Source organism: Cupressus sempervirens, chromosome 5, assembly GCF_028749045.1.
Source record: "Cupressus sempervirens isolate cs-2001-9-10 chromosome 5, ASM2874904v1, whole genome shotgun sequence".
NCBI lineage: Eukaryota > Viridiplantae > Streptophyta > Pinopsida > Cupressales > Cupressaceae > Cupressus > Cupressus sempervirens.
Genome location: NC_143122.1, coordinates 367,855,535 through 367,927,623, shown reverse-complemented (window position 1 = coordinate 367,927,623; position 72,089 = coordinate 367,855,535). Strand labels below are relative to the sequence as shown.

At 35.6% G+C, this 72,089-nt stretch overlaps 1 long non-coding RNA gene across 1 annotated transcript; it reads left to right on the top strand.

The window, feature by feature from the left end:
• Nucleotides 1–22,807: 22,807 nt before the first annotated feature.
• LOC149556272 (uncharacterized) lies at nucleotides 22,808–61,603 on the top strand. Its single transcript, XR_016364654.1, has 3 exons — nucleotides 22,808–23,262; nucleotides 23,480–23,569; nucleotides 61,382–61,603. It is a non-coding gene; the product is annotated as an uncharacterized LOC149556272 (long non-coding RNA).
• The last annotated feature ends 10,486 nt before the right edge of the window (nucleotides 61,604–72,089 follow it).

Here is a 72,089-nt window from a genome sequence, read left to right as displayed (position 1 = left end):
TTTTTAATTTTTTTAATTTTTGTGTTTTTTTGAATTTGACTTAACGACACAAACTCCTAAACAAATTTTCTTCTCCCAACTCTCAAATTGTGAGTTCAAGAGTCGAAAAATAGTAGGAGGTCCCCATTCCTAGTGAGGAATGGGGCATGTGTTGTGGACACCACAACACAAGGCTTTGTATTCTGCAACATTGTTAGTATGCATGAATTGTAAATGATATACAACATAAAAAGACCTACCTTTATTGTTCAATGCCTATTCTAGATCCTAGTTTACACTTGGAACCATAAAATTGAAGTTTCCATATTGGTTGTTCTTTTGGTTTCCTCGACTTTTGTTTATTTGCCTAAACCTTATCTTTCACTTTGTGTAACCTTGCCTTCATTTGATGCTCCTAGTAGAGGGGAATCATTAACAAAATCAATAATTCCTATTCTAAGGATTCTATGGAACAAATGGATAATGAAAATCTCCTTAATATTCTCCCTTTTAGTGATGGGACTATGGAGATGAAAGATCTTAATCAAGTTAATGTTTTCAACATTTCCTCATTATTAAAGGTTACCCTCTTCTCAACATTAAAGGTTGTCCTTTAATCACTATTAAAGGAAAATCTAGTGATTCTTTAGATTATCCTATAGCATCCCACACATATCATACAAAGAATGGTCCTCAACCAACTACTTATCTCCCACCTTCTCAACCCATACTTCCTCCTTAACCCCATATTCCTTAAAATTTGGGTTGGATTATGATTTGGTATCATAATTATGTAATACCCCTACCAAGATTTATCTTTGGGAAATGTAAGAGTTCAATGTAAGGAAATACAAATGTGTATTTAAATAGAGAATGAAATGAAACTCACCTTAAAAAAATACAAACCTACAAATGGGTTGTCAAACGATCTCCAAAAATGTCGATTCCAACAATATGGACTACAAAATCCTAAATTTGATTTTGTAGTTGTGACAAATGACAAAAAGGGTATCTAAATTTGTAAAAAACAATATTGTTCCAAGATCCAAAACCTACAATAAAAAGAGTTTTTGTTTCTTGAAGGGGAGTTTGGGTGAGTCAAATCCTAGTTTAAGAAATGCTCCTTGAAATCTTTCTTGAATGGATTATGCTTTGAATGGATCTTGCTTCTCAAATTGGTAGTATGGATTCTCATAGACAATAGTGAATTCTAGTGGATAGCCAAATGAAGTGAGTAAGCCTTCTTTTATAGTGATTTTGGAATTAAAATGGAAAGGCCTAACTACAATGAGTGGGAAGGAAATTGACAAACCTAAAATTGGTGTGGGATCTAAGCTAAAACACCTTAGGCGAGGTGCAAACTCATCCCTTAATAAGGGATTGGAGATGAGTTTGTCCCTTACCTAGAAGTAAGGGATAACCTCGTCCTTGACCCTATGATTTTTGGACTTTAGGATGTGCATCAAGATCTCAAAGATGGAAAATAAATGATAAAAAATGGGTAGAAACTTGAGAAAATGTAACATTTTGAGCATAAGTGCATTAATGGACCTAGGAGATCATTAAAGAGAGGGCTAAAAGGTCTTACAAAGAAAGTGTATACTTTTTAGGATAGTACACTATCAAAAAAAATCATGATAGAAATGGGGAGGGAGGGTTCCTATTCCTAACACCTTTCTAAAATTTAAATAAGACCCAAGGAACCCCATTAACCATAACCAAGAAGTACATTGGCTCCACACATTCTTGAATTGTATCATTTTTTTTTGAAATGAAGCTAAGGTTTAAGTGAGTATTTTATAGAAAATCCCAATTAGGTTTATCACAAGATTTATCAATGTCAATCTTAAAATCCATGCCCATAACTCTTGTTTTATCCTTGAAGTGGATAATTTCATGAGTGGCAATGATAACATCAATAATTTTCACACCCAACACAAATCCTTTTTGAGTAGGGATAATAAAGTTGGTAACTAGTAGCTTGATCATGTTAACCAACATGGCCTTTGATAGAATCTTATAATTTGTATTATATTATTATGGGTCTAAAATTGGATATACTCTTTGAGTCCTAAGATTTGGGAACAAGGAAAATGCAAGTGGTGTTTAGATTCTTTAATAGTTTTCCAATTATAAAGAAGTCTCTCACTTCCCTATTGACATTAAAACTAACAACACCTGAAAACTCCTTGAAGAAGGTAGGAGGGATCCCATTAGTTTTCAGGCTCTTGTATGGACCCATAGAAATGCTAACATCATAGACCTTCTCCATAGAAATTTGTGATAGAATCTATCCTTTATTATCATCCATAGTTCTAAATGGGAGTTGACTCAGGAGTCTATCTTATTATAGATCTTGATTACTCCTACCACCACATCCTACATAGATTTACATGAACAAATTAGCAACAATTTCACAAATTTAGGCATCATTAGTGATCTCTTTTCCATTCTAATCAATTAATATTTTTATTATGTTTCTCTTTTTACACTTTTTATCAATACAATGGAAAAATAAAAAAAATCCTATTTGCTTCGTTCAACCATTGAATCCTCGACCATTTCTTCCACTATATTTCCTCCTTAGCCAAAATTTCCTTCCATTTGTTTCTACAATATTCTTCCTCAAATTGGAGGGATTGAGAAGGATCATCAGTAGCCATAATATTTTGGATATGGTCCATATTCAAACATAGCTCCATTTCCCTCTTGAAGATGTCTATAAAGGCTAATTTATTCCATCCCTTAACCTCTCTTTTGATGAGATCCAACTTATGTGAGATTATAAAGAGAGTTGTACCCTAAATTAGAGTATCCTACCATATTCTCATAAGGTATGTGAATTCTAGGTGGAAAGTCTACATAATGTCATATCAAAGAGGCAATGGACTAGAGTAAGATTTTTCAACCTGATGAAGGAGAAGAGGACTAAATCCATATGTTGTCCTTGGAAGGACCTTGAGGGAGAATTTGTAACAAATATCCCATTAGGAGGATACTAATAATCTATCTATGCTTACTTGGATAAGATGGTTACCTTTCATGTTGTTTTAATAGGTAAATGGAATACCATGGAGATCCAAATTAAAAAGGCTTTTCACATGAATGAAGTTGGCCAAATCCCCCATGTTGTTAATGTACTTTAGCAGGCTACCACTTTTTCCTAAAGAGAATAAGGGTGTGTTAAATTCCCCCAAGATCATGTAGATAAAATTTTAATCTCCGTAATATAATTTGTGAAATAATCCAACACCAACCTCCTACCAACCAAAGTTTTGCGGGGTGTAAATTTTGAACACATGTCGACTGCAATCACCAACCTTGGAAGTCACATCCAAGTAAATACGAGAGAAAAAAAATATCACCTTGCATCTTGTTTGGGTTGTATATGGTAGAAATTCCTCCAAAATACCCCATAGCTTCCACTTAATAAAAAGAAGAACCTATCCAAAGTTTAGCAAAAACCATATAAATAGTTTTGTAAGTTATTTTAACTTCTTGCGATAAAAAAAATCCAAAATCCAAATCAAGAATATAATACTTAATAAATAAATTCTTCTAGGGGCTAATTAGTCCACTAATGCTCCATGAAAGGAACTTTATTTCTTAACCCATTTGTTACTAGCTAGGGTCATTTTCTGACCACTAGCCTTAGACATGGATTTTTTCCCAATAACCTTGTTAGATGGTCCTACAATTAATTTTTCTATACCACATCAACTTTATTTGTCATAGTTTTCTTCTTGTGCATCTACTATTCCTCATTATCCTTTGGGGTTTTGTAGAAGGGGTTAGGTTTTCCAAAAGAAATCTTGATGACCAACATGGCTATCTCCTACATAATCACAGCATTGCTAAGTAATTAAGGTGGGGACTTAAATAGGTAAATATTCATCTCCTTAAATCTACTAGGGGTTTCCTTCTTATCCAAAATATTTTGGGATTTTGTGCTATTCTTGGTACTAAACTTGTTCAAGATCTTATCATCTTCAGGGGAATGTTTTACCCTTCTCAATTATAAATAGTGAGGAAGTGGTATGTAGTCTAGAGGAAAAACATAGATTTTCCATAATTGAGATTTCGCCATCCTTAAATCCTTCAAAAAGGTTTATAGGATTATAGTTAACTTGTTTATTGGAATTGTACAAGGTGACATGTGAAACAATTGGAATAGGTCTCAACTACTTCACATTTTTGGGGTCTGACAACCTTTTATCTCAAAGGGAAGTTAAGGAGATTGGTCCTTTCAATTCCAACTCTAAGGTAACTAGATCTAGGAAGATTAGTGCTAACCAAATTATGAAGGAGCACTGATGGAAAGAAAGATCTAATGGTTATAGGGTTGGCAAAAGAATGCAAAAGTCCTTAAATCCCTTGATATAGTCCTACTCCAATAACAAGCACTACCATCCAATAACAAAGGCCTCATACACCCGCTTGGAGTCCAAGGTGAATGGTGGGTTCAAGAGCATGGGCTTGGCAATCTGGATAGAATGTGTAGGTCTCGCAAAATATGTTGCACCCAAATACAACTTGGGTATAGATATGGTATGGTGCAACACACAAAAAGCATGGGGCCTTCCCCAAGAAAAACATGACGTGAGATCCAAAAATACGTACCAAGTTCAATGCAACTTGTCCTTGAGACTGTTGTCAAGGTAAAAAAAACCAAGAAAATACTACAAGAGATTTTCCAAAAAGCAAGGGTGGTGGGAGATTATGCGTGGTCCCTAAGGAAGGTTAAAGAAATAAGCGTTCCTACCAAAAAGACCTCAGCACAAACACTTCATGCTTGTGGCCCAAAGTGTAGCATGGAAGCAAGTATGGAGCAAAAAAAATCTTTATAATTTTTTTACAAACTTAGAAAAATAATTCTGCTTTCTTAATTTTTCTAAAATTTCATCATCTCAATTTGTGTGTAAAGGTCTCATGATCTGTATAAAAAAAAACATTTTTCCTCAGATTTCAATAACATCCAAACTAGACACATTTTATATGGAAATGGGGGTTTTTTAGTGCTCTAAGATCAACAATGATGTCTATTTGGGCTCAAAGTGCTCCAAAAATAGGTCCTCCTTAGATGTAAATAAAACACTTCTAAACATTGAAACCCTCTGAAAAGGAAAACACAGGTCTAAAAACCAAGCCAAACCTCTCACGAACAAAACAGGGACATGAAGGTCTAGAGCTCTGATACCATGTTGAAGTTGATGAAAGCTCAACACTACAACTCCCAAGCATTTCCTACATGCAAACACCTATCACAAAAAGAGAGGCAAAAGCTATGGAGGTTGGAATTCGTAGATCCACAAATGAGACATTCTTCATGAGCAAAAAGAGAAATTGTTATTAATCAAAAGCAAATCAACAATTACAATGAAGGACCAAACTTATAAAGGAGATCCAAAAACCTAAAAGGTACAACCTAGGTTGCATGATAATAATTAATAAAAGAATTAATTATTAGATGTCAAAAGTTTAGCTTAAGTGAAATAGAGTTAATTAGAAAATATCTAATTACTCTAATAGAGACCATCTCTTGTAATTGAAGGGAAATAAAGTTTAAATGAAATTGAAATTGAAATTGATAAGAGTTGAAAACTGTTGAAAATTTTGATTGGATGTAATCTTGACAATTCAAATTGTTATTGGGAATTCATTTTAATTAGAGAGAGAGAGAGAGAGAGAGAGAGAGAGAGAGAGAGAGAGAGAGAGAGAGAGAGAGAGAGAGAGAGAGAGAGAGAGAGAGAGAGAGGATGCTTCCCTCCTTGTTATGTACATAAGAAATGATTTAGAAATAATTCAAACAAATAGAAGAAGATAAGAACACCACAATATAAAAAACATAAGAAATGATATAGAAAGAATTTGAACAAATAGAACAAGATAAGAACACCACAACATAAAAAACAAGTCTACCTTAAGTCAATGTTTAATAAACTCTAAGCTCCATTAGCTAAAGGATACATGTGCATGTGTCAATTAATTAATAGCCTCCTAGTTAAGTAGGAATGTAAATTTCTAAAACTAGTTCAAAGAAAAGCTTATTTGTGTGGATATAATTGCATGGATGAGTTCTTGGTATGTATAAAAGAAAAATATTTTATCTTTTATTCGGAGTCATAAATTCTTCATTAAAAAAGAAGGAATTGCATTCCTTTTCCATTGTAATATCTCTTAGACAATGACTTTCTTTCGTTTGTTTCTTGAAATATTACTCTATTTATACATGGAAATAATGTTGTAACTATTGTGAACGATTGATTGATTTTTATGGTAAATACATACCATTCCAAGGCTATTAAATGCTGAAACTAGATACTCATATGCTTGGGACTAGGTTTAGAGACAAAGCACACATTTAATTCCAAATTTATAGGTAGAGAGTTTTTACTCTTGATTTTTGAATAGAATAACTTTGTTATACTTAGGGCCAATAAACTAATGTAAACAAACTACTAGAGCATCATTATCTACGGTGAAGTAGATTCAAACAATTGTTTAAATGAGAAGCCTTGCATGTTAACTCTATGTAGTTATCTGCAGAACAATTGCTTTTGAATGGATAAGTTACAATAGGACAATATGTTTATGCTTGTATGCTTGAAAGGAACCAATTGTGTTCCTTATGAATGCACCAAGTATATGAAATATGTTGAGCATACTCTCTATTGCTACTAAGTATTAAGAAAAATTCAATCTTTATGTGCCTAGAAACTAAATTAGATTAATAATCAAACTTTTAGGACAAGTATATCAGTAGTAAAGAGCAAACAAGAACCTATTTTTAGATTATATTCTTAAACCAAAGTTATGACCAAGGTAAATGGGTCGCCATGTTGGGCATCAGGTTCTAGTTAAAGAGCCCATGATTATACTAAGAGAGGAGGTGGGGGGTGAAGATAGTGCAATAGCAACTTTTCAAATTTAAAACTCTTATCCAAATAATAACTTCAATAACTAAAATAAATAAGTATGCACATGAACACAATGACACAAAGATTTATGTAGAAACTCAATGTGGGGGAAAACCACAACAATTAATTTCTTTTTACATAAACTTACTCTTTTACAATATTTTGTAGGCTACGACCTACTATAGGCTTCAACCCCTATGTTTATGAGCAACGACTCATAGAAAGCTCCAACTCCCACACTTTGCAACATCTAACCTACAGGAAGCTCCTACTCACACAATTTGCAGGCTCCAACCTACTAGAAGCTCCTACTCCCACACTTTGCAGGCTCCAACCTACTAGAAGCTCCTACTCTCACTGTTGATGAAAAACTTAGGTTCCACCTTTAAATAGTTGCTTGTTCAACCCGGTGATGGATTTTTTAATTTATGATTCTGCTATATTTATTTCTTCAAATCTATATGTCTAATGCTTCACAGACACACACATATCAGACTTGACAAATTTGAATACACACACACACACACACACACAATTATTTTCCCTTTATTTACTCATCATTTTAATGTTCTCATATTCTTCAATCTCCACTCCTCTTTCACTCTTCCCCTTTTATAACATCTTATTCTCATTCATTTCTTATACTTTGTTGACTTTTTTTTTCAAATAATTATTCATCTTATATATTTTACTCACATTAGAACGTGACTTTTTAAGTCCAAAATTTGTATGTTTTCATAAATGAAATATATACTCTCTAATTATAATCAACTCACATCCTTTGATAATAAACTTAAACAATCTAGTAAATTATATTTTTATGATATTGCTATCAGGATTTAACAGTGTAGTTTTTTAGTCAAACTTGTTGACCCATATTTCATGAGTAGTGATTCAAACCAAATCCATCTCTCATGATTATAAATGGAACACTTAGCACTCATTGGATCTAGATGATGCTCACAAAGGTGAAGTACTGAGACTTCCTGGGAGGTCACCCATCGCAGTACTACTCTAGCTTGAGTGTGCTTAACTACGAAGTTTCCTTCATGTTTAAAACCACTCTACTTGAAACCCCATTTTCAATACCTTCACCAAGAGTTGTGCCTAATGAGCCATTCATAGAAAGCCCCTTAAGCCCATCTATTGATAAGTAGGAGATAATTTTCACAAGTAAAATTATGATATTGCTATCAGTATTTAACTGTGTAGTTTTTGAGTCAAACTCATTGGCCCATATTTCATGAGTAGTGATTCAACACAAATCCATCTCTAATGAGTATAAATGGAACACTTAGCACTCATTGGATCTAGGTGATGCTCGCAGAGGTGAAGCACCGAGACTTCTCGGGAGGTCACCCATCCCATTACTACTCCATCTTGAGCACACTTAACTATAAAGCTTCCTCCATGGTTAAACCCACTCTACTTGCAACCTCATTTGCAAAACCTTCACCAAGTGTTGTGCCTTATGAACCATTCACTGAAAAGGCCCTTAAGCTCATCTATTGATAAGTTAGAGATAATTTCCATAGCAAGTCAAATTATGATATTGCTATCAAAATTTAATTGTGTAGTTTTTGAGTCAAAATCATTGACACATATTTCATGATTAGCGATTCAAAAAAAATCCATATCTCATGAGTATAAATGGAACACTTTGCACTCATTGGATCTAGGTGATGCTCATATAGGTGAAGCACCGAGACTTCTTGGGCCAATACTACTCCAGCTTGAGTGCACTTAACTATAGAGTTTCCTCCATGGTTAAACCCACTCTACTTGTAACCCCATTTGGAAAATGTTCACCAAGTGTTGTGCCTTATGAACCATTCATTATAAATCCCCTTAAGCTCATTTATTGATAAGTAAGAGATAATTTCCAGAGCAAGTCAAATTATGATATTGCTATCAGGATTTAACAATGTAGTTCTTGAGTCAAACTCATTGACCCATATTTCATGAGTAGTGAATCAACACAAACCCATCTCTCGTGAGTATAAATGGAACATTTAGCACTCATTATATCTAGGTGATGCTCATAGAGGTAAAGCACTGAGACTTCTCAGGGGGTCACCCATCCCAGTACTACTCCAACTTGAGCATGCTTAACACTAAAATTTCCTCCATGGTTAAAATCACTCTACTTTCAACTCCATTTGCAAAACCTTCACCAAGTGTTGTGACTTATGAACCATTAATTAGAAATCCCCTAAAGCTCATCTATTTATAAGTAGGAGATAATTTCCACATCAAGTCAATTTATGATATTGCTGTCAGGATTTAACTTTGTAGTTTTTGAGTCAAACTCATTGACCCATATTTCATGAGTAGTGATTCAACACAAATCCATCTCTCATGAGTATAAATGGAACACTTAGAACTCATTAGATCTAGATGATGCTCACAGAGGTGAAGCACTAGGACTTCCCAGGAGGTCACCCATCCTAGTACTACTCTAGCTTGAGTGCACTTAACTATAGAGTTTCCTCCATGGTTAAACCCACTCTACTTGCAACCCAATTTGCAAAACCTTCACCAAGTGTTGTGACTTATGAACCATTCATTATAAATCCCCTTAAGCTCATCTATTGATAAGTAGGAGATAATTTCCACAAAATGCCAAATTATGATATTGCTATCAAGATTTAATTGTGTAGTTTTTGAGTCAAACTCATTGACCCATATTTCATAAGTAGTGATTTAACACAAATCCAACTCTCATGAGTATAAATGGAACACTTAGAAATCATTGGATCTAGATGATGCTCACAGAGGTATAGCACAGGGACTTCCCAAGAGGTCACCCATCCCAGTACTACTCTAGCTTGAGCGTGCTTAACTACAGAGTTTCCTCCATGGTTAAACTCACTCTACTTGTAACCTCAATAGAAAAACCTTCACCAAGTGTTGTGCCTTATGAATAATTCATTAGAAAGTACCTTAAGCTCATATGTTGATAAGTAGGAGATTATTTCCACAGCAAATCAAATTATGATATTGCTATCAGGATTTAACTATGTAGTTTTTGAGCAATGTCATAATTTATTAGGATTTATCTTGATAACAATATCATAATTTGACTTTCTTTGGAAATTATCTCCTACTTATCAATAGATGAGCTTAAAGGGATTTCTAATGAATGGTGCATAGGCACAACACTTGGTGAAGGTTTTGCAAATGGGGATACAAGTAGAGTGGGTCTAACCATGGAGGAATTTCCATAGTTAAGTATTCTCAAGATGGAGTAGTACTGGGATGGGTGACCTCCCAAGAAGTCTTGGTGCTTTACCTTTGTGAGCATCACCTATATCCAATGAGTGTTAAGTGTTCCATATATACTCATGAGAGATGGATTTGTGTCAAATCACTACTCATGAAATATGGGTCAATGAGTTTGAGTAAAAAATTGCATGATTAAATCCAGATAGCAATAACATAATTTGGCATGTTGTGGAAATTATTTCCTACTTATCAATAGACAATATTAAGGGGATTTCTAATGAATGGTTCATAAGATTCAACACTTGGTGAAGGTTTTTAAAATGGGGTTGCAAGTAGAGTGGGTTTAACCATGGAGGAAACTCTGTAGTTAAGTGTGCTCAAGCTGGAGTAGTACTGGGATGGGTGACCTCCCAGAAAATCTTGGTGCTTCATTCTATGAGCATCACCAATATCCAATGAGTGTTAAGTGTTCTATTTATACTCATGAGAGATGGATTTGTGTTGAATCAATATTCATGAAATCTGGGTCAATGAGTTTGATTCAAAAATTACATAGTTAAATCTTGATAGCAATATCATTATTTGACTTGCTGTGAAAATTATCTCCTACTTATCAAATTGTATTTTACTCAAGCTTTTAATTCTGCCACATATCTTATGCTCAAATATTTGATTATAGAAAATGATGTTATATATTTGGTCAACTCTGTTGAATCTAGTGATGTATAAACTTGATACTCTTTGTTATTTTTGGCATCCTTTTAATAGGAAAAGACTTCATCACATATTTTGACTTCAAAGTATTCATTGTTTGATTATCGTTGGCACATTCTTTTTTATAATTATAGTAAATTCATTGTTGTCTTTTGCACAGTGCCACCTTTGATCATTTCTTTCATTCCCATGATCTTTTATTTGTGTCATCTGTATGTATCACTATTAAAACAACTATCTTGGAGCTTTGATAGTGATTTTAATAGTGATATATATAGGTGACACAAATAAATGATCATGGGAATTAAATAAATGATCAAAGGTGACACAGTGCAAAAGACAACAATGAATTTAATATAATTATAAAAAAGAATGTGCCCAACGATAATCAAACAATGAATACTTTGAAGTCAAAATATATCACTTTCAAAACATGACATATGTTTGTTGTATAAGTAATGTTGACTTGTGTGTTTAATCAATTTTTTATTCCTTCCATAGGATTCTAATATCATTGCTTATAAGCCACTTCTTTATTTAGTATTTATTGTTTATACATAGTATCATTATCATGATAGAAGTTGATCTCAACCATATTTTTGTTGCTAGAGTATAAACTAAGTATCATAGATAAACTAAGCAAGACACAATCCTACCAATCTCCCAAATTTCATCTCTGTTAAATTGAATTGAAATGATAAGAAATAAGAGTCATTTCTGCAAAGGAGAGAAATTAATAATAACATAGTTTTGTCTTGATATAATATCATAGAAGGTAGCTAAATAGAAATTAGGGATCCCATAGGGCCATATTATTTTTAAAAAATAACCAAAAGTATAAGAGTCTTTAAGAGGACCATCTGATCACATATCTAGAAGTATCTCTAATTATGTAAGACAAGTGATACAGGAAGTGGGGAGATCTAATAAAAATAAAAGGCCTCTAAATAGATATTAAAAACTAGATGAAGACACCTAACCAGACAAGCATAATATTCATCAGTTTAAAGAGAAGGAGAGGAGACTAGCCTCTATAGGGGTACGCTTAACCATCCTTAAAAGTGAAAAAATTTGGACCTATTGAAAGGACAAACAAACCAAGGAAGCATAAAAGAAGACCATAAAAGAGAAACACAATTAGACATCCAACCCCTTGCCCTTCTAACCACTCTCCTATGTATTCAGACTAGTTTATGACAACTTTCATTTTGAATTCTTCTGAGGCTTCCTTATTTCATTTTCATGGTCAAAATCTTTATCCTCCTCTAGGCAAATAAAATTGGTGTAGGACATGATTTCTTTGTAGCCATCTATACCTTCCATCATAAGATATTTGGCAAATCAATTTCTCTTAGTTGGCTTTCTGACATGAAAGAGATTCAATATAATATTAAGGTTTCTCATACAAATATATGTTTTGGTTCTAAAAATATCCCAATCTTCAATGCAAATGATCAAATACTTTGGGACATGCTTTCCATTGATGTCACGCTTATTGTAATTCCTAGCCTTAGGAATAGTAAGGTTACTATCAATGTTTGTAATATCTATGTCCATATTGACCAAATATTTCTTATGGAAGATGTTTCTACATAGGCTCTTGATATCATCTTTGTCTCTTTTAAAGAACATAGTCAAGCCACAAATGTGGATGCAATATCTATTAGTTTATTAATGTTATATTCAAAGAACATACCATTATTAATATTATATTATTACTATTTTATTGATTTATTATTTATCTATATTTTATTTATATGGATCTTATGTTGGCGGGGATATCACAATCCCCTCCTCTCAAATTTTGCTTGTCCTCAAGTGAAAAAGATATTACTTTTCTTATAGAGCATATAATTGAATGTAAGAAAATATTAAGGGATTCACAGAGTATGCATGAAAATATGAAGCATACACGAAGTAAACATGTAAGTTTGTTAAAACATGAAGTAGACACATGGATGCAATAAGACACGAAGTAGACATGATGCATACATATAGTGCATGAATTATTTATTAATGTCTTACAATTTGCAATGAGCTAGGGTCAAGAAAATATTTACAAATTTACTTCTTCAATAGAATCCTACAACCAAAAGTGATCATTAGTACACACGTGTATATATGAGTTTCAAAGAAAATGCGAGTCATGAAAAAGTACTCCACACCAATCCCATACTAAGTTCGAGAGTGAAACTTTGGACCCCTTGGCCTTGGTGGAAGTGTTTACACATCCACATGAGGTGGCCTACTTAGTGCAATGCTTATTTTTTTCTCTCTTATTATTGTTCTTAGTCAAGAAGAACACTTAGGATGTAAACAAGTAACTTAGGGAACGAACTCAATGGTTTCCCTCAAGGCTTTATAGTTCCAAGCTCTTAAGCCTTTCTTGAATATGTCTACAAGGTGCTCAAAGATTTTGATACTATCATTTATTGGAATAAGTGATTGGCTGGATTTACACTAGCTTCTCCCTAAACACACCTTGATTCTCTCTCCCAAGGCTACCCTTATAGGTAAGTTAGTAATAAATTATATGTGAATTTAAAAGTCACACTATCTTGGTTATGACTCTAGCCTAGATGGAATGATGAGATACAATAGGTCACTTTGAGACCAAACTCAACAGTCTCCCTCATGGTTTTTGTGGATCCAAGCCCTTAAGCTTGTCTTGGACATGTCCTCAAGGTGTTTGGGGACACTGACCCTTACCTATCTTGAGATAACAGGCTAGTTGGATTTATAGAGGTCTTTCCCATATTGTAGCCATACTTATTCCTTCTAGGTTAGACTCATAATGGGACTAAGCATGACTATTATTTAAATGAATTTATTAATAAATGATATACTCACCTCAAAGATGCATGTCTTAATATAATCCTTCCTTCTATGTTGGTGGTGTAATTTATGTTTGATTATATGAGACGTAGACATCATAATGGTTTTATTTGTTTTATACCCTTTCTGGGCATTATGTGAAATAAAATATCTGTTGGATATGGGTTATAATATCTATTGTTTAGGCTGATTGTATATGTGTCACTCAGGCTAATGGTATTCTCAGTTTAATTTCAATCTTATTTTCTTTTATGTCTTCCTTTTTTTTTTTAATCTTCTTCCTTCCCTATTCCATGCAACCTAAGAGGAAGTCCCAACCATTTAAAACTAATGCTTAGACTGCTCGGTAATATGATAATATGGGTTTATTTATTAAATTAACTTTTAATTCTACCATTGTGGAACCACATTAATTATGTTGTTTAGTCATGTTAGCGATTCATCTACAATGTTAATATGCCCTTTAGATTGATCGTGCAACTTGAAATACAACTCTTGATTTTAGGTCATCATTCTAAGTGTATCATCATGGCTTTTGAGGGATGGTCTCATGGGATAGAAATGCACGCACCTTACTCCTGTAAAACTTTAAGAAAAATGATGGTAAGAAAAACTACTATGGTTAAAAATCAAATATGTTTTAACTTGTTGGAAGAATGTTGTTGATATTTACTTTACTATATTGTCAACTATGGAGAGCTGATGAATCATTCAATGAATATTAAATGAACCAATGGTCCAACCAAATATTTGAACCTCAATCAATTTTATTTGCATTGTATTGATTTTAAATAGGCTTTTGTCAATGCAAAGATTGTGCATATAAAATGGGTTGGTGGAGTTGAGAATTTCTACTTATCATTCATGGCATCCAAGAGGATTGAGAACACTAAAGAGGAAGGCCTTGGAGTTTTAGTGAACTAAATAAAGCCTTTCTTTATGGAGGCCAATGAAGCCAATTTCAAAGTAGAAATACAAAACTTGACTGGCCAAGATTCTCTTGTAATTTAACTTTCACAATTCTCAAACTCACAAAAATCACAATCTAAGGTACCTTGCATAATTTTCCTTCTCATTAACAACTTAATGTTGGTAGCATCTCCTCTCCTACCACAATAATGGTGTTAATCCTCCTTTAGTGTATTTGACATCTTTGCATCACCATAGAGATAATATGTAATGCACCACAATAGTTTCCAAATGACATATCTCATAAATTAATTAGACTCGATGTCCATTGGGGTAGCTCCCATTTTACCATGATGATTTTCCATTTTATATTCTCCTCTCGATGATACATTATCTTTGTGAGCACAAAACAAATCACACATCACTAGTTTTGTGCTTCATTAAATAATGCTCGCTTCTAGGTATTGATTGCTAAAGAAGGAAATATCATTGTTGAAGCTCAAAAAAACTATGTCATGTGATATGTTCAATCTATTCCATAAAGAAATCCATCATCTTGGTTTGTAAAACCCTAATTTTTTGTAATATTTGTTTGTGCTCTTCTGCATAAGGAGTTGGTAGTCTCTTGTTTATTGTTGGTTGATTTCTTATTTTATTTCATGTCTTTTTTGCTTCTATCTCTTCAATGATTCAATGACTTTTTGTCTCAACTTTTTTGGCTTGGTTTGTCAAGGTTCAAATCTAGAAAGCACAATGTTGGATACTAAGAATGGACTATATTGACAAGTTTGTGGCAACAAAAGATGTAGAGTAATGAAATATTGGACTGATTGTGAATTCCCCACTAATAAAAATTTCCCAAATGGACAAGCGTTAGTTACATCAATAAGAAAAAGAATTGACTCTAGAACATCATCATCTGAATGACCATTTTTGCAATACATAATTAATAACAATTTCTTGAGAGGTATCCTCCAACTTCTACTTTATTGCCAAAACAGGAAAAAAATATTCTAAATTATTGTCAACCCATAGGGGCTCTTATGTTTCTGCCAAGGGTTGTGCCAAAGGATATAAGATTAACTCCTACGTGTGCTCCACATCTGAAACCACCATGTTTCCAGACTTGCAATTAATAAAATTGTTAGCAACAACTAACCAAGGTCTACCTAAAATGAGAGGGTATCCCCCCAACTTTATTTAAGGCTAAAATCTCATAAAATCAGTTGGATACTCCTAAGATTCAATAAAAATGATAACATCTTCAATCATACCTTATGGTTTTACAACAGAATGATCAACCATTTGAAACATTCTTGGAGTATGTCTGAGTCCTTGCAATGTTAATCTCTCCTTAGTTTCAATAGTTATTACAATAATTATTGCCCAAAGATGTACAAGTTAATTGGGAATACTTAAAATGCAAATACATACCTTAACCATTGGGCTACCTAGATCTTCATACTTGGGGATAGAAATCTTCCCTAACATTAGGTATGCAAGTTGTCTAATAACTTCAACTATCTTAGGATCCTCTCTCTTCTTCTATTTATTTTACAAAGTTCCTTAATGGCTTTGGCATAGATTGGTAGATAGTGGTTTGCTTGCAAAAAAGGAATTCTAATATTTACATTTTTTAAATCTTCCATTAAAATTAAATGCAGACATAGGTTTTAAAGGCCTTTGTGGTTATTCCTTAAGTCTATCAGGAAAAGGAGGTTCTTTGGGTTCCTTATTATGAACTTCATGCTCAGTAGGTTCATTAAGTGAATCCTCAATTTCTATAATAGCTGGTCCTTCAAGATCATTACTAGATCAAATTTAAACTCCATGAACTACAAGAGAGTTTATTAGGTAAGTGGGATATCCTGCCACCTCATTATAGTATACAGAGCGATTCACCTTATTATTAGGATTTGGTGTCGATTGTACTGACATTAGTGTTCCTTAGGTAGTTGAGAAGAACTGAATGATTGGTTGGAAGGTGGTGGAATAGATGGTAGTGATTTTTTTGGTGGTTGATATAGACTTATTAGAGGAGGTGATGGATGTTGTTAAAATGGATATGCTTATTGTTGTGGATAGAACAAAGATTGTGGAAACTTTGACATCCGTGCATATTGTCATAGTTGATGTGCAAATGTGGGTTGTGGTATCTATTTTGAATACTAAGGTGATGACTGTCATTATGCTAGATGTGGAGAATACTGCCAACGCCCATATCCCCAAGGTTGGTTAAAACATAGCATTGATTATTTTGTCACAAAGGATAACTATTTTTCATACAAGGATGGACGGGATGGGAAAAAGTGTTGGAAATATAGATGGAGTAATTGAAGGGGGGTGAATCAGTTACCACAAAAAAAAATCCACAAATCGCTTAGATGTTTAATAAACTTAGATACTGTTGTGACTCGGTAAACATACAAAAAAATGCTATAACTCAGTAGATGCAGTGTATGTTAACTTATTACTAATTTTAAACATTCACAGTGATTAACATGCAACCATAAAAGAAATAACATGAACATATGAGACACCGGATTTAATGTGGCAACCCAATATGGGAAAAACCACCAAGTAACTGGCTACTAATTTTCACTCTTCTAAAGTGAGCCCTGGTAGGAGTCAACCTAGTTAAAGGTTACAAAACAAATTGTTAGGTGTGACCTTGTTAAAGGATTTAATCACCTTGTAAGGAGTGGCCTTGCTAGAGGTCTTTAGAACAATTCAATAGAATTGTCACCTTGTTAGAGGATTTACAAATGGCTGTTAGACCAACTCTGTTAAGAGATTTAGGAATCACTGCTACAATGGTGAGAAAGTAACAATGAAAATGACCTGAATGAGATGCAACTAAATTACTGATACAGATCTCTGTTCTGCTCCACTGGATCCTCTCTAATCAAATAAAACTTTTCTGCTCCTCAAGGATACCTGACCATCCTTCAAAATTCACTCACACTTTCTTCTTCAATCAATACACTTGCATGCTCACTCATTCATACTTTAGAATTCTCAACTTGACCTTTCATATATACCTTTCAGATTATCAAGTCAACTCAATTACAAGTTACAATTACCAATAATCATTACATTAGTTAGCCACAATCATTACATGAAACATTTAAGCTTTATTTCCCAAAACAACAAAATCCTTCATTGGCTGACCTTGCTCGGTAAACACTGCTTCAAAATTGATTTCATGTGTTAACCAATAGAGGCTTGGTTAACACTGCGAACTCTGCAAAATCCCTTGGAGACCAAGTGAACTCGGTAAACACTAACTTTCCTTTGTTAATCTTGTGAGCTTGGTTAACATTGACTCCTACCAAAAAATCCTTTGACCCCCGAGTGAGCTCGGTAGAAACTATTTCCACAAAGTATTTTCTAGGAATGCTCGGTTGACTCTGAAATTTGCTTTGCTGACCAACTGAGCTCGGTAAGCACTGAGAATTTCTTTGCTGACCAACTGAGCTCGGTAGACATTGACTGATAACTGATATGACATTTGTGTAACATCAAAGAAAACACACAATTGGATAATTGTATCCAACAAAAAGGACATCCCTATGCCATAAAATAAATAGGCTCCTTAGAGTATTCTCGGTCTTGCATTCCTATGGGAAATGATCACAAGAAATATTTTTTTATTTCTTCTTCAAGAGAGGAGATGCTCTTCTCTTATAAGGGCATTCCTCACTACTATGCTTCTTCCCACAAGTGGGACAAAACACAACCAATGTCTTCTTAGTCTCCTCTTGTTTCTTGCAAGTATAAAGTGTGTCAATTTGTTTTCTTGTATGATTTAATATACCAATTTCAAGTTTGTCAAGTAAGTTGTTAATTTCACATTGAGTTATACCTATGACACTCCCCAAAGAAAGAAACTTACTTGGATTTTCTCATACTAATTGTTGGGACAGAGAATAGTTCCTATGAATATCACAAATATCTTTGAAAGCTAGTTTAGAAATATCACCCTTACCAATCAAATTTAAGGTGTCCATGGTCTCATCTTGAATTCCTATGAAGAAGAGCATTTTGATAGTTTTAAGGTTTAGATCATGGCATATTAAGCATTTTAAGCTGAATGCAAACTACTCTAAAAAGTCTTCCACAAATTATTCTTCTCGTTGGGTTATTTGGAAGATTTCATCGCACACTTCCTTTGTTATGCAATATTCTTGGTATTTCATAAAAAAATGCTTATTTCATTTGTCCCCATGTCCCAATGTTTTAGAGGCTCATGAAGCATCACAATACTACATCTTTTAGTGTAGCTAGGAATAATTTCAATTTTCATGCACCATTGTGATAGTCATAATTATCATAGAGAACATCAAACTCAAACAAAAACACATCAATGCCTTCAATAGTTAACCCTATGAAGATAGGAAGTGTTGAGTGAGGTATATTCTTCATAGGGCCATCATCTGTGGGAGGTTGGATAGGAAATTCAAATGTCATAAGATTATTGTTGTGTTGGATTATCACACCTTGTGCATTACCTCCACCTAGGTTTCCCCTGTTGTCTCCCATGATTTCCTATTGGATGTTTGTTGCTCAAGGTGTATAAGAGGTTTGAAAGGGTATTTCTGGAGGTTTTCTAAACTTGTCTTCAAATGAATAGTAGGTGAAGTTGGTCAGTTTGGACTTGAGTTGCCTTGTTCGAACTTGGTTTTTACCCTCGTGTTCAATGGTCCTTTTTCTTTTTGTGTTTTATGAGTTCTTGAACTACCTACTAATTCCTTCTTAACAAACCTTCCTTGACCATCTCTAAGCCTATTCATGCATTGAAGTGATTTACTTCAATGAAAACCTAAGGTACTATCTCAAGCAAGATTGATAATTACTCAAACTTTCACTGAGGCACATTGTTACTAACTTACTATGACTCCATGCCTTTAATGCCTCTTCCCGACAATGACACAAAAAATGTAGGGTAAAAGAAGGGTCTAATTCTTTGAATTAATTTAGGTCTTAACCCTTACTTACACCAAGAAGTGTTAATCCATGATTAGTAAGTTGATGAGAGATATATTGGCTATTTTCTCAATGGATGAATATAGCATGTTAAGTGATTATGAATGTATTTTAATTCAATATCTTATTCTAAATAAAAAAATTTAAGACTCTTACGCTTTGACTAATGGATTAAATATCACACTTAAAAGAATCAAACTTAAATCACACACATTCAATCCGGCCTCTTTAATGAACACCAACTCATGACATCCACTTGATTAAATATATAATCTACTTTCCTTATTATAATCATGAAACCACTTTTCTCCAAATGTTTTTCACTTTGCACCTTAAAGGTAAAGACAAAGTGGTTCAACTACCTATCGCGGTAGTAATAAAAAGTAGAACAACATGTAAGAATACAAAATTATGAATCACAGTCTATTGGTCTAGACATATATTTGTCTAAATATTAGAACTATACTTCTTGACTTGTTTAATCAGATAAAACACAAATTTGTATGAATATAGTTTTATTTTTGAACCGTGGTATTTTCCCCATCCTTCAAATTTTGATTAGACTTGTAAATGTAAAAATGACACTACAATTTGAACCAAAGATATTCTACTTTATTAAATGTTGTGTAAACTCACAATTCCTTCAGACCGATACTAGATTAAATATGAATAAAACTATTTATTTAATCACACTTCTATTATCATAAACAATGACCATATAAATCACATAAATAAAACACAAAAAATTACTCACTCTACACTTATAACAAAGTTTCCTAATAACATGAGCAAAGGAGCACTAGCTACTCGGCGACTAGGGGAATGCAACATACACAAGTTCTTATGCTACTTCAACTATATAATACATCAAATACCAAATTGATAGATTAAAGGAGCAATGTATTCATACACTAAAAAGGTAAGTCTATGTCTTCAATTTACATTCATATTTATAATATAATGACTAAATCTAAGTTTATTATAGCTATTGGCCAACATCTACCATATTACATTACATTACAAAATGACCATAGTTGAGACCCACTCATCAACAACTATGATCTACATAAAAATAATGTTGTCTAACAAATGCCTTTCTTTGGTGACACCAAAATAACCACTAAACAACTATTCCAAAACTTATTTATTTTTTGTTGTGCCCTTCCATTGTGCATATTCATGATAGTTGGATCAATCACTTATTCATTTCTTGTCACTATAATAACAAAATGATTAGAATTGTCATGATTCTCAATAACTCATCAATCCTAATTTCCTTTTCATATTTTATTAAATAGTATAAGGTCCCTTCATCAAATGGTGACAAAAATATGTACAAGAACCGGGGTAAGGGAAAAAACATAAAGCAAATATAATGACACATCCCCTACTCATCGATTTAGATGTAGTTTAGTTGGATGTATATGTTTACTTGCTTGACTCGAATATAAACTAGGCCACTAGCTTCTTGCTGATGGAAGGAGTGCCTTTTGTGGTGAGCTAGTGAAAGTCCTTAACTTCAATTGGTATCCAATCTTCAGTTTGCATCCATTAATGAGATTGAAGAGGGTAGACATTAATTTGAAAACTATTTGAGTGGATGGCAAGATTGTATCAAGTAGAGTCCAAGTCTTTCACAATTCCTTTCATTCTTAGTTAAAGGTAGAAGTAGCAATAAATTTAAGTTCAAGTTGAAGTGGATGTTTGAAGATCAAAAACTATATTTTTTTTGCATGTTGTGAAACCAAATCTTTAGGAGTGCAAGAGTTGATATCCCTTAAATGAATAGTGTAAGTCCCTTTGTGATAACCAACATATCACATCATAAAACTAAGTGAAGTGTAAGCAACCTTGAAGTAATTTCATGATCTTACTATGCAAGATTAGCATGAGAGATGACTTATATCACGAGATGATTGCGTGTTTGGTGTTTCTCCTTGAAACATTAAGTATCTTGTTCTATTGTTGTAGTGGAGCAAAACTCACATCAACAGGAAAAAAATGTTGTGTTTTGAGAAAGTTGGAATGACCTTCCAAAAAGAGTTGGCAATTTGTGTGAAAAGATAAAAAATGATGCTCGTATAAGTTAGTCCAATTAATTTTGAATGTTTTGAACAACATCAACTTGACATGTTATCAAATTATACATTGAAAATGCAATATAAGTATATAGTTTGTGGAGAATACCCAACTAATTTGAAACGTTCAAAAGCAATTTTAAAACATGATCATATATTCAAATGATATAAATCATATGATGTTATAACTCTATTTTCCATCTCTAACTACGTTAGTTCTTTACAATTTATATTTTGTATAATTATATAATTATATTTATTTTTTGATGGAGGGTTCAGACCTGCAAGGCAACCTAGCGAGGCATGAGCCTGTGAAACGAATTCGGAAACCGATACAGGGCCACATGGAACCTCTTCGACTTAGAGCCAAGGATTGAGGGGCATCCACACCGTCAAAATAAAAACCGAGACACGATCCCGACCTCATCCCTTATGATGTCGGAGCCTTGCACTTACCAAGACTTGATCTTTGAGGGCTCTTTGTGAACCATTCAACTTCACTAGTAGACCAAAGGCCCATTGACTAATTATATAATATTTGATTAATCCATTCATATAAGATCAACTGTCTATTTTAAATAGTTTTATTAATTATTAATTATTTAATATAATTTATTGAATATAATTTAAATAAGCATTATAGATTGACAATAGTTTGACACTTAACACTATTAAATACTTTGGTGAAATTGAAGTTTATATTGCATTGAAAGAAATCTTAAAAATAGAAATCAAAATAATAAGAAGAGCGCGGTAGTTTACAATTAGTCGTTGCTTTCTGCCTTGATTTGCTTTTTGTGTTTTAATAAACGGTAATATTGCTTGATAAGTAGGAGATAATTTCCACAGCTAGTCAAATTGTGATATGAATATCAGGATTTAACTGTGTGATTTTGAGTCAAACTCGATGACCCATATTTCATGAGTAGTGATTCAACATGAATCCATCTCTCATGAGAATAAATGGAACACTTAGCACTCATTGGATCTAGGTGATGCTCACAGGGGTGAAGCACCGGGACTTCCCGGGAGGTCACCCATCCCAGTACTACTGCTTTTTAAATTTGCTTTAAGAAGAGTTCCGTTGATTTTTGTTTTTGTTTCATATAGAATTGTTGTTGATTTCAGTAGTATATATAGGCAGCCTCTGCTATTTTCATTTATATTGCTTTTTAAATTGCTTTTTAAATTTTTTTTAAGAAGAGTTCCGTTGATTTTTGTTTTTGTTTCATATAGAATTGTTGTTGATTTCAGTAGTATATATAGGCAGCCTCTGCTATTTTCATTTATATTTTCTAATTCTTCTTCCTCTGTTTTTCTTAAATTTCTTTCCTTTTTTAAAGCATGGCCATGCGAATTTCTGATTTTCTTGACTTCTTGAGTGTTGTGTTTCTACTAATTTTTGTGTTCCATGTTTCGTTTCACTTTTTGTGTTCTGTGTTTTATGTTTGGATTGTGTTTTGTTTGTATGCTGCATTTTGTATGATTTTGAGGAGGGTTTCCAGAGCAGGGGAATGGCAGCACGACTTACTGTTTTGCAAGTTAAATTGCAGGGTGTTAGGATGCTCTTATTCTTGATTTCACTGCTGGACTATTGTATTTTTTTGGTTTTTTTCCAGGTACGATGCTTTTAACACGCCGTGCTTTTCAAAATACCCTTGTTTTTACATGCTTTTATGATGCATCTGTTCTACCATATTTGATATCAAATAACTTTTATTCAGTGGTTTTATTCTCTCTTAGGTTTTATATCGTTAAAGAAGTTCTAATTTGAAGCTCTTAATATTTTGCCTGATTTTATTGCTGAAATGTTGTAACCTTCTTGGTTTATTGCAGGTACAATGCTTTTAACACCCTGTGGGTTTCAGGATACTGTTTTGCCTTATTTTACTACTGGAATATTGTAACCTTTTTGGTTTATTGCAGGTATGATGCTTTTTGAAATACCTTTGTTTATACATGGGTTTATGCTGCATCTGTTATATTGATAAAGGTTCTAATATATTTACTCTTAGATAACTTTAATTTAATGCATTATTTGGGTTATTTGTTTCCATTTCTCAATTTTTTTTGCAGGTTACATTTTGGTAAAGAAGTTTTAATTTTTCTTAGTGCAGCATTTTTTATTTTTTTAGATCCAATTTAGCTGATAGTACCTGCAGTCATTTTAGTAGGTCATTAAAGTCTGAATGGATTAAAAAATAAAATGGTTATGGTATTAAATACTTCAGGCAAAAGATTATTTGCTAGTTCTATGCTCTTAATATGTATGTAACAGTATTTTCATTCTAGATAGATGCTTAAACTATTAGTCTCGACTATCTTTTGGCAATGTCTTCCTATTTATTGGACTGAATTCTTTTTTTTGAAGCTGCCCTTACATCAATTTCATGTTATCACATCCTTTGATCTTCTACTACCACTATTATGCATCACTTGAAAATGTCATCAACATCCATAGGATTGTCTCTTTACTCTTTACTTATCCACGATGATAGTTTTATAGAACATAAATACTAATGTCATTCATCACATAACAAATTAAGTCTGTCATGTTTTATGTCTGCTCTTGTGGGTATCCTCTGGATGCCTTATTAGGCTCTGTTGGTCATTAAATTTTGAATGGATTAATAAACAAATGGTCATGGTATTAAATGTTTCAGGCAAAAGGTCATCTACTAATGGTGCTCTTAATATGTCTCTAATAATGCTTTTATTCTAGGTAGGTGCTTAAACTATCAGTTGTTGACTATTAGAGGCTTAAAGTACAGTCTTCTCGTACATTGGATTGATCTTCAATTACCATTGTTATGCATAACTTAAAAAAGTGTTCACAGTCATGGGACTATGTCTTTACATATCCATTATGACTTATTTCAAGCACATACATACTAATGTCACTTGTCTCATAATTTTTTTGTCATACTTTATGACTGCTCTTGCTGACATGCTCTAGATGCTTTAAGACTTCTTTAGATCCAATAACTAAAGTCTTTATAGATTAAGAAGCAAACGGTCATGGTATTTAATATTTCAGGTAAGAGGTCATTCACTAACTGTTTTCTTAATATGTCTTTAACAACACTTTTATTTTAGGTAGATTTGTAGACTATTAGCCTTTGAATATCTTTTGGCACTATCTTCTTGTTCATTGGATTGAACTCTTCCTTTTGAAGCTGGCCTTACCATAGGACTTCTCATTACTATTTACTTATCCACTATGATAGTCTGCAGTACATTTGTCCCATAACAAATTAAATCTGTTGCGCTTTATGCTTGCCTTTGTTTAGTATACCCTAGATGCCTTAGGACTTCTTTATACCAAATAATGTTATTGGTGGTTGTGGTGGCAGGTCATTAAAGTCTGAATGGATGAAGGTCATTTACTAATGGTGATCTTAATATGCTTAATGACTTTCCTTATTGATATGCTCTAGGTGCTTAATGGCTTCTTTAAGTCCAATAGTGTTGGTAGTAGTTTGAGTGGGTTTAGCAGTAATTGGTTGAGGCAAAATGCTCAAATGTTTCAGTCAAAAAAGGTCATTGACTATTTGTGCTCTTATTTTGTCTCTAACAGTGCTTTTATTCTAGGTAGATGCTTAAACTATTAGTCTTTGGCTAGCTTTTGGCAGAGTCTTCTTGTTCATTGGATCAAATTCTTCTTTTTGAAGCTACCCTCAAACTAATTTCCCATCATCATACCCTTATGATCTTCTACTACCACTGTTATACATCACTTGAAAAGGTTGTCAACAATCACAGGACTATCTCTTTACTCTTTACTTATCCACTATGACTCTTTTTAGTAGATACATGCTAATGTCATTCATCTGATGACAAATTAAGTCTATCATGCTTTATGAATGCCCTTGTTGATATGCTTAGATGCTTTATGACTTCTTTAGATCCAAATATGCTGGTAGTAGTTGCAGTAGGTTAAACTAATTTCACGTAATCATACCCTTTTGATCTTCTACTACAATTGTTATGCATCACCTCAAAAAGTTGTCAACATCCATATGATTGTTTTTTACTCTTCATTTATCCACTATGACAGTTTTGCAACACATACATACTAATTTCATTCATCTAATAATGAACCAAGTTTGTCGTGCTTTATGATACTCCTTGTTGGTATGCTCTAGGGGACTTATGACTTCTTTGAGTCCAATAATGCCAGTAGTAGTTCGAGTAGTTTTGGGAGCAATAGATTAAGAGGAAAATGCTCATGACATTAAATGTTTCAGTCAAAAAGTCATTGAGTATTTGTGCTCTTATTTTGTATCTGACAATGCTTATATTCTAGGTAGATGCTTAAACTTTTAGTCTTTGACTAGCATTTGACATAGTCTTGTTATTTGGATTGAGCTCTTATTTTGAAGCTGCCCTTAAGTAGTTTCACGACATCATACCCTTTTGATCTTCTACTTCCACTGTTATACATTACTTGAAAAAGTTGTCAACAATGATAGGACTATCCCTTTACTCTTTACTTATCCACTATGCCTCCCTTTTAGCGGATACATACTAATGTCATTCATCTGTTAACAAATTCTGCCATGCTTTATGAGGACCCTTGTTGATATGTTTAGATGCTTTGTGACTTCTTGAGATCCAATAATGCTGGTAGTAGTTGCTGTAGGTTAAACTAATTTCAAGTAAACATACCCTTTTGATCTTCTACTACAATTGTTATGTATCACCTCAAAATGTTGTCCACATCCATAGGATTGTCTCTTTACTCTTCACTTATCCACTATTATAGTTTTGCAACACATACATACTAATTTTGTTCATCTAATAATTAATTAAGTTTTTCATGCTTTATGATATTCCTTGTTGGTATGCTCTAAGGGTCTTATGACTTCTTGAAGTCCAACAATGCCAGTAGTAGTTTGAGCAGGATTAGTAGTAATAGATTAAGAGGCAAATGCTCATGACAGTAAACGTTTCAGTCAAAGGGTCATTGAGTATTTGCGCTCTTAATTTGTATCTAACAGGGCTTTTATTCTAGGTAGATGCCTAAACTTAGTCTTTGACTAGCTTTTGGCACAGTTGTTAATTGGATTGAGCTCTGATATTTGAAGCTGCCCTTAAACTAATTTCACATCATCATACCCTTTTGATCTTCTCCTACCACTGTTATACATCACTTGAAAAAAGTTGTTGTAGGACTATTGCTTTACTCTTTACTTATCCAATATGACTCTTTTTAGCAGATACATACTAATGTCATTCATCTGATAATAAATTAAGTCTGTCATGCTTTCTGACTGCCCTTGTTGATATGCTTAGATGCTTTATGACTTCTTTAGATCCAATAATGCTGGTAGTTATCGCAGTAGGTTTAGATCATCAAAGTCTAAATAGATTAAGAAGAAAATGGTCATGGTATTAAATGTTTTAGGCAAAAGGTTATTCAGGTACTGTGTTCTTAATGTCTGTACAATCCTTTCAATCAAACTGGAAGTTTAATCTATTAGCTTTTGGCAATCTTTTGGCACTGTCTTCTTGTTCATGGGACTGAACTCTTCCTCTAGAAGCTGCCCTTAAACTAATTTCATGTCATCATACCCTTTTGGTCTTCTATTGCCACTGTCATACATCACTCGAAAAAATTGTCAACAGTTAGAGGATTGTCTCTTTACTCTTTATTTATCAATTATGACCGTTTTGGAGCACATAATACTAATGTCATTTATCTCATTACAAATTCAGTCTGTCATGCTTTATGACCGCCTTTGTCGGTATGCTTTTAATGATATAAGACTTCTTTGGATCCAATAATGCTGGTAGTAGTTACTTTAGGTTTAGCAGGGCATTAAAGTCTGAATGGATATTTGCCAACATTAGAGGACTGTCACGTTGCTTATGAAGTATTGACTATTTTGGAGCACATATATACTAATTTCATTAATCTCATTACAGATTAAGTCCATCATATGACTGCCTTTGTTGGTATACTTTTAGATGCTTTATGACTGCCCTTGTTGGTATGCTTTAGATTGTGTATGACATATTAAGATCCAATAATGCTGGTAGTAATTGCACTAGGTCTAGGAGGGCGTTAAAATCTGGATTAAGAAGCAAATGGCCATTGTAAGAAATGCTTCAGACAAAAGATAATTTGTTAAGTGTGCCCTTAATATTTTTGTAGCTGTGCTTTCATTCTAGCTTGATGCTTAAATTATTGGTCTTTTGACTAACTTTTGAAACTGTCTTCTTGTTCATTCGATTGAAGTCTTCCTAATAAAGATGCCCTTCAACTAATTTTGTGATATCATATCCTTTTGATCTTTTACTACTTGCATATCGTTCAAACTTTGTATTGCTTAGATTTGGCCTCACGGCTAAAGCCCTTGTTGGTATGCTTTAGATGCTTTATGACTTCTTTGGATCCAATAAAGCTAGTAGTAATTGCGATAGGTTTAGCAGGGCATTAAAGTCTGGATCAAGACGTCATTTATTAAGTGGGCTCTGAATATGTTTGTGGCTGTGCTTTCATTCTAAATGGTTAAATTTTTGGTCTTTGACTATCTTTTGGCACTGTCTTCCTGTTCCTTGGATTGGAGCCTTCCTTATGAAGGTGACCTTCAACTAATTTTGTGTCATGATATCCTTTTGATCTTTTACTACCACTATTATGCACCACGTGAAAAAATTGTCAACAGTCATAGGATTGTCTCTTTTCTCTTCATGTATGCTCTAAATTCTTTATGAACTCATAATACTTGAAAAAGTTGTCAACAATCATAGGATTGTCTCTTTTCTCTTCACGTATGCTCTAAATTCTTTATGAATTCTTTTCATCCAATAATGCTGGCAGTAGCTGTAGTTTGCTTAGCAAGTCAGTAATGTCTGAATTTATTAAGAAGCAAATGGTTACAAAATGTTTAAGGCAAGTGGTCATTTACTAACCAATGGTGGTAGTAGTTGTAGTAGGTTTATCAGGTCACTAAAGTCTAAATGGTTCGTCATGACATTAAATGTTTCAGATCATTTACTGACTCTGCTCTGTGCTTTGGTTCTAGATAGATGCTTAAACTAGTAGTCTTTGACCATCTTTTATCTCTAGTTTCTTGTTCATTTGACTGAACTTTTCCTTTTGAAGCTACCCTGAAACTAGTTTCATGTCATTATATCCTTGTGATCTTCTAGTACCACTGTTGTAAACAGCCTTAGGATAGTCCCTTCACTCTTAAGTACTGTTTTGTAACACATACAGACTAATGTCGTGCATCTCATAACAAATCAAGTCTGTCGTGATTTATGACTGCCCTTGTTAGTATGCTCTAGATGCTTGACAACTTAATTAGATCCGATAATTATGGTTGTGGGTATAGTATGTTTAGCATGTCTTTAAAGTCTGAATAGATTAATAAGCAAATAGTCATGGTATTAAATGTTTCAGGGAAAAGGTCATTTGCTAACTAAACTATTAATATGTATGCAACAATGCTTTCATTCTAGGTAGATGCTTAAACCAGTAGCCTTTAACTATCTTTTGACACCGTCTTCTTGTTCAGTGGACTGAAATCTTCATTTTGACACTGTTCTTAAACTAATTGCATGTCATCATACCCTTTTGATCTTCTATTACAACCACTGTTGTGCATCACATAAAAATGTTGTCAAGAGTCATAGGACTCTCTCTGTACTCTCTACTTATCTCATTCATCTATGATGGTCTCAGCACATTCATAATAGTGTCATTGATTTGATAACAAATTAAGTCTTTCATGCTTTTATGACTTCTTTAGATCCAATTATGCTAGTTAGTTGTTTCAGTAGGTTTACCAAGTTATTAAAGTTTGAATGGATTAAGAAGCAAATGATCATGGTATTTTTTTTCAGACAACATGTTATTTACTAACTGTCCTATTAATATGTCTGTAACAATGCTTTCATTCTAGATAGATTCTTAACTACTAGTCTTTGACTGTCTTTTGGCATTGTCTTCTTGACAATTGGATTGAACTCTTCTTTTTGAAGGTGCCCTTAAACTAATTGAATGTCATGCCATTTGATCTACCACTGCTGCTATGCAACACTTGAAAAAGTTGTCAATAGTCATCATTCATCTCATAACAAATTAAGTCTGTCATGCTTTTGACTGCCCCTTGTTGATATGCTCCAGATGCAATATGACCTATTTAGATCTAACAATGTTGGTAGTAGTTGCAGTAGGTTTTAGTGGATCGTTAAAGACTGAATGGATTAAGAAGCAAATGGTCATGGTATTAAATGTTTCAGGAAATACATTTATTAACTATGCTCTTAATATGTCTGTAGAAGTGCTTTGATGCTCAGTACATCCTTAAACTATTAGTCTTTGAGCATCTTTTGGCACTGCCTTCTTGTTCATTGGAGTGAAGTCTTCCTTTTGAAGCTGCCCTTAAACTATTTTCGTGTCATCATACCGTTTTTATTTTATGCTACCACTGTTATGCATAATCATAGGACTGTTGTTAGATCCAATAATGCTGGTAGTAGTTGCAGTAGATTTATCAGGTCTTAAAAATGTAAATAGGAAAAACACCATTTGTTAGCTCTGCTATTAATATGTCGGTAACAATGCTTTCATTCTAGGTAGAATCTAGATGCTTAAAATATTAGTCCTTGACCATCCTTTGATACTGTCTTCTTTTTCATTGGATTGAACTTTTCCTTAAACAAATGCTAGTAGTAGTTGCACTAGGTTTATCAAGTCATTAAATGTTTCAAGCAAAAGGTCATTTACTAAATTTGCTTTTAATATGTCTAGACTCTATACCAATTCTTTCTTTCTATGTAGATGCTCAAAGCCTTAATGTTTTGGTACCGTCTTCTTGTTCATTGGATTTGCCCTTCTCTTTGACTATGCTCCAGATGCAATATGACCTATTTAAATCCAATAATGTTGGAAGTAGTTGCAGTAGGTTTTAGTGGGCCATTAAAGACTGGATGGATTAAGAAGCAAATGGTCATGGTATTAAATGTTCAGGAAATACATTTACTAACTGTGCTCTTAGTATGTCTGTAGAAGTGCTTTGATGCTCAGTACATTCTCAAACTATTAGTCATTGAGCATCTTTTGGTACTGCCTTCTTGTTTGTTGGAGTGAAGTCTTCCTTTTCAACCTGCCCTTAAACTAATTTCATGTCATCACACCCTTTTTATTTTATACTACCACTGTTATGCATAACCTAAAAAAGTTGTCAACAATCATAGGACTGTCGTTAGATCTAATATTGCTCGTAGTGGTTGCAGTAGATTTATCAAGTCTTATAATGTTATAGGCAAAAAGTCATTTACCAATTTTTGTCTTAATATGTCTGTAACAATGCTTTCATTCTAGGTAGAATCTACATGCTTAAACTATTAGTCTTTGATCCTTTGGTACTGTCTTCTTTTTCACTGGATTGAACTTTTCTTTGTAAAGCTGTCCTTTAAACAAATGCTAGTAGTAGTTGCAGTAGGCTTATTAGGTCATTAAACGTTTCAGGCAAAAGATCATTTACTAACTTTGCTTTTAATATGTCTAGACTCTATACCAATGCTTTCTTTCTAGGTAGATGCTTAAAGCCTTAACCTTTTGGTACTGTCTTCTTGTTCATTGGATTTGCCCTTGTCTTTGACTATCTTTTGATACTGTCTTCTTGTTCATTGCATTGACTATCTTTCATGTCATTATTTTCTTTGATATTCTATTACTTCTGTCATGCATCACTTAAATAGCTGTCAGTGCTCATGGCTTAAGCTTTTGGTACCGTCTTCTGGTACTGTCTTCTTGTTCATTGGATTTGGCCTTGTCTTTGACTATCTTTTGATACTGTCTTCTTGTTCATTGCATTGACTATCTTTCATGTCATTATTTGCTTTGATATTCTATTACTTCTATCATGCATCACTTAAATAGCTGTCAGTGCTCATGGCTTAAGCTTTTGGTACCCTCTTCTTGTTCATTGGATTTACCCTTGTCTTTGACTATCTTTTGATACTGTCTTCTTGTTCATGGGTTGTCTATCTTTCATATCATTTTTCGCTTTGATATTCTATTACTTCTGTCATGCATCACTTAAATAGCTATCAATGCTCATGGCATTGTCTCATTAATCTTTACTTTTCCACTATGACTGTTTTGCAATACATACAAACTAATGTGATTCATCTCATAACAATTTAAGACTATCATGCTTTATGATTTCCCTTGTTGGTATGCTCTAGATGTTTTATGACTTCTTTAGATCCATTTTTGGTGGAAGTAGCTGCAGTACATTTAGCAGGTCATTGAACTGTGCATGGATTGAGAATAAATGATTATGGTATTAATTGTTTAGGCAAAAGTTCATTTATTAATTGTGCTCTTAATATGTCTGTAAGAATGCTTTTTCTCTAGGTAGATGCTTTCTTTGACTATTTTTTGGCGTCGTGTTTTCCTTTATTGGATTGGATCCTTCCTTTTGAAGTTGTCCTTAAATTAATTTCATGTGATCATACCCTTTCAATGTTCTACATCCTTCCTTTTGAAGTTGCCCTTAAATTAATTTCATGTGATCATACCGTTTCAATGTTCTAACTTCTACCAATGTTATGCATCATCTTAAAAAGTTGTCAATAGTCAAATGGTTGTCTCTTTACTGTCTAGTTATCTTCTATTACTGTTTTTCAGCACATGCATAGTAGAGTCATATAAGTTCATTTCACAAAAGAAATTGTTGCAATTTAAAACCACAGTTTTTTGTATGCTCTAGATATTTTATGACTTGTTTGGATCCAAGTGGTCATGGTATTAAATGGTTAAAGGAAAATATCATTTACTAACTGTGCTCTTAATATGTTTGTAAAAAATCTTTCATTCTAGGTGGATGCCTAAACTATTAGTCTCCATCTTTTGGCCCTGTTGCCTTGTTTGTTGGACCGGACTTTTCCTTTTGAAGTTGCCCTTAGACTAATTTTATGTCACAATTTGATCTTCTACTACCACTGTTATGCTTCATTTGAAAAGGTTCTCAACTGTCATGAGACTTGTTATGCTTCACTTGAAAAGATTCTAAACTGTCATGAGACTGCCCCTTTACTCTTTACTTATACATTGTGATTGTATTGCAACACATACATGCTAATGTCATTAATTACATAACAATTATGTTTGGCATGCTATAGGACTGCCCTTGTTGCTATGCTTTAGATACTTTATGACTTCTTTAGATCCAATAGCTACAGTATGTTTAACAGGTAGTTAAAGTCTGCAATGGGTTAGGAAGCAAATGATCATGGTATTAAATGTTTAACAGGTAGTTAAAGTCTGCAATGGCTCTCTTGATATGCCTGGGTCAGTTTCTTGGTAGAGGCTTAAAATATTAGCCTTTTAACTATCTTTTGGCACTGCCTTCTTGTTCATTGGAATTCCTTCTTTTGGAAATTTTCATTAAACTAATTTCATGTCACTAGATCATTATATAGAGAGGTAGCATTTGCACTACCTTTCCACTTTTGATTCTTTCCAACTTGGCCTGTTTAGTGGTGCTGAAGTAGGCTCCTACGATGGTAGGAGGAATGTCTTCTAGGGGGGATTTAAACGAGCTTTACTCATATAAGATTTTGTAGCTTGACTGCCCTTGTTGCTATGCTTTAGATACTTTATGACTTCTTTAAATCCAATAGTTGCAGTATGTTTAACATGTAATTGAAGTCTGTAATGGGTTAGGAAGCAAATGGTCATGGTATTAAATGTTTTGTGCAAAAGGTCATTTAGTAATTGCGCTCTTGCTGTACCTGGATCAGTGCATTCATTCTTGGCAGATGCTTAAAATATTAGCCTTTAACTATCTTTTGGCACTGCCTTCTTGTTCATTGGACTTCCTTCTTTTTGAAACTTCCACTAAACTACTTTCATGTCACGAGATCATTATATAGAGAGGTAGCATTTGCACTACCTTTCCTCTTTTTGATTCGGTTAGTTGGAAGCCAACCGACGCATTTCCTCATCACCTAACTACCCAACCCGTCAAGTTTAACAAGTATTTTATTCTGACTACATCGATCCCCCCAAAAAAAGAAGTTGTCTTCTAGACGACTTTAGAACATGAAACAAAAACAAGTTTAACTTCAAGAGGTAGGACATCCTTGTGCTAGGATCTACTTTCTCTATCTTCCAGGCTTCCTCGATGGCCATTTTTTCTGCTTCCCATTGATGAGAGATGGCAGCCACAACCTGCCAATGCTTTTGCTACCCTTTGCCGTCTTACCCTTGTAACCAACCTCCACAGGATGTTTCGGTTGTCGAATAGATTTTTTAGGTACTAGGAATGTTTGTGTTCGTCATACCTCTGTTTTCCATACTCCTCGCCACACTCAGCCAGACTGTTGCCACACTGCTTCCTCTATATGCCGTACGAAATCTTTTAGTACGGAAATTTGCTGCCATACTGGTGTTTGCCATATGGAATTCTATTGCCCACCATACAGATGGAAAGCTCTCCCCTTGACACCGTGCAATTATAGTTCTAGGTTGTCGTACTTCTCCCCTTGACGCCGTACAGGCATATTTCCTCTCCCTTTGATGTCGTATGGATATATTTCCAGGCCGTACCTCTTCTCTTTCCTATTCCTCTAGTTCCTGTCGTACGTGTACCTGTAATTTATTTCTGCATACGAAATTCTGCAACTACTTGTACCTACACGTGGGGGTGTCATACTTCCTCTTTCCGTATGGAATGGCTGTCTCGACCCCGTACACTATGTAACCCTTGACCCCGTATGCTATATAACCCTCATATGGAATTGTTCCTATCCTGTGCTATCCATGCGGCTGCTGTCCATATGGCTGTTGTCCGTACGACTGTTGTCCGTACAGCCAATCTCTTCTCTAGATTAGCCCATACACTAATTTCTCTGTCAATTCCCTCTGTCTCCCTTCCTTCTCTGCTTCTCTAGGACTTATTATTGTTTTAGGACTTCCTCCTTTTATAGGGACTTGCGTCGGTTCTTTCTCCTCTTATACTTACAAAATGGCTACTTACCACTTCATCCTGTTTTTCATACGCCTTCAACTTAGACCCATTTACTAAGTCTTTAATAGGTGTGTTATCTAAAGTAGATAGTTTTATTGCTCCATTCTCGTTATACATCGTGTACTCCTCCGGGTACCTTCCTTCCGACTGAGAGTCTTGTATTTGTAACATATTACATTCTGCATGGAAAACTTCATAGTCTCCCATTTTCTAGTGAAATAAACCCTTAAGGGAGTCTGTGTCATCCTCCAAGTATTCTCCTAACCTGAGTATTCCCTCCTCGTGAGGTTCCATCCCTTCATATTCTTCTTCTTCAAAATCAGATGCCAAGTCTTGACTTACTGACTGGTTTTTGAGATCTATCATGTACTTCCTTCTGATTCAATAGAAAGGGTGTTTCGTTTCCAGTTGTGATTGGCCTTTGCTACTATTAACCGTTCTCTCCCTAATAAAGCATCATATCCTTTCTTCTCCAAGGAAATAACCACAAAGTCTAAAACAAATTATTGGGTTCCTATTATTACCTTTTGCCCTATCAAGGTGCCAATTGGTTTGATGCCATGCTGATTTGCTCCTACGAGCTGGAATTTGGGTGGCCACAAGGTAGGTTTTCCAATCGCCTTCCACGTATCTTTTGATAGAACATTTACTCCAGAGCCTCCATCAATTATCGTGTTTGAGAGTTTGTACCCCATGATCTCCATCTCTACCATTGCTGGCGCTCTCCCTAACCCTATTGTAAATAATGTGCTTTCTTCCTTTCCCACTGAAGGTTCTTTTTCTACATGCTCTACTGCTTCTGGTTCCACTTGTTCTACTGTTTCTGGTTCCCTTTGGGGATTCTGTTGAGTTGGTAGCATTCCTTGTGTCAATGCGACTTGTAACTAGGGTAGTGTATCTAGTAATTCCCCAATGGAGACCGAAATGGTAGTTTCTAATACTTTCCTCATGATGTTAGGTACGCCCTTGCCCCTAGAGGTCTTGGTCGGCTTAGCTATTGTTTTCCCTCTCAACTCATTTTGGATGTTCTGCTTTGCCTCCTCAAATCTTGCTTTTTCCACCGTGGCCTCCAGGTATGTGGCTTTCTTGGCTTGCATCCTTGTTATTGCAAGTACCTCCTCTTCTGATCCTTCAACATCCAACATGTTCACACCTTTTTCCCTTGGGCAATTTGTATCCTCATGGTTGCTCGACCCACACCATTTGCAGAGCATTCCTCCATTTTGCCCCCCTCCATTTTGACATTCTTAGAAAAATGGTCCCATTCATTGCATCTTCGGCATTGGATCATGGGCCGTCCTTTAGAATCATATTGGATTGCCCTTTGAGGGGTGTTAGTGTTACTATTGTTATTATTGTTATTGGCATTGCCTCTATGGTTACTCTTGTACCCCCCTGGGGAAGCTTCTGTGTTATTGTTCTTTGGGGGAGTTGCTGGTGGTGTAGACTGTTCTCCAGTGAACAATACCTGGGCATTCCTTGTTTTTAAGTTATAAGGGTAGTCCTTGATAGCATGACCCCTTATCTGGCAAGTCTCACAAAACATCTTTCTCGGACATGCTCCTTTGGTATGACCCTCTTTTTGGCAATCTGTACACCATAGATCTTTACCCTCCTTCCTCTCATCCTTATTTTTGGCTACTTCCTTCATTAGCCATTTGAGGTCCTTCCTCAAAACTTGGATTGCTTTGGACACTTCCTCACTCTCCTCGGAACTCTCACTAGAGTTTCCATGCTGTCTCCTCTTCGAGGTTTTAGTTTCACTTTCAATGTCCATAGCGCGCGTACAAGCATCTCCAAAAGTGGATAGTGGAACTATCTTCATTTTTTTTCTTAAGGACGGGGTGAGTCCTTCAATAATCCATCTTTTCTTTAGCCCGTCCGTAGGTGTATTGTCCAATTTGCTAATGAGTTCCTTTAGCCGCTTGGTATAAGCCTTCACAGATTCCTTCTTATCTTGTTTGGTGTTATAAATTTCTATGACAATTTCATCGTCATCTCTTAACAATTTGAATTCCTCCTCAAATACTCTACACAGGTTATCCCAAATGTTCTTCTTACCAGCCTCCAAGTCTGCACACCAATCTATGGCGATCCCTCTTAATGTGGTAGGAAATGCCTTTAACCATTCATCATTGTTATTCTCCCCGTTCGCTTGCCATATAGTTATACAAGTTTTGCAATGGCGAGCGGGATCCTCTAATTCGTCCCCTGTAAATTTGGGCAATTTTTGTTTATCAACTATAATTCTCTTTGCTTGTTGCCGCCTTCTCAATGGAACCCCTCCTCCCGAGGGAACACCATCACCCGGTGGAACCCTACTTCCAGATGAGACACCACTTCCTAATGGAACACCCTCGCCAGATGGAACTCCCCCTCCAGATGGAACTCCCCTTGCCAGATGGAACACCCTTGCCAGATGGAACTCCCCCTCCAAATGGAACACCCCTGCCAGATGGAATTCCCCCTCCAGATGGAACTCCCCCTCCAAATGGAACACCCCTGCCAGATGGAACACCCTCGCCAGATGGAACATCTCCGCTAGATGGAACACCTCTGCCAGATGGAACACCTCTGCCAGATGGAACTCCCCCTCTAGATGGAACTCCCCTGCCAGATGGAATGCCCTCGTTAGATGGAACACCCCCGCCAGATGGAACTCACCCTTCAGATGGAACTCCCTCGCCAGATGGAACACCTCCTCCAGATGGAACTCCCTTACCAGATGGAACACCCTTGCCAGATGAAACACCCCCTCCAGATGGAACACCCCTGCTAGATGGAACTCACCCTCCAGATGGAACTCCCTCGCCAGATGGAACACCTCCTCCAGATGGAACTCCCTTGCCAGATGGAACACCCTTGCCAGATGAAACACCCCCTCTAGATGGAACACCCCTGCTAGATGGAACTCCCCCTCCAAATGGAACACCCCTGCCAGATGGAACACCCTCGCCAGATGGAACATCTCCGCCAGATGGAACACCTCTGCTAGATGGAACACCTCTGCTAGATGGAACTCCCCCTCTAGATGGAACTCCCCTGCCAGATGGAATGCCCTTGTTAGATGGAACACCCCCGCCAGATGGAACTCACCCTCCAGATGGAACTCCCTCGCCAGATGGAACACCTCCTCCAGATGGAACTCCCTTGCCAGATGGAACACCCTTGCCAGATGAAACACCCCCTCCAGATGGAACACCCCTGCTAGATGGAACTCCCCCTCCAGATGGAACACTACTTCCCAATGGACTAGACTCTTGACCCCTTATCTCCTCTTGAGCGAGTTCTCGCCGTTTAGGGGTTTGTGATTTTCGACACCCGAGCTACCTTTCCGGTGTCTCTGAAATAACCAAATTGGCTAGTTCCTCAATAGTATGTTCAATCCACCCTTCTTAACTTTGATGGAAATCCCCTTGTGTTCTCCAGTTTCAGTGTCTCTCTTCTTGTTGCTGGAGACATAAGGTTCTTAAGGCGACTTCCTCCTCAGTTTTGTCCTCTGGTGCTGTCCTCCGGTATTTATTTGGAATCAGGGGCATGAAATAATTCAGAGCCTATCTTCCTATCTTGGCTTATTGAGTTCCTCTACTTTGTGATTCCACACCCTCTCTGTTGAAGAACTTGTTGCCTTCTTCCTTCCCTCTCGATTTGTGCTCTTTCGTCTTCAATATGTACGAGGTTCCTTGCTAAAAGCCGAGGAATTTGTCCTAGGAGATCATGCATTGCCGGTGGCACGAAGAGTTCGTCGCGTACTGTGCTCTTAGGAACCGTCCTCTCACGGGCTTCCTTTTGCACGTACTGCTCGACCACAACTTCCCACGCTGTCACCAAGTCGTGTGTCAATTGATCCTCCCTAGTTATTTCTTCCTCCTCTCCGTCGCTATTAATAATTTGGATGCAAGGTATAAATGGTCTTCCCATTAGTCCATCCTGTTAGCACAATAACTCTAGATCCGAACTTAGACAACGACGCCAAAAATGTAGAGGTAATATTTATCAAGTTCACAGATACAAATTAACACAGTTGATATACACATGCACAAAACATAGAATGTACCAGTAATACCACAATCCAATAGGCAAGGAAATGATTTCTTTATTAATACTAGAAAACCCACACCCGTACATTACCAATGTTCCAAATATTTATAGATGGGTCGGTCAGTTGGAAGCCAACCGACGCATTTCCTCATCACCTAACTACCCAACCCGACAAGTTTAACAAGTACTAAACATAACAAGTATTTTATTCTGACTACACAGTGGTACTGAACTAGGCTCCTACGATGGTAGGAGGAATGCCTTCTAAGGGGAATTAAATGAGCTTGACTCATTGAAGATTTTGTAGGAGTACCTGGGGTAATTGCTAGTGAGGAGCACAGATTGAGAGGTGGAATATAGATGGCAGATAAAATAAAATTGATTATAGAGATAACTGGGGAGAAGGTGAGGCAAAAACTTGAGTAGGGGAGACAAAGGGTTGAGGCACTATAGAAACCAGAGACAGAGAAGAGAGGAGGGTTGGAGAACTTACCCTAGGAACATACGGTGTCTGAGAAAATATCTTTTGGCGCTTTCTTGTTCATCAAACTTTCTTCTTTTTGAAACTTCTCTTAAACTAATTTCAACTCACCATCTCATTATATAGGGAGGTAATTTACGCTATCTTTCCACTTTTTGATGCTTTCCAACTCGGCCTGATTACTGGTGCTGAAGTAGGCACTATAGAAACCAGAGACAGAGAAGAGAGGAGGGTTGGAGAACTTACCCTAGGAACATACGGTGGCGGAGAAAATATCTTTTGGCTCCTTCTTGTTCATTAGACTTTCTTCTTTTTGAAACTTCTCTTAAACTAATTTCAACTCACCATCTCATTATATAGGGAGGTAATTTACGCTATCTTTCCACTTTTTGATGCTTTCCAACTCGGCCTGATTACTGGTGCTGAAGTAGGCTTCTATAATGGCAGGAGGAATGTCTTCTTGCTCATATTGAAAGGTGGATTATATTTGGCTCCTAATGGGGAAAATATAATTGACTATAGAGATAACTGGGGAGTAGTTGAAGCAAAAACTTGAGAAGGGGAGACAAAGGAGTGAGGCATTGTAGAAACTAGAGATTGAGAAGAGAAGAGGGTTATAGAAGAATTTAAATAAAAAACATATGATGGCGGAGGTGGCGGTACTTCTTGCATTATAAATGGGTCCAATTCCTCTTCTTACTCCTTCAACTCTTGTAGTTTGAGCTTTGAGATCTTTCCTATCTTCTTCTTTGAAAGAGCAATAGGTTGTACTGATCTCCACCACTTTGTCTTTAAGCTTTGAGTAAGGAGCTAATGAAAACATGATCCTTTAGAAACCTTGGCTTCTTTCAACTTTTCTTTTATTTGTTGAGATAATTGGGGAGTAGGTGAGGTAAAAACTTGAGTAGGTTAGACAAAGAGGTGAGACATTGTGTTACATCCGAATTTCCTGGGTCTAATTTAACATTTAACATTCTCAAAGAATACAGTTATTACTTCGTTTCATTGGAAAGCAGTTACATCATTCATGTTCATGTGAATATGATTTACCGTTAAAATCAATTAGACAAATTTTCTTAACTAGAAACTTGAAATACCATCAAATGAAATTACTTCAGAAATTGAAATCACGTACCTCGGAAATTGAGTTCAAATCAAACTAGGGATGCTTCTGCAACCACCTGGGTTAGTCCACAAATACACTATAACAATTTCACAAGTCGACTATCATCTAAAAACCACTATCTCAAAATCATATGATGATTACAACTAAATACCACTATAATTTAAATTAGGGCATCACAAATCACTGTACCAATTAGGGCATCAATTACCATCGGTTCATTTAGGGCTCCTGATAGTGCTTACCACTTAGGGCTTCTGCTACCACGAATTCATTTTAGGGCTTCCGCAACGACGGATTCAACTAGGGCCTCGATACCACAGATCCAATTAGGGCTTCCAATACCATTGCATCATTTAAGGTTTCCAGCTATCATACAATCAATTGTGGCTTCGGATTTCTTTTCCTTTCGATTACTTATCTGTGACAGTAACTCAAGATTAGAAATATATTTATATTCGATATTTATATAAATGTAAACAAATCGCAAATCTATCCAGGTGTAAAATAATGATAACAATGATTTTAACACAATTCAATCTTACCTCCTAAATAAAATGATAGTACTTGTTTCCAATAATCATAGGAATGCATAGCTTATCTCTGTTTGATGCATATTCGACATCTCGAGACAGGTGAAACATTGTCAGGGGCTTTACCACCCAACCTCGGACCACAACTTATCCCCACACGATCTCTAACGAGAAAGGCCCTCCCTACCCAGAATTGAGAGAGAACATCATTCCATCCACCGGGCATCATGATATATATTCACGCCATACGACTTGGCAGCAGGAGATCACCATAATAGGGATAGGCATGAGCTATTAATTAATTCATATTAAATAATAAATGTTGAGATGTCATAACTGATACCGGTTTATACTATTGATGATTCCTTTCTCACACCTCATCACCCAACTTCTCAACTACACAACCGGGTGAAACCCAGGTATCCAAAATTCTCAAAGCAAACGGTTTTAACAATTATTCAAGAAGATTTCATACATCCATCATTTCACATTCTATGATTATGTTCTTTAAAGATTGTAAAATTGACATCAACCTTGACAATCATTCAACATGAATGGAGCATATATGAGCTAAAGCATTATTTATTTTATTACATATTCGATTATGATATCATCCTTGTATTTTCTTTTACAGGTTCATCTACACCTCCTCACCATAATCAAGCCATTAGATTGGTGACTCCTTGGTGCTTGAACATTTATCTTTATTTTGTATAGATCACACTTTCATCACCTCATTCTGGCCCTAGCCGGGTGATATACTTGGTGCTCTCAAAGCTATTATAAGATATTTATCATATTTCTAAATGGATAAAAAAAATAAAGTTTCATGAAGAACTTCAGAGACTGTGCATAAAGATTGTCATTCTTGAATGTAATCTATCTTTTGAGACATACGACTAATTCAAAAGTATTTATTGGACAGGGAGATTGAGTCTATCTCTGGTTCCTACCTAATTACATGGCACATAAAATGTAGAGGCAGACTCTAAGAAGATTTTAACTGGTCTGAAAATATATTGAAGGTGGCATGTTTAAAACAAAATCTGGAACATCGAACTTTTAGAAAATAACTCACAGTCGACTCTGTTAAGCATGGTAAGAATGGAAGGAAATAAGCATGTCTCCCTTATGGGAGACACCCATGGTTCTGCAGTCGAAGTGCCTTCTCTTATTTCCAGTCGTCTCCTTCTGAACTATCTACGACTACTCGTGGGTCGGAATGCAAAATAATAAATATAGACGGGTGCTATTAACATCGTAGTAGGGCAGGGATGTATTCGGAAGGAAAGGTAAAACAAAGGTAAAACAAAGGAAAATGAGCATGGATGCCGGATATGACAAAGCTAACATATAACATCTCTGAGTTGACCTTACGGCTTCCTTGCCATTACAAGATGCCGTTCGAATACCTCAAGGAGAAGTTGAAAAGATTAAACTCAAATTGCAAATGTTTAAATCGATGAAATATGCTAAGAGCTATCATTAAAGAATATTAAATTAGAAATAATAGAGTTGGAAGGTGAAAATAACTCAATTATTATTATAATTCAAAAATTATTAAAATCTTATAAGTACTTTAAAACATCATTTTATTAAATTATTAAAATATAAAGATGCCAAAACATTTTTATATTCAAATGCACATATATAAACTATTATTAAAAATAATATGACGAAAGATAATTTAAAATCTTTTAAGAATACGTTTATATTTAAACTTAATTAATTAAATTAAATTAATTATTAACAACTCATGCAGTTCCAGAGATGTGTCCTGTTTCAAATCGCTAGGTCTTCTACCTGTCTGTCCAATGATGGTGATGCCCTGCCTAATTCTTTTCTGACAATGCTTCCACCCTTCGACATGCTCCCTGCAAGGAATTTCTGTGTGATTAAATTATAAATTATATAATCTTAAATAATCATAATGACCAACTATCTTACCATCTTGCCAGATTATATCAAACTAAACTGCCAACCGAATTTGTGTGAACCTCAACGGCTATATTTCAAGCTAGGTAAAAAATTGGGATGTAACATACCATTCCCCTTGTGGTTCATCATCCTCGATGAACTTGAAATTGCAACGAACATTATAAAGGAGTATTTTAAAAATTGAGATGTAACGTACCATTCCCCTTGTGGTTCATCATGCTTGATGGCCTCTGCAAATTAGACACTAAAAGAAGATTCCACATACAAGATACATATATATAATCATTGTGATATCATTTCTTTTCTCAATTGGGTCAGAATGAAAATCATAATCAAATTTCAAGATCCATTCTTACTTTAAACTTTTCAGAAAGATTAAACACATACTCACTTGAGTTCACATTACCGTACTTGTGGTTGTTTTAACATCTTTTGAATTGATTCTATTTCATGTTCTTGTCATACTCATGTAGGCACTCACCATATCATTAGTTCGATTCCATATTGATATCTTTATTTAAGAGAATTTTCAAGGTTAGGCACTCACCATATCATTAGTTCGATTCCATATTGATATCTTTATTTAAGAGAATTTTCAAGGTTCAACGACTGAGGGTAAGATAAGCATTCAAAATTGAAATTCTTCAGCTAGCAAGTTCTAGATCATAACTTGATCATAATTTAAATCACTCATACGTACCATCTGGCATATGGCCTTCGTTAATGAATAATCATCCTTGCAAACTTATAGATTACCTGTAATAGGTTAGTGAATCGATGTTTTTCCATTGCAACCTTGGCCTTCAAGTTCAATATTACATTAGAATAATCATTTCCTGTTAGGATATCTCCAAAACAATATACAACAGCTCAATAGGTAAAGTCAACATCGCATGTGTATTATACATGTATAACAATGTGTCAAAGGGTAAAGACATGATATTCTATGCAAGATCATCAAATCAAGATCATAAGTATCTGAAACAATTCATAAGATTCTCATAAGTATTCTCATCATTCGTTTGTAAATATTCATCTTTCCCATTTCTGGAATTCAAGCTTCCATGTCCATTTCATCAAAAGTTTACATCTGTAAACAAACATTGATAGTTCCAACTCCTTACTGGAGCACATAATGATCTTTTTGTTTAACCAACATCAGAAAGAATCATGGTTCACAATTCTGTTTTCATTCCATTCAGGTTCAAATTGGTAACAATTTAATTCTTTCATTAATTTGGGTCGACAAACCCGATTGTGATGGATTTAAATATCTTTTTATCAAGATTTTAAACTATGTTTGGATTGCGCAAGTCTAGGCATTGGGACCCTTTTTAATCTTCTCATTCTCGACAAAGAATGGCCCTCCCACCAGGGATAAGGCATATGTAACATTCTGGTCTTGCCACTAAGTAATCAGGTGGGTTGAAGTCCTAACAGTTATTCGACAAAATAACTAAAGCATCTGGACAATCAACAAGATCAATTGTTCTGGCAAATCTGCCTAATTCCACCCTGGCCAAGGATTTCAAAATTTGGGTCGTCAAACCTGATCTCCACCACTTAGCTTGACAATCCTTTTTATCTTTTTAATTAGGTTCGACTCTATGATATCATAGTTTATACATTGGCCAAGGATTTCAAAATTTGGGTCGTCAAACCCGATCTCCACCACTTAGCTTGACAATCCTTTTTATCTTTTTAATTAGGTTTGACTTTATGATATCATAGGGACCCTTTTTAATCTTCTCATTCTCGACAAAGAATGGCCCTCCCACCAGGGATAAGGCATATGTAACATTCTGGTCTTGCCACTGAGTAATCAGGTGGGTTGAAGTCCTAACAGTTATTCGACAAAATAAATAAAGCATCTGGACAATCAACAAGATCAATTGTTCTGGCAAATCTGCCTAATTCCACCCTGGCCAAGGATTTCAAAATTTGGGTCGTCAAACCCGATCTCCACCACTTAGCTTGACAATCCTTTTTATCTTTTTAATTAGGTTCGACTCTATGATATCATAGTTTATCCATTTGTCCACTTCATATTATTTCAGCCTTCCTAGCTATTTTGAATGATTTTCCAATTTTGATTGCAATATCCAGATATGTAAAAATAATTTTTTTTAACATATACATTTTCAGTTTTCTTTTCTTTTCTTTTCAAAAACAGTGCTGGACCCAAGGTTTCATTGTTGAACCCAACCACTCTGATACCATATGTAACATCCGGATTTCTCGAGTCTAATTTGACATTTAACATTCTCAAAGAATATAGTTATTACTTCGTTTCATAGGAAAGCAGTTACATCTTTCATGTTCATGTGAATATGATTTACCGTTAAAATCAATTAGACAAATTTTCTTAACTAGAAACTTGAAATACCATTAAATGAAATTACTTTTGAAATTGAAATCACATACCTCGAAAATTGAGTTTGAACCAAACTAGGGATGCTTCTGCAACTGCCCGGGTTAGTCCACAAATACACTATAACAATTTCACAAGTCGACTATCATCTAAAAACCGCCATCTCAAAATCATATGATGATTACAACTAAATACCACTATAATTTAAATTAGGGCATCACAAATCACCGTACCAATTAGGGCATCAATTACCATCGGTTCATTTAGGGCTCCTGATACTGCTTTACCACTTAGGGCTTCCGCTACCACGAATTCATTTTAGGGCTTCTGCAATGACGGATTCAACTAGGGCCTCGATACCACGGATCCAATTAGGGCTTCCAATACCACTGTATCATTTAAGGTTCCAACTGTCATACAATCAATTGTGGCTTCGGATTTCTTTTCCTTCCGATTACTTATCTGTGATAGTAACTCAAGATTAGAAATATATTTATATTCGATATTCATATAAATGTAAACAAATAAAAAATCTATCCAGGTGTAAAATAATGATAACAATGATTTTAACACAATTCACTATCATAAATAAAATGATAGTACCTGTTTCCAATAATCATAGGAATTCATAGCTTATCTCTGTCTGATGCATATTCAACATCTCGAGAGAGGTGAAAAATTGTCAAGGGCTTTACCACCCAACCTCGGACCACAACTTATTCCCACACAATCTCTAATGAGAAAGGCCCTCACTACCCGGAATTGACAAGGAACATCATTCCATCCATCGGGCATCATGATATATATTCACGCCAGACGACTTGGCAGCAGGAGATCACCATAACAGGGATATGCATGAGTTATTAATTAATTCATATTAAATGATAAATGTTGAGATGTCATAACTGATACTGGTTTATACTATTGATGATTCCTTTCTCACACCTCATCACCCAACTTCTTAGCTACATAGCTGGGTGAGTCCCGAGTATCTAGAATTCTGAAAGCAAACGGTTTTAACAATTATTCAAGAAGATTTCATACATCCATCATTTCACATTCTATGATTATGTTTTTTAAAGATCACAAAATTGACATCAACCTTGACAATCATTCAACATGAATGGAGCATATATGAGCTAAAGCATTATTTATTTTATTACTTATTTGATTATGATATCATCCTTGTATTTTCTCTTACAGGTTCATCTACACCTCCTCACCATAATCAGGCCACTAGACCGGTGACTCCTTGGTGCCTGAACATTTATTTTTATTTGTATAGCTCGCATCTTCATCACCTCATTTTGGCCCTAGCCGGGTGATATACTTGGTGCTCTCAAAACTATTATCAGATATTTATCATATTTCCAAATGGATAAAAAAAAAAAGTTTCATGAAGAACTTCAGAGACTGTTCATAAAGATTATCATTCTTGAATGTAATCTATCTTTTGAGACATACGACTAATTCAAAAGTATTTATTGGACAGGGAGATTGAGTCTATCTCTTGTTCCTACCTAATTACATGGCACATAAAATGTAGAGGCAGACTCTAAGAAGATTTTAACTGGTCTGAAAATATATTGAAGGTGGCATGTTTAAAACAAAATCTGGAACATGGAACTTTTAAAAAATAACTCACAGTTGGCTCTGTTAAGCATGGTAAGAATGGAAGGAAATAAGCATGTCTCCCTTACGGGACACACCCACGATTTTGTAGTCGAAGTGCCTTCTCATATTTCTAGTTGTCTCCTTTTGAACTATCTATGGCTGCTCTTGGGTTGGAATGCAAAATAATAAATACATACGGATGCTATTAACACCGTAGCAGGGCAGGGTTGTATTCGGAAGGAAAGGTAAAACAAAGGAAATATGGAAATGAGCATGGATGCCGGATACGACAAAGCTAACTTATAACATCTCTGAGTCGACCTTACAGCTTCCTTGCCGTTACAAGATGCCGTTCGAATACCTCAAGGAGAAGTTGAAAAGATTATACTCAAATTGCAAATGTTTAAATCGATGAAATATGCTAAGTGCTATCATTAAAGAATATTAAATTAGAAATAATAGAGTTGGAAGGTGAAAATAACTCAATTATTATCAGTGTAACACGCGGACGCGTCCCCCCCCCCCAAATTGGGCCGTTTCGGAGACGGGGACGTCCCCGGGACGGGGGGACGGCGTCTCGGCGTTTCGGGTGGCGCCACTTAGAGCGCCACCGTCGCCGGAGATGGCAAGAGGTCTCCGAGACGGGGGAGACGTCTCCGAAACGGCTAGAGGTCTCCGAGTGTGGGGGTGCGGGGGGACGCCAAGGAGTCTCCTTCATTGAGGGGGGACGCCAAGAAGTCTCCTTCATTGTGGGGGGACGCCAAGGAGTCTCCATTGATTTGACATTTTGATTTGGACTCTAGGAGACTTGTAGTTTTTGTTTGCATTATATACTTATTTTGATATCATGATTTATGGCACATGATACTTATTGTAATCATCTTTATGTCATGACTCATATGATCATTGATTACTATTAGATAGTAGAATCTAGATACTCATACTATTGATTTGTAGGCTGATATATAGAGTTTAGACTAATATTTATTATTTGCTGATGTTCAATGTTTAATGTTCATTGTTTGTTTGTCATTTGATCATGAATCATGATATTCCAGTTGATATGGTATATGCTATACCATATGTATAGTATATACACCCCTACTCCTTCCGCCACCCCCCCATCCCCCGCCGCCGTCCCCCCGCCGTCCCCAAATCAAGGCCCCTCTGTCCCCCCATCCCCCCATCTCCCAGGGCGGTGTAACTATGATTATTATTATAATTCGAAAATTATTAAAATCTTATAAGTACTTTAAAACATCATTTTATTAAATTATTAAAATATAAAGATGCCAAAACATTTTTATATTCAAATGCACATATATAAACTATTATTAAAAATAATACAATGAAAGATAATTTAAAATCTTTTAAGAATACCTTTATATTTAAACTTAATTAATTAAATTAAATTAATTATTAACAACTCATGCAGTTCCAAAGATGTGTTCTGTTTCAAATCGCTAGGTCTTCTACCTGTGTGTCCAATGATGGTGATGCCCTGCCTAATTCTTTTCTGACAATGCTTCCACCCTTCAACATGCTCCTTGCAAGGAATTTCTCTGTGATTAAATTATAAATTATATAATCTTAAATAATCATAATGACCAACTATCTTACCATCTTGCTAGATTATATCAAATTAAACTACCAACCGATTTCGTGTGAACCTCAACGGCTATATTTCAAGCTAGGTCAAAAATTGGGATGTAACAAATTGTAGAAACCAAAGACTGAGAAGAGGAGAGGGTTGGAGAAGAACGAACTTGAGGAACATATGATTGAAGAGGTAGTGATAATTCCTCTTTCATTACAAATGGGTCTTGTTCCTCCTCCAACTCTTGTAGTTTGAGCTTCAAGATCTTTCTTTTTGTCTTCTCTAGAAGAGCAATAGGTTGCAGTGATCTCCCCCACTTTGTCTTTAAGCTTTGAGTACGGACTAGCTGAGAATACACTTGTTTACAAACCTTGGCTTCTTTTGATGTTTCTTTTATTTGGAGGTGTTGCCTCCTCCATAGGGTTTTCAATTACACTCATTGCTACATCCTGCTATTCCGATAGATTGAAATAGAGGGGACAAATTCTTCTTTCTCTTGAATTCCTGACGAGGAGAATGTATTGTGTTCATTATCCCATTTTCCTTCAAATTCCCCATCTAAATCATTATCATTTAGGGGAGCAAAGTTCAACTTGGTTTCTTGCTTGAAAATCTAGAAGTCTGTTATTTTTTTTTTTGACTAATCCTCCCTCCTTAAATGATCCTTTAGGTTTTGTAAGATTTTGAAATTGGGGTTGTATGGATGCTTAACCTCTTAGAAATCCAACCATGAGGGGCGGTTCTCAACATGGAAAAAAAGAGTTCAATAAACACATTCATTTTAAGCTAAACAAGACCAATCCTTGCCCCCCCCCCCCCCCCCCCCCCTCCCCCCAAAAAAAAAAAAAAAAAAAGGTCGTGAAAGTTGGGTGATGGGGTCAAGTATGCACTTTAAACATCCATCTAGATGAGAGTTCTAGGAATCATTGAGCAATTGGAGATTGAGCTGGGCTAGCTTAGACATCGAAAGGATTTTGGATTTCTACTTGTTTAATGTCACACCATTGAAAGTGACTAGTTGTTTGTACATCATTGCTTTGCTTTCCCCCACACCCATTCTCTCGTCGATCAAAGAGAGTTGTCTGAATATCTCTAGGAAATAATTATAATTACCAACCTACTTAAAATGTGCATCCACACAAAAATATAATTCCTCCAGTTGACAAGATCTATGGTATCTAGCATGTGAACTAGAAAAGATGAGTACCTAAAATAGGGAGAGATTCGTAATCCTAGAGTTGTTGGGTCATCTCGTTTTGTGAGTGAAATCATACCATATGTTAGAGCTTGACAACTATTTTAAACGGTATGCCAGCCAGAATTGCTTGGAATTCATGCATGGAGCATCATTCTCCATCCCATAAAGGAATGCGAGCATGGAGAAAATATCTTGTTAGTTGTTTTTGAAGGGCGAATGAGGAATTAGGAAGCTTGACCTACCCAAAAACCTGGCTCATGGCCTATTTAAAATCAGCATCCACACAAAAATAGGATTTTTCTAGCTAACAAGATCTGTGGTATCTAGCATGTGAACTAGAAAAGACGAGTGCCTGAAATGGGAAGAGGTTCAGTAATGGTATGCCAGCCACAATCGCTTGGAATTCATGAATGAAGCATCATTCTCCATCCCACAAATGAATGCAAGCATGGAGAAAATATCTTGTAAGCTATTTTTGAAGGCCGAATGAGGAGAATTGGGAAGCTTGACCTACCCAAAAACCTAACCTGCAACTCTTTGTCAAGGAATGCTTGCGAATTGGACAATTGTATCAACTCTTACTCTGTAGTTGATTTAGAATGCTTATAATGAAGTCTGTATTTATCACCACCTTTAGGCACCGCATTGGAGTGCTTGTCATTACATCAAATATCTCACCATGACATCTATCAACCAAGGGCAAGTGTAAACATTTGGTGTTGTAAACTTAGGAGGACAAAATTCACTTAGGGAGGCTGAAATTCCATATTTTCAGACCCACTCGCTTGTGACTTTTGCTAATTTTCCTTTTAAAGGCCTCTTCCGTCAACCCTTTGGTTGACAAAGCTAGCAATGGGTCCAAAATATAATTTTTTGGGTATCTAACCAATGCCACATCTTTGGTAGCTTCAATCTGGGTTGTTCCTTTTTCTTTTTGCAATCTCTCCATCTTAACTTGAGTATATTGGGTATAGGGGGTGTCTGCAAACACATAAACCACCCTTGGAATGTTAAGTACAACACGCAACATCAACATTTTGAGGAGAGAAGTGCTCTCTTGATGACTTGATAAATAGAAACTCGAAGTTCTTTCTTACAATGCTTTGAAAATATTCAAGCTTTGCCAACATGAAGAAAAAGCAAGACCTGCCCAAACATGTGATTTTATTTACTCAAGTCTGTGTGTGTTATGTGGATGGAAAGGAGAGACTATAAATTATCCGGACTTTCTACCATTCTAGAAAATGAGGCACTAACAATTATTGGGAGCTTGATAGGACAACTTATAAGGCAAGTTTCAAGATATGCAAGGACAATACTAGCCATTGCTTGTGGGAAAAGAGGGTAGGGCTCAAAAAATGGATGATTGGAAAGCAAACAACGAAGAAAATGTACCTGATGATAGTTATAAAAAAGAAAACACTACTAAACTACTATTTACAAGATGGAAATGTGGGCCATTAATGGAAATGTTTGAGGTGGATCCCGCTTGTTGAGATCTGGAAAGGGTTACCTTCCATAACCTCTAGCTCAAAAGCGTTGCCACTTTTACAATTTGAAATACGAAGAGGGTCTTCTCAGATCAGCTCATTACCAACTTTTTCTCGCCCTTGTCTCCAGTGTGTAGGGGGTGAAGCGGTCCTCTAGTACCTCTACCACCAGCCACTCCAGCTTTGTGAGACCACATAGCAGTTCTTCTTGTTAGCAACACTCTTCTAGCAGTTCTCAGGACGTTTCAGGGCTCTTGTTCACCCTAGCTTGTAGTTGTCGGTGTTGGCTTTCTTTCAGCCGAGGAAGGATCCATTAGGGCTAGTCCCTTTGTTTCTTTTACTTCTTGTTGGCTCTTTTCCGGACACTGTTTGGTGTTCTTGTGTTCTACTACTTTTCTAGTTGTATGCATTTAGTCTCTTAGACCCTTTTGGCTGTCTCTTGTCAGACATTAATAAATTTATCTTATCTCATAAAGCATCAAATTTTGCGTGTTAACTTTTACAATTTAAAATACAAAAAGGGCCTTCCAATATGTAACAACCACTTTTCTCAGGTCTTAATTAACAACTAACATACTCAAAGAAATACAGTTATTACTTCATTTTTCATAGGAAGACAGTTATATCAGTTTCTTTCATATGAATGAGATTAACGATTAAAATCAGTTAAACAAAATTTCTTAAATTAAGGATTGAAAAACACCAACAATGAATTTACTATGGAAATTTAAAATCTACATACCATGGAATTTGAATTGATAAATCACTCTAGGGATGCTTCTGCAACCACCCAAGTTAGTCCACAAGTAACAATATCATATAATAACTACCATCCAATACCACTATATCAAAATAAAATGACGATTACCATTAAATACCGCTAAATAAAATTTAGGGCATCACATACCAGTATATTAATTAAGGCATCGATAAACATTGGATCATTTAGGGCTTCAGATACCACTATATCACTTAGGGCTTCAATTACCACTGGATCATTTAGGACATCAGATGCCACTGTATTAATTAGGGCTTCAGATACCATTGAATCAATTAGGGCTTCAAATACCACTATATTATTTAGGGCTCTAGATACCACTGTATCATTCTTTTCTTTCCGACTACTTAACCGTGGCAATAACATAAGATTAGAAGATATGCTCATATCCATCAGATAAATCTATCTCTCGCATCTAAATGTAAAATAATTGTAACGATGATATAACTTAATTAATCTTACCTTAGTCTTGCATATATAAAAGTAAAAATACTTGTTTCTGACAAACAATTAAATGTATAGTTTATCTTTGTCTTTTGTATTTCCAAAAACTTGGGGAGAGGTGAAACATTGTTAGGGGCTTAACCACTCAACCTCAGACCATAACTTATCCCCGCACAATCTCTATCGAGAAAGGCCTTCCCTACCTGGAATAGATAGGGAACATCTTGTCATCCACTGAGCATCCTGGTATCTATCACACCACTCAACTTGACAGCAGGAGAATACAATAAACATGATCATGTATGAGCTATTAAATGATTCCTTTTAAAGATGATAAACATTGTTATACCACATCTAATTCAGTTTCATGCTAATGCGGATTCCTTTCTCTCACCTCTTCACCCTTTTCCTTGGCTAAACAGCCGGGTGAGTCCCAGGTGTTGGAATTCTTAGAGCAACCCGCTCTTTCTATTGATCCATAACTGGTATAAGAATATTATAAGTTTCCAGCTTATCACAAACTGTGACTTGAAAGAATATGTTCTTTAAAACTAGCGGAAATATCATTAGCTCTTATTTCCAAATTGTATATTTAATTCATGATTTTATTTCATCTTCAATAACTCTTTCTCAAGAGGTTGTATCCGATGATTATAACTACAGTTTAGCTGTTATGGAAATCGGAAACTAGTAAGAAATGATAAGAAGTATACAACTATGCTTGGAACATGATTGATTATATACTTCTAGCTAATCACACTCTGTGATTTGAGAGAATATATTCTTTAAAACTTGCATAATTAAATATTATCCGATTCCAAAGTCTATTGGCAAAGATAACTCATCATTCCGTGTTATGGACACTTCACTATGCTTATTGGTAAGCAACTCCCTAGAGTTATATAGCTATAAATGAAGATAATCTATGGTTGTAGATATAGAAATCGATTGTAATAAAAATATTGAAATAACATTAACTGGAAATGATTAACACATGACCTGATATAATTTTGGGTCTCTGCTGATGTATTTGCAAAAATGACTTGGTAATCCGGCTCTCCTTTAGTTGCTAAGAATGTATCCAAAGAAAGCTGAGATACTCCGTCTTTTGTGATGATCAATTCACACATAGCAAGGTTCGAAGGTGCTAGTTGTGAATAGAAACTACAAATTGAATAACAGTGAATGCTGCTTAAAAATGGAAATAGTGATTGAATTAACAGTAAATCCAGCTCTTGCAATAACTGGAAAACGGGTGTATGATGGGCGGAGAGGAGACTGGAATGTAGCAGAAGGTAGTTGGGTGTATAAAGGCAAAGATATCTTGAAAACGTAGCAGTAGAATGAAATCGGGAATATGGATTATGGTGCCCGACTCCTCTCACAGCTTCCATATATAGGAACATGCCGTGACTTAAGATTATAAGCAAATTCAAATTGCCAAGTGTTTAAATCGATTTCAAAAAGAAAAGAATAAAAAGGATGGAAGAAGAGTTGGAAAGTTATAATTCAAATATTATAATAATTTTATATTTATATATGTACATGTAAATATATTAATGGGGTGCCATCACTTTATTAAATTATTATAATATAATGGTGCCATTTCATTTTTATATCTATATGTACGTATATAGATATATCTATTAGAATAATAAGGTGAAAGATCATATTAAATCCTTTGAGGTACATTTTATAATTCAATTAAATTATTTTACGTTTTAAATTATTTATTTAATAGCTCATGCGGTTTTATTGATTGTATCCTGATATTCAAGTCACTAGGTCTTCAACTCATTTGCCCAGTGATGGTGATGCTCCTGTGCCTAATTCTTTTCTGACAATGCTTCCCCCTCCTTTGATGTGCTTCCTAGAAGGAAATTCTCCGCAGTTAAATCATATTACCATAACAAGTTATTTAATCATAAATAATCACAACGGCTAACGGCCTATTCAATTCCATGAATTTGTGATAAATAATTATAACGACTAACTATCTTACCATTTCGCAGGACTATAAAAAATTTAACTATCAACTGACTTCATGTGAACCTTAACGGCTATATTTTAAATTAGGTCAAAAATTGGGATGTAACACAATAGAACATCCATTTTTGTGTGCTGACTTGACTTTCTTGTCCTTTCATTATACTTCAGAGCAAGTTCATTTTCTTAAAAAATTAGGTCTAGCATCCTTTTGTGAAACCGTTTTTTGACAACTCCTTGATTTCTACATTTCCTCAAATATGGGATTGGTGGGTGAAGGATTGTAGGTTAAGGTAGGGGCTGAGATTTTGGGATTTTAGGGCCCAAAACGGCTTTGTTATGTGGAGGATTTGAAATGGTAGGTTTTGGAATATTAGGACCCAAAATGAATTTAGAGGATGAAGGAAGTGGTAGGTTATCTTGGGTTTTAATGATGGAGGAGGGGGGATGTTAAATGTTTTGGAGGAATTATGGGAAAATGTGATGGGGGGTTTTGAAATATGCTTGAATTTTGCATTAGTTGTACCTACATTTTTGGATGTACAACAAAGATCCTAAGATTGTGGATGTTTTTTACATGAATGGGCTCCAGATTACCTTGTTCAAGGGGGCCTAAACCTTTTACCTTGATGATTCCATTTCTTGAGTATTTGATCCAAGCTAGGATACTTTTATTCGGAGAACATGAAAGTCCATTATTAGGTTAAGGAGTGTAAATGGTGGATATGAAATTTATCTTTTTTTGCTGCAAGTGTACCACCATGGTTGAATGTAAGTGATGGCGGGTTTGGAAGTATGCTTGAATTTTGCATTAGTTGTACCAACTTTTTTGGATGTATAACAAATGACCCTAAGATTGTGGATGTTTTTGACATGAATGGGTTCCAACATTTTTGGATTTATATAAAAGACCCTAAGATTGTGGATGTTTTTGACATGAATGGGCTCTAGGTTACCTTTTTCAAAGGGGCCTAAACCTTTTACATTGATGATGCCATTTCTTGAGCATTTGATCGAAGCTAGGATACTTGTTATTTAGAGAACAAGATGCAAAGTCCATTGTTAGCTTAAGAAGTGTTAATGGTGGATATGAAATTTATCTTTTTCTGCTGCAAGTGTACCACCATGGGTGAATGTAAGTGATAGCAGGTTTGGAAGTATGCTTGAATTTAGCATTAGTTGTACCATCATTTCTGGTTGTATAACAAAGATCCTAAGATTGTGGATTTTTTTGACATGAATGGGCTCTAGGTTACCTTGTTCAAGGGGGCCTAAACCTTTATTCCATTTCTTGGGCATTTGATCCAAGCTAAGATACTTGTTATTCATAGAATGAGATGCAAGTCCATTATTAGGTTAAGGAGTGTAAGTGGTGGGTATGAAATTCATCTTGAGATGGAGTAGATAGAATGGTAGGATCTTGATTTGGAGAAGTGGATGCCAATGGATCATGGGATGGAGTGGGTTGACAACAATGGAGTATGTAATGGAGGAAATGGGATAATAGGATCTTGATTCAGTTCAATGGATAAAGGATAATGAAGCAAAGGAGATGGGATGTTGTGATGTTATCTTGAGATGGAGTAGATAGAATGGTAGGATCTTGATTTGGAGAAGTGGATGCGAATGGATCATGGGATCGAGTGGGTGACAACAATGGAGTATGTAATGGAGGAAATTGGATAATAGGATCTTGATTTAGTTCAATGGATATTTCAAAATGTTTTTGTACAAGTTCTTAACATGAACGAATGGATGTGGATGGTGTGACTAGGTTGGGGGGAGGGTAATGGAGTAGATAGATTTGTAGGGTCTTGATTTGGAGAGGTGAATGCCAATGGATCATGAGATGGAGTGGGTGACAACAATGGATTATGTAATGGAGGAAATGGGATAGTAGAATCTTGTTTTAGTTCAATGGATATTTCAACATGTTTTAGGATCAAGATCTTAACATGAGTGAATGGTGTGATGGAAGATGTTTGGATGAAATCCTAAGATGGAGTGGATGGAAGGATGTGAGATTCTATATCTAGGATGGAGGGAAGAAAGAAGGGTGGTCTCATGAGGTTTATTATATGCGATTTGGGGAATGCTAGGATGAGAAGATGGAGATTGGAGTTGAATGTAGTCAAGTGATGATTTGGTTTCAATGATGTTAGGAGATAGAAGAGGATTTGTAAGTGTGGTGGGTGGAAGGAAAATAATATGCATGGGAGATGGAAGAGGAATTATGGGTGTAGGAGGTGAAAAGGCCTCATTATTAGTGAATTGACATGATGAAATGAGATGACATGACACAACAACTTTAGGAGAAGGAAGATGAATGATGGATGTGGGATGTGGATGTTGATTGACATGATGAAATGAGATGAGATGACTTACCAACTTTAGGAGAATGATTCCATTGGCTTCCTTGTGAAACTCCCTATGGACTTGCGTGTTGGAGATTGAGGTGGTGGATTAGCATGTGTAGATGGTGGAAAGCTAAGGTTGTCCACATATGATGGTGTTGCAATAGCTTGTGAACTTGGTTGGATGACTGATGGTGTAGGAGCAAGTGTAGAAGATGACATGGCTAGATAATTCACATAAGTAGGCATGGAGGTGACTTGTGAACTAGATTGATTAATTGATGGGGTAGGGATGATGGATTGTGACATACCATACGAAGTGGGGTTCAGTATGTAGGTGCATTTTGGAAGGAGATTTGAGGTAATGTAGGTGGGGATGGAAGATTGTGGATTGAGATAGGGCAGATGAGATGGATGGGACATGCATGATAGAGTGGGTGGTGGATTAGCAATAGTAGAGTGATTATGGTGTTAGGTTAAAGGATTTGGAGGAATAGGATTATGGACTAGATTGATTAATTGATGGGGTAGAGATGATGGACTGGGATATACCATATGAAGTGAGTTGAGGTATGTAGGTGCATTGTGGAAGGAGATTTGAGGTAATGTAGGTGGGAATGGAAGATGATGGAATGAGATAGGGTGGAGGAGATGGATGTGGCAAGTATGATAGATTGGGTGTGGATTAGCAATAGTAGATTGATTATGGTGATGGATGATTAAAGGAATTGGAGGAATAGGATTATGGATTGTAAAATGGGTGGGAGGATAATAACATGGTGGATTAGCAATAATAGAGTGATTATGGTGATGGATTAAAGGAACTGGAGGAATAGGATTATGGACTAAATTGATTTATTATCGGGGTAGCGGCGATGGACTTGGATATGCCATATGAAATGAGTTGAGGTATGTAGGTCTATTGTGGAAGGAGATTTGAGGTAGTGTAGGTGGGGATGGAAGATGGTGGATTGAGATAGGGTGGAGGAGATGGATGTGATAGGTATGATAGATTGGGTGGTGCATTAGCAATAGTAGAGTCATTATGGTGATGGATGATTAAAGGAATTGGAGGAATAGGATTTTGGACTGTAAAATGGGTTGGAGGATAATGATATGATGGATTTGGATTAGGGATGTAGGTGGCATGGCTATTGTGGAAGGATAGAGATTAGGCTTCTACCTTGGAGGAATATGGATATTTGAATGTCACATGAGTGTGATATGTGGGTGTGCTTCAGGATGGAGGTCAAGATGTAACATAATGGAACGGGGGTGTGCTTTAGGGGCGATGGATTAGATATACCATATAAAGTGGGCTGAGGTATGTAGGTGCATTATGGAAGGAGATTTGAGGTAATGTTAGGTGGTGGATTGAGATAGGGTGGAGGAGATGGATGTGATAGGTATGATAGAGTTGGTGGTGGATTAGCAATAATAAAGTGATTATGGTGATGGATGATTAAAGGAATTGGAGGAATAGGATTATGGACTCAAAATAGGTTGGAGGACAATGAAAGGAGATTTTAATGTTAAGTGCATTATGGAAGGAGATTTGAGGTAATGTTAGGTGGGAACGGAAGGTGGTGTATTGAGATAGGGTGGAGGAGATGGATGTGATAGGTATGATAGAGTGGGTGGTGGATTAGCAATAATAGAGTGATTATGGTGATGGATGATTAAAGGAATTAGAGGAATAGGATTATGGACTTACAATGGGTTGGTGCATATTGATATGGTGGATTTGGATTGGGATGTAGGTGGATTGGAAGGATAGAGATTAGGAGACAAGCATGGATGAATATGGATATTTGGATGTCACATGAGGGTGGTATTTGGACCCACAAAACTGGAGCAAGGTTTATTGGTAACAATTATTAATCTTATTAAGATTTATATTTATATTTTCTTAAAATCTTGTATAGCCAATTGAGTTGTGAATTACAAATTCTTGCATAGTTGTGTTGATTTCCAATACCTTGCAGCAATTTTAGGAGATTCACTAGAACCAGTATCTGGAAAATATGTTTTTAAACTTAAGCAAAATTATGTAAAGAAACACTATTTCTTAATTATTCAACAATGTTTCTAAATAAACTCTATTGATTGATTCTAAATATAAGAAAACCTAAAAAGATATAAATATTTATCTTTAACTTATCAATTGATGAGCTTAAGGGGCTTTCTAATGAATGGTTGCATAGGGCACAACACTTGGTGAAGGTTTTGCAAATGAGGTTGCAAGCATAGTGGGTTTAACCATGGAAGAAATTCTCTAGTTAAGTGTGCCCAAGCTGGAGTAGTAGTAGGATGGCTGACCTCTTGGGATGTCCCAATGCTTCACCTCTATGAGCATCACCTAGATCCATTGAGTGTTAAGTGTTCCATTCACTCTTATGAGAGATGGGTTCATGTGAACCACTTCTCATGAAACACGGGGCAATGAGTTTGACTCAACAACTACACAGTTGAATCTTGATAGCAATATCACAATTTGACTTGCTGTTGAATTTATCTCTTACTTATCAATTGATGAGCTTTAGGTGTTTTCTAATGAATGGTTCATAAGGCACAACACTTGGTGAAGGTTTTGCAAATGAGGTTGCAAACAGAGTGCGTTTAACCACGGAGGAAACTCCGTAGTTAAGCGCGCTCAAGCTGGAGTAGTACTGGGATGGGTGACCTCCTAGGAAGTCTTGGTGCTTCACCTCTGTGAGCATCACCAATATCCAATGAGTGCTAAGTGTTCCATTTATACTCATGAGAGATGGATTTGTGTTCAATCACTACTCATGAAATATGGGTCAATGAGTTTGACTCAAAACTTACACAGTTGAATCTTGATAGTAATACCACAATTTGTTGTGGAAAATATCTCCTACTTATCAATAGTTATCTAGTAAAACAATACACAGCTTACCTCTAGGAATTGGTTATATGTAGAGAGATTAAGTACCATTGGCAACTTATTGGAAACTAGTATAACCAATTAACTCAGTGGTTGAGTATCAAAGACTGAAATGTAGAACAAATCTACCTGAATTCTTACATATTCTCTTTTTCATTCTAAACATTTAATTTCTCAAGAACTCGTTAACTATAGATTCTACTAGCACCTTTCCCGTACCTTAGAATGTTGCCTTAGCTTATATATTAGTAATTTTCTTTTGGCTGAGAATATTTGTTTCTTGTAATTTAATCTTACTAATGCAAGTGCGAATATTAGATTTATTATTTATTATTTATTGAAAATCCCCTTAAGCCAATTGAGTCGTGGATGCCAAGTTCTTGCACCTTCCTAACCTTTGACATTTGTGTTGATTTCCAACACCTTGCAGCAATTTTAGGAGATTCAGCTAGATCTAGTGTCTGGGAAATATATATTTTAAACAGAAACAAAAATTAATGAAATAAACACTATCTGTTAATTATTCAACAATATTTCTAAACAACTCTATTGGTCAACCAACATTGATTCTAAATATAAGATAACCTAAGAAACAAATATTTATCCAGCAAAATATTACACAATTGACCTCTAGGAATTGGTTGGATGTATTGCCAGATTAAGTGTTATTTGCAACTTATTTGAAACTACTATAGTCAATTAACTCAGTGGTTGACCATCAAAGACTAGCACCTTCCTAACCTTTGACATTTGTGTTGATTTAATCTTGCCTTCCGTACCTTAGAATGTTGCCTTAGCTTATATAGATAGAATTTAAAATGTGCCTGCAAGATGCTCACCAAAATTGCAATATGTTTAGGCCTGCAATTTGGCTTAGAAAACTTGTAAAGTGCACCTAGCAAGTATCTCAAAATTCAGACAAACTCTTTGTAATTTTCTTTTGGCTGAGAATATTTGTTTCTTGTAATTTAATCTTACTAATGCAAGTGCGAATATTAAATTTATTATTTATTATTTATTGAAAATATCCCCTTAAGCCAATTGAGTCATGGATGCCAAGTTCTTGCACCTTCCTAACCTTTGACATTTGTGTTGATTTCCAACACCTTGCAGCAATTTTAGGAGATTCAGCTAGATCTAGTGTCTGGGAAATATATATTTTAAACAGAAACAAAAATTAATGAAATAAACACTATCTGTTAATTATTCAACAATATTTCTAAACAACTCTATTGATCAACCAACATTGATTCTAAATATAAGATAACCTAAGAAACAATTATTTATCCAGCAAAATATTACACAATTGACCTCTAGGATTTGGTTCGATGTATTGCCAGATAAAGTGTTATTTGCAACTTATTTGAAACTACCATAGTCAATTAACTCAGTGGTTGACCATCAAAGACCGAAATGTAGAATATACCTCACAAAATTCTTATTCTCTTTTTCATTGTAAACATTTTATTTTTTTCAAGAATTCTTAAACTGCAGAAACTACTTCCGCCTTATATAGATAGAATTAAAAATGTAGCAGCAAGTTGCTCGCAAAAATTGCAATATGTATAGGCCTGCAATTTGGCTGAGAAAGTTTGTAAAGTGCTTCTAGCAAGTATCTCAAAATTCAGACCTCTTTGCAATTTTCTTTGGGCTGAGAATATATGTTTCCTGTAATTTAATATGCTTGCTAATTACAAGTGTGGATATTAAATTTTCTGCATCAAACCAATTAACCCAGTGGTTTGAGTGTCAAAGATTGAAATAGAACAAATCTCCCAAAATACTTCCCTTTTCGCTTTTCCATTCTAAACATATTGTTTTTCTCAAGAATTCTTAATCTGTAGATAATATTTCCAACTTTCTTTTAGCTCACAACAGTTGCTGCAGCTTATGCAGATAGAAATAAAAAATGTGCCAGCAAGATGCTCGACAAAATTGCAATATGTGTAGGCCTGTAATTTGGCGGAGAAAATTTGTAAAGTGCACTTGGCAAGTATCTCAAAATTGAGACAACCTCTTTGAAATTTTCTTTTGGCTGAGAATATATGTTTCCTGTAATTTAATATGCTTGCTAATTACAAGTGCGAATATTAAATTTTTTACTTTTAATTTTCTGCAGCTTACAAGTTCTGATTTGATGCAATAGGTTCATTTTAAGTCTTTTCCTTTTTTGACATATATTCTGTTAGTCTGTGTAGTAACTCTGGAATTGTTAAAAACAAAATGATTGTATTAACCAATCCGCCAAATTTGTAAAGTGCACTTGGCAAGTATCTCAAAATTGAGACAACCTCTTTGAGATTTTCTTTTGGCTGAGAATATATGTTTCCTGTAATTTAATATGCTTGCTAATTACAAGTGCGAATATTAAATTTTTACTTTTAATTTTCTGCAGCTTACAACTTCTGATTTGATGCAATAGGTTCATTTTGAGTCTTTTCCTTTTTTTGACATATATTCTGTTAGTCTGTGCAGTAACTCTGGAATTGTTAAAAACAAATGATTGTATTAACCAATACATCGAATATATAGAGTTTATAGATGCTATAAAAACTTAAAAGTGTTAACTAAAAAGCAAAGTTGTGTAAATAAAGTCGTCCAAAAATAGACCAGATTAAGATAACTAAAAACAAGTCTTTATCTAATACCCTCCATTAATCGTCATCCTATCAACTACCTTGTCGAAGATAGTGCATGTCTTGTAGTTCAAATCCTTCAGAACTTTTTGCTGGTACTGAGATCCCTGGATCTGCAGAATGTTAATGACCAAGGGTAGCTTAGAAAAAGACAGAGAAGGTTCTCCCTTTCTTCAGAATGGTCTGCAACAAGAGACAAGAGTTTACCAATTCTTTTTTTCCTGCATTCTTATCGAGAATGATCATTCCTTATTTAAAGCCCACTCACTTATAATTGTTTTTTTCTTATTGTGTCACATGTTTATCACATCCTTTCTGTATAATGATGAATACTATGGAGGGTATATAGTGTGATATAGTTTTATTTCTAGAAAGGAAAGCTGCATTCAAAACAAAATTTAACATTTGAACACACACAGAATGCCCTCCATTTGTCAATGACATACCAAGAATTTAAGTCCAAGCATTGTGCTCATTGGATGGAATTACCATTAAGAATAAAAGAAATCACCCACATAGTTCGTGTCTATAATCATATGGAGTTTAAAAGTAGAGACAAAAGAATTCATTTGGTAAGTGCTGATATGCATGTAAGTGGTGTGTGAATCTAGATTATTTGAATTGGAACATTCATATTTTATTCTATCAACTACCTTGTAGAAGACAGTGCATGTCTTGTAGATACAAATCCTTCAAAACATTTTTCTGGCACAGAGATCCTCCCTTGATCTATAGAATGTAATGTTCTATTCTAGAGTTGCCTTATAAAGTCCTGTAGTATGCTTCAGGTAGTCTTGTCGTGTGCTTCAAGTAGTTTGGTTGTGTGCTCCGGGTAGTATCCCTCAGTGCTTTGGGTGACCAATGCTTCAAATAGTTCTCCCTTAGTTCTTCGGGTGGCCAGTGCTTTAGGTAGTCCTCCCTTAGTGCTTTGGGTGGCTAGTGCTTTAGGTCCGTACGGTATTACCTTGATGGCCGTATGGTAGTGTATGGTCGTACGGTGTATGGCCATACAGTGTAGAGTGGAGGGTATGGAGTGAAGATCAAGTTGTGAAGTGGATGGTGTACAAATTGTAGGAAAATGACTAGTAAAGCAACTAGAACTTAAAAACCCAAATTCATCAAAAAAAGCCAAAACATGAATGGAGATAGAACATATATAATCTTCAAATAATATTTTCCACAAGATGGTGCTCTGGTTTGCCAGATCCGAGCGAAGAATTACAGGCGATGAAATAGGGTGAGGGTTGAATCGCATTGAAATCAGACAATCCAAATAGGAAAGATCTTTCACTTCCGAAATGGCGAACAACAGAGAAATCCAATAGGAATTCATAGTACATAGAAAATAATCCAAAATGCATACCTACTACTACCTACAAGCCGTGCTTAAATACCCGTCGGAAAAACCTTCCGAGGGTGTACAAAGATAGCCGACGACCAAACTACCTACGAAAACAATTAAAAATGGGTTTGAGATATATTAAATCAATCGGCCCAATAACAAGGTTTAATTAATTACATTTATTTTGTGACAGGGATATTATAGTCCTTCTGCCCCAAAATTTGCTTGTCCTCAAGCAAATACAAATCCGGCTGTAGGAAACCTTCTGTAATCTTCCTCTTCAGTCCCGAGTCAGGTACTAAGTAGATCTTCCTGCTGAAGTAAATGATGTCATCAACAATTTTGTATCTTTGATCACGTACATAGCCATCCATCAACTGACATGCAAAAGTGTTCTTGGAGTACTCGACCAATAGATGGGCCCACCAATTATCCAAGGAATGGGGTAAGGCGTTGACTGTCATGTTTTTACTTGCAGTGTTCTGGGGTCTAATCATGATAAAAAATGGCCTCCATCTTCTTGATTGTGACTTCCCTCAATCCTTTATTTGATATTCCTCTTAGCAACACCACCTTGCCATCCATCTCGAATGAAAAGTCCATCATTTTCAAACTTTGGGTGTATTAGTCAAGAGTTTCCAACCACTGGATGCCCAAAATGATGTCAGTATCAATCAAATCAATGACAAAGAATTCATCTATCATGGTATAGTTTCCCATGGAAATTTGTAGCCGTGGGATCACATGAGTGCAAGGTAACAAGGTTTCTCCTGCAACCTTAACATCAAATCCTCCATGCTCAATTGCATGGAAGCCTTACTACTGACCAAAGATGAATTGATGAAATTGAGTGTGGCGCCACTATCAATCAAGATTGGGACTTGTTTTCTATGAAGTCAACCACGGACCCTGAAGATACCACTTCTAGTCGCTATAGTGAGGGTAGCATTGGAACCTTCTTTTTGTATCAGGGTATTTATTCTCTCTTGCTGGGTAATTTCTTCGTCAGTTGCTGTAGGTATTTGTTTTTCGTCAACATCAGGCATCACCTCAATGTAATGAATCTTTCCCTTTCCAAGGTAGTGATGACTAGGACCCCATGGTTCTTTGCACGTGAAACAAAGCTTTTTCCTCCGGAGCTCTTGTTGAGAATCTTCATCAAATTGAGGTTTTTTTTTGAATTGTCTCCTTGTCTTTATCTTCTTGTGGGGATGGTGTTAGTGTAGCTGCATGAGTTTTGGAGGAAGATGCGGCCATGTCACGCACCTTCTTAATAGCTTCATTGAGTGCACACTGGTTGAACCCTTTTATCTAGCCTCTTAAAGGCTATCTTAGCCCATCCATGAATAACACAATTCGACGTCATCCAGAGATGTCTGTGACTAATACTGACAACCTTTGTAACTCAGTGACGTAGTTGTCTATCGTGCCCGTTTGCTTTAGTTGAGCTAGATCTTTGAAGTTTAGCTCAGGATCCTTCCCATCAAAATGGTCAATGAGCCTCTCAGTGAACTCAACATAAGAGGTTACTTGGTCGTGTTCGAGAGTGACCAGTCCATGATGCCAGCACTCATGCGCCACTCCTTCTAGATGAAATGCTGTGAACTTGATTGCTTCCTCTTCGGGCATCGGATTGAGTTGGAAATAAGTATCTGCCTTTAGAAACCATGATTGTGTGGTAATGGCTCCATATCCATCAAATGGCGATAAGTTTACCTTTTCGATCTTTCTCCTAAGATCATCATTAAAATAACCACGATTTTCCTAGCTAGAATATCTCATTCTTCAATCAACATAGTCTCTGTAAGATATATCACCTTCCATATTTGCATTCTGCCAATATTCCCGAAGTTTTTCTTGCATTTCCTGAAAAGTGGGCTTTCTTTCTTTGCGTGGTACTTCCATCCTTGGAAGGAAGATGGGTATTGAGGGTTGAGAGCGAGAGGTTTGAAAGTTTTCCCTTCTAGAAACCGAGTTGTCACTATGGCCATTTTGTTCTCCTGTTATCTTTCCTTTGGATAATTTTTGTAATGTTTCCTGCATTAGCCTTTGGGTTTTGCTGATTTGTATTTGGTTTTTGTTGAGCTCTCTTAAAAGATTCATGAGTTCTGCCATAGGATCCTGATGATCTGCCATTCTATCAATAGGGTTATTTTGCCTTCTTCATCGAGTATAAACTTGCATTCACTTCCACAGGCTAGCAGGAATCAAAAACTTTGATACAACTGTAATGTTCTATTCTAGAGTTGCCTTATGAAGTCCCATAGTATGCTTTAGGTAGTCTTGTCGTGTGCTTTAGGTAGTCTGGTTGTGTGCTCTAGGTAGTATCCCTCAGTGCTTTGGGTGGCCATTGCTTTAGATAGTTCTCCCTCAGTGCTTCGGGTGGCCAGTGCTTCAGGTAGTCCTCCCTCAGTGCTTTGGGTGGCCAGTGCTTCAGGTCCATACGGTATTACCTTGATGGCCATACAGTAGAGTGTATGGTCGTACGGTGTAGTGGAGGGTACGGAGTGAAGATCAAGTTGTGAAGTGGATGGTGTACAGATTGTAGGAAAATGAATAGTAAAGCAACTATAACTTAAAGAACCAAATTCATCAAATAAAGCCAAAACATGAATGGAGATAGAAAATATATAATCTTCAAATAATATTTGCCAGAAGATGGTGCTCTAATTTGCTAGATTCGAGCGAAGTATTACAGGCGACGGAATAGGGTGAGGGTTGAATCCCACCGAAACCGGAAAGCCAAATAGGGAAGATCTTTCACTTCTGTAATGGCGAACAACAGAGAATCCCAATAGGAATTCACACTACAATGAAATATTATCCAAATCACATACCTAACAACTACCTACATGTCGTGCTTAAATACCTCCCGGGGAAAACCATTCCGAGGGTGTACAAAGATAGCCGATGGCAACACTTACCAATGGAAACTAAAATAAAAATGGGTCTGAGATATTCTAAATCAATCAAAACCACACATACAAATATTAACTTGGACTCCATATTAATTAAATTAAATTAATTAATTAACTGGTCCCATAATTTAGATAATACAGAAAAAGACCTTTAATTAGTTACTTTAATTAATTAATATGGGGTCCAAGTAATATTTGTATGTGGTTCCGATTGATTTAGTATATTTTGGACTCATTTTTGTTTTAGTTTCCATTGGTAAGTGTTGTCATCGGCTATCTTTGTACAACCTCAGAAAGGTTTTCCTTGACGGGTATTTAAGCACGACATGTAGGTAGTTGTTAGGTATGCATTTTGGATTATTTTTCTTTGTACTGCGAATTTCTGTTGGGATTCTCTATTGTTTACCATTTTGGAAGTGAAAGACCTTCCCTACTTGGCTTTCTAGTTTCGGTGTGATTCAACCCTTACCCTATTCCGTCGCCTATAATACTTCGCTTGGATCTGGCAAATCAGAGCACCATCTTGTGGCAAATATTATTTGAAGATTAAATATTTTCTATCTCCATTCGTGTTTTGGCTTTATTTGATGAATTTGGTTCTTTAAGTTCTAGTTGCTTTACTACTTATTTTCCTACAATCTGTACACCATCCACTTCACAACTTGATCTTCACTCCGTACCCTCCACTACACCGTATGTTACATCCTAGTTTTTGACCTAGCTTGAAATATAGCCGTTGAGGTTCGCATGAAGTTAGTTGGTAGTTTAATTTGATATAATCTGGCGAAATGGTAAGATAGTTGGTCGTTATGATTTCAAGTGAAGATGACATGTTAGTTGATCGTTAATCGCGAATTCATGGAATTAAGATGAAAGGTTAACTATTATGATTATTTATGATAAAATAATTTATAATTTAATTACTGAGAAATTCCTTGCAGGGAGCATGTCGAAGGGGTGGAAGCATTGTCAGAAAAGAATTAGGTAGGGCTTCTCCATCATTGGGCAAACAGGTAGAGGACCTAGCGATTTGAAACAGGATACATCTGTGGAACTGCATGACTTATTTCAATAAATAATTTAATTAAAATAATTGGGTTAAAATATAAAACATATCTCAAAGGATTTTAATATATCTTTCATCATATTATTTTAATTATTATTTATAAACTTTCATATATGTATAAATGATTTGGCACCATTATAATTTAATTAATAAAGTAATGTTGCTTGTACATATAAGATTTTAATAATGTTAGAATTATAATAAATTATTATAATTCTCGAATTATAACTTTCCAACTCTATTCTTCCGATTTAATATTATTTGCTTTTAAATGATAACACTTGGCATAATTAATCGATTTAAACATTTGGCAATTTGAGTTTTAATCTTTCCAACTTCTCTACCTTATCTTTAAATTTGAATTTTTGATGTATTCGTATAGTCATCTTGGGAATTCTAGGGGCTTTCTTTATAGCCGATGGGAGTCGGAAAGTCATGGTTCGTTTCTTATATGGAAGCCGTGGGATATATTTTCATAGACTTGATTATTATTTTCCTGGGTTACGTTTATTCTTTCTTTTCCCTCCTTTCTTTCTTTATTTTCTCTTAAGTCGATTTGAGGGTATTTGAATTGAATCTTGTAACTATTGGTAGCCGAAAGGTCTGGCCCCATTCTATATTATGGATTCCTTATGGTCTTTCGACATTCTTTTTCCTGTACTTCATCGGCTTCTTTTCTCTTGGCTTCCCAAATTTAATGATAGCTGTTGCAGAGGCTGAATTCGACTCTGATTATAATTCTGCCTTGAATCAAATCGATATTGTTCTAACAATCACTGAGCCAGGATAGACGGGTTGATACCAGTGTGAGCTCTTCTCAGGATTTGGATTTAGAGAGTCACGTAAGCTAATCTAACTTTTATAAATCGTTTTATGCTTTGGTATTATGACTGTGAAAACTTAATCATTGAGCCGATTGTCTAATATGGGAAAGTAAACCCCATTTTAGTACATAAGATTACTGTACTTTAATACCAATAAGTTGTTTTCCTTGTGGTTACGAATTAATGTATGCATGTTTCCAGTCTTAATCCTTCAAGTTTGTCGTGTTTCTAGTTTGTCGACTGCTTTCTTTTAATATTATCACAATGAAGTTTAGAATCTAAATTCTTCCTTTTATACTCATTCTGGAGATGAATATGAAATCATGAAAAATCCAAGGTACTAGAACTAATATAATTGTAGACTGAATTATGGTGGAGTGTAATAGATTTCTAGTTATTGGAAAACTGTTCTTATATCATGGATGTATCTTAATTCATAAGAGTGTATCAATCATGCATATATGAGATTGAAAAGCAATGAAAGCTGTGAGCAATTAAATTTAGCTTAGAATGTTATACATTCATTCATACCATACAAAGATGCAAATATTATCATGAATCCAAACATCATGGAACTCACCAGGCAATATGGTGAAGAGGTGAAGTTAATTAATTAGACATTCAAATTGAGATCTTTAAAGAACATAATTATGTAATCACAATTAGTGAAATGCTGGATGCATGTATAATTGATAGAATCGGTTGTTCTGAGAATTCCTCACACCTGGGATCCACCCGGCTGTGTAGCCAAGAAAGGGTGATGAGGTGAAAGAAAGGAATTTGTAATAATATGAATCAGTATTAGTTATGACAGTTCAATATTTATCATTTAATATGAATTAATTAATAGCTCATGCATAATCCTGTTATTGTGATTCCTTGCTACCAAGTTGTATGGTGAGTTAATTACTAGGAAGTCCAGTAGATGGCAAGATGATCCTTGCTAATTTCGGGTAGGGAGGGCCTTTCTCAGTAGAGATTGTGTGGGGACAAGTTGTGGTCCGAGGTTGGGTGGTTAAGCCCTTGACAATGTTTCACCTTTCCCCAAGATGTCAGACTACGTTAGACAGAGATAAGTTATACCTTCAATTGTTAATCGGAAAACAGGTAATATCACTTTTATTTATGAGGAGGTAAGATTAAATTGAGTTATTTCATTGCTACTATTAATTTACACCTAGATATAAGAGATAGAATTATGGATTGTTTTTCATTTATTTGAATATCGATTATAAGCATATTTCTAATCTTGAGATATTGTCACAGATAAGTAATGGAGGGAAAGGAATTTGAAACCCTAATTGATTGAGTGATGATTGGAACCCTAAATGATTCAGTGGTATTAGAAGCCCTAATTGATTTGTGGTATCGAAAGCCCTAATTGAATCCATGTAGCTAGAGCCCTAATTTGAATCCGTGGTAGTGGAAGCCCTAATTTGAATCCATGGTTGCAGAAGCCCTACTTGAATCAGCGGTATTGGAAACCCTATTTGAATCAGTGGTATTAGAAGCCCTAACTGATATAGCAGTATCAAAAGCCCTATGTGAATCGATGGCAAACGATGCCCTAATTGTTACAGTGGAGTATCCCTAGTTTGATTTCGATTTCGTTTTCCCAAGGTATGTAGTTTTTAGTTTCCGTAATAATTTCATTTGATGGTATTTCAAGTTTTTAAGTTAAGAAATTTTGTCTAACTGATTTTAACGGTAAATCTTATTCACATGAACGTGAATGATATAACTGTCTTTCTATGAATGTGTTAGTTGTTAATTAAGCCCTGGAAAAATTGGATGTTACACCGTATGACCATACACTCTACCGTACAACCATCAAGGTAATACCGTATGGACCTGAAGCACTGGCCACCTAAAACATTGAGGGAGACCTTCCCTATTTGGTTTGCCCAGTTTTAGCGGGATTCAACCCTCACCCTATTTTGTTTGTATGTTTTAGCTCAGATCTAGCAAATCGGAGCGTTATTATTATTTGCAACTATAATATAGTTTGGATACCAAATTGTTGTCGTGTGCATGTCCAATCTTTCTTGTGTATCTTATTTATCAGATAGAGGGCTATTAATCTTCCTTGTAGGTTATTCTCACCTTCTGTGCCTCCACCGAATACCTTCATGCATCTCCAGTATGACTGACTTTGCACTGTATGACCTTCTTGGCCTCCTCTGTATGCCATTTCACACCACCATCTGCACACCATACGACAACCTCCTGCACTATACGGTCACCTCCTCTAGTTGTATGATTATCCAATTTGTACCATACAACCCTCTCCTTGGCAACTGTACGATTACCCACTCTGCACCGTACGACTCTTTGCTGCCTATCATACAACTAGTCACTAATGTCCCACGGCTTTTCTTCCATTTGTATGGTCGACTAGTTGCTACACTCCACCGTACGACCTGCTTGCTACTTGGGTTGCCACCATACAAATTACCCTTCCTACTACACTACCTTCCCTTTTTACCATACGGCTCCTGCACATGACCACCATACAACCTCCAGTTTCGCCTTTCCGTATGGACACTAGTTTCACCTTCAGACTCAGCAAAAGCTGATTCATAATGAGCAATTTCGTAATTAGAGGAAGACATTCTTTGACTGTTGCTAGAAAGGAACATTACACAGAATGTTAACGGCCTAGCATAGCTTAGAAAAAGACAGAAAGTTGTCCCTTTCTTTGGAATCGTCTGCAACAAGAGACAAGAGTTTACCACATTCTTTTTTTTCCCAACATCCTTATCAAGAACGATCATTCCTATTTAAAGCCCATTGCCTTCTAACTTTTTTTTGTTATCGTGTCACATGTTTACCACATCCTTTCTGTATAAAGACGAATACTATAGAGGGCATATAGTATGACATAATTTTATTTTTATAAAGGATGCCAAGTTCAAAACAAACTAAACTAGTCTTTTTAATGAATTAACATTGTAACACACAAAATGCACTTTGTTTGTCCATGACATACCAAGAATTTACCTCGTGCTCATTTGATGGAATAAAAATTACAAATAAAAGAAATCACCCACATAGTAAATGTGTATAATCATATGGAGTTTAGAAGTGGAGACAAAAGAATTCATTTGGTAAGCGCTGACATGCATGTAAGTGGTGTGTATATCTAGATTATCCAAATTAGAACATTCCTATTTCCAAGCTGAAGCAATGTTTAGAAGATAACACATTTTTAGCCAATTCAAATGTTTGTCAATATCATGTCCATCTAAATGGGTTGCAAATTTTTGCATTGTTTACTGTTAATGGTATTAAGAAATGTTAAAACTAAAACAACAACATCTCTTGATAATTAGACAAACATTAATAGGCAAATGGAAATTAAGGATACATGTACACTGTCTCTAGATAGTGGATGACCTCACATATACGGGCTTAAGAGATCACTTTTTTTATGAGAACATGTCATGCTAGTGTTGATAGTGTTTGGCCAATTGTAATTTAAATATCAAATATTCATCATTCTGCAAGAGGTCGAATTGTATGCCTTATTTTTCCTTTACCAATCAAGGAAATTTTATTTGTTAATCGACTTTATGTGAAATAGGCTTTGACTTTCAAACAACTTTTTCACATATTTTTTCATTTTATGCTTATGTGACAATGTTGTAGAAAATGCAGTCTTTACATGTGGTATGCCATTGCGATGAATCTGCTACTAACCCTCCCATAATCTACAACACCTCTGACAAGAAATCATCACAAAATGTCCAACCTGATATTGGATACAAAACTATCCTTCCTTGGAGTTAGAGATATGCATTGAGAACAAA